Source organism: Chanodichthys erythropterus, chromosome 12 (assembly GCF_024489055.1).
Source record: "Chanodichthys erythropterus isolate Z2021 chromosome 12, ASM2448905v1, whole genome shotgun sequence".
Taxonomy (NCBI): domain Eukaryota; kingdom Metazoa; phylum Chordata; class Actinopteri; order Cypriniformes; family Xenocyprididae; genus Chanodichthys; species Chanodichthys erythropterus.
This window is the reverse complement of record NC_090232.1, coordinates 5,114,586-5,176,433: the sequence shown is the minus strand read 5'-3', so window position 1 is coordinate 5,176,433 and position 61,848 is coordinate 5,114,586. Positions and strand designations below refer to the sequence as shown.

General features: G+C 36.4%; 2 protein-coding genes across 4 annotated transcripts in view; one reads left to right on the top strand and one right to left on the bottom strand.

Annotated features, from left to right (window-relative positions):
• The first annotated feature begins 18,949 nt into the window (after window positions 1-18,949).
• cpo (carboxypeptidase O) lies at window positions 18,950-27,151 on the top strand. The gene is made up of 9 exons (XM_067405173.1): window positions 18,950-19,102; window positions 19,350-19,410; window positions 19,484-19,585; window positions 23,370-23,474; window positions 24,033-24,149; window positions 24,250-24,343; window positions 25,684-25,886; window positions 25,974-26,058; window positions 26,744-27,151. The coding sequence occupies exons 1-9, from the start codon at window positions 19,047-19,049 to the stop codon at window positions 27,007-27,009; spliced, it is 1,089 nt and encodes a 362-aa protein (XP_067261274.1). The 5' UTR covers window positions 18,950-19,046; the 3' UTR covers window positions 27,010-27,151.
• Window positions 27,152-45,143: 17,992 nt separating this feature from the next.
• nrp2a (neuropilin 2a) overlaps window positions 45,144-61,848 on the bottom strand; it is a 100,040-nt gene continuing 83,335 nt past the window's right edge. The window contains exons 14-17 of one of the 3 annotated variants that reach the window (XM_067404501.1): window positions 61,446-61,539; window positions 58,817-58,849; window positions 49,367-49,426; window positions 45,144-47,441 (exon numbers count right to left, since the gene is read on the bottom strand). In XM_067404501.1, coding sequence (XP_067260602.1) covers window positions 47,137-47,441; window positions 49,367-49,426; window positions 58,817-58,849; window positions 61,446-61,539 — 492 coding nt within the window. In that variant the 3' untranslated portion in view covers window positions 45,144-47,136. Of the gene's footprint in view, window positions 47,442-49,366; window positions 49,427-52,591; window positions 54,785-58,816; window positions 58,850-61,445; window positions 61,540-61,848 lie in introns of those variants that run through there. The other 2 variants (XM_067404502.1, XM_067404503.1) reach the window with 2 other exon arrangements.

Here is a 61,848-nt window from a genome sequence, read left to right as displayed (position 1 = left end):
TAAAAGGGAGGAGAAAACATTTCCCTTATCTTTTTTTTCGTTGACATCAAAGGCTGTGCATCTTTATCAACTGTATCTAGATTCATCTGTCTCTAGCAACTAGTAAAATTAGGCATATGGGAATATGGAAAGGTTGCTTAACATCTTTGAAATCAAGGTTTCTGTTGACTACAATGTGCTTTATGAGATGACAACAACATGAAACAGCAAAATTCAAGAGACATTAAGAAAATAAACACTACTTTTATATATAGTTAGGCCTGTGCAGTTGATGGTAATATGAATACATTTTATGTTTAATTTTAAAGACATTTTTGTTTACTTTTTTTATAGGGATGCACGATATATCGGCCATGATATCGGTATAAGCCGATGTATGTTTATTTTTAATGTTATCATTATCGGCCTGATAAGAAAATTTGGCCGATATATTAAAGCGGATAAATAATGGATTATTTCCTTCAGCTGAGACACTTCAGATGTCTGCCATTATGGTTTTGAATTGCTTGAAATATGATTAAAATCACTTCAAAAAGGAAAATACAGTTAAGTAGTCTGTCATATAGGCTACATAAGATAACATTGTGTGCTTGTGGCATGGCTTTTAATGGTGAGACATTTTTTTGTAATCAGACTCTCAAAAATTGTATACAAATTTGGATTTGGATTTATCAGCCAATATATCTGTTATCGGCATTCAAATATAAAGAATTATCAGTTATCGGTATTGCTCAAAATTTCATACTTTTTTATGATAATCAAGTCTGACGATACAATAAAGATATATTTCCATCAAATTTTTTTACAAAGCATTTACAATTCACCAATATTTCTTACCAGACAAATTTTAGAAAAAATAAAGTTTACGACTGTTATATACAATTATATACAATAACATTTTATGTGTATATTTAGCTATATACAGTAACCCAAAAAGATATTTGGACACCTTAACCACACTTAAGGTATGTTTACATGACAATGATGTATTAAAAACAGAAAAGTTTTTCTTTTGCATTTTTTGCGACACCATTGTCAAAGTGATCCCGTTCACACAGATCCTTGTAAATGACTAAAAACCCTGTATTCTGCTGCCAGGCCAGTAGTTGGCGGTGTCACTTTGTCAAGAAACACTACGCATGCGCATGAGGTCACCGTTTTCACAAATTCACATTTTTTTCTAATAAAGTGCATGTATTTAGTGATATGCTCCTCTCTAGAGTTCATTTCACTAGTGAACTAGTATGCTGTGGACACTAAATGACTTGCCTGAGGTAAATGTAATGCTGCATGAGATATTATTCTCAAGCTGTTTTATTGGTGTATTTTTGTGGTTGAACCACTGGATAAGAGATAAAACTTATTTATGCATAGATCATCTGTTCATCTTCTTCTGCACTTTTTCCTGTTGTGGCGGTTAGCAAACAGTGTTGCATTACTGTGTGCGCCCCCTTCTGGATTAGAGTGTGTATCGCCTGTGACTGACTACATTCATCGCCTGATTGCATGCACCGAACCATGACGTCCGTACTGTGACTGTTCGGGATGAATACATGTACCGTTACACCCCTAGCCAAACGGCATAAAAACTTTTACATTTTTAGTTTAAAACGGTGTCATGTAAACAGCCCCTTAAATATATGAATATCATTTTAAAACATCCAAGCAAGTGGCATTTAATTTAAAGAAAATTAGCACAAACACTTTTCTCATATCACAAAAATAGTTGTTAAATGATTATACAACAGATATTAATTTTTGAACACTCTGTGGTTGTGAAATGCATTAATACAGTCAGTGAGGGCGATGGAGAACTGACTTCATTCTGTGCATCCACTATTACTATGAGAACTCTGGGTTAAAAGTCATTGCAAAAATGGCTCAGAAATGATAGAGAGAGAGAAAAGAGAAAAGCATAATTTGTCTGCAAATGCCAGTTGGTTTGATTTTCTTTTTTTATATCCAATGCTTTCAGTTTTACATATGGTGCATGTGTCTAAATACTTTTCAGGGCCACTGTATTGTTAAATATAAACACAGTAATTAACAATATCTAAATATAATCATTTTCAGGGGCGTAACAACCATTATAAATTATAGAAAGGTCTAAGTTTGTCCCCTCAATAATTTTTTATTGAGTCATGCATTCAAGCCCCCTACACACATTTTTCAAATAGTCCTTTATACGCCCTCATTTTAAATTGTAATATACAACTTAGATTTCATCATTATATCTTATAAGTATCATAGATGATGAAATCTACTCGCCAAACAATTCTTTGTTAGTGAACACTGTCTACTCTTGCTGTCCTTCCTGATGACTGTGGTCTCTCTTTATTTGGCAACATTCAGGTCATTTTACCCAGACCAGGCCACAGTTTCATGCCCATGTGATGTTGATTTAGTGAGTGATGATAGTATGACCCGACCATCCGCTGGTACTAATAGTGTTCTCTGTTCTCCAAATGTACAGACACACACACACAGGTTGGGGTGAAAGAGAAATGCCTAAAATGGGCAAAGCTGTCTGTGTTTTCTCTGCTAGCCAAGAGCAAAAATGTCCTGAGTCATCACATCCAACCAAAGGCAAGTTAATGAATGCTCTGCTAATAATCTTTTCTGCAATACTCTAGTTGAAGCTGTATTAGTGCTTGTCATCTAATGTTGATTTGTATGGCCAATCACAAAAGCATCTTTTAAGCATAAATGTTGCAAATCAAATCACATAAGGACTGACAAAAATAAAGCTTTAACCCATTTTAGCCTACCAGCAACTATAGTTGCCGCAGTGTATGGTTGTAATTTTCCTTTTGTAAGTTTTTTTTCTAGATGTTTTCCATGTTTTATTTCTCAATGACATGCAAGAAAACATCTAAATTAAGGATTTCATTCAAGAACAAAAAAAAAAAGGTATTCACTTCTTTCCTGTGACATGAGGCTGTCAACTTCCTACCCCTACTTCCAGGAAGCATAGTGAATGCAAACCTCCCCAAAGAAAAGTAATTTTCATGTTAACATTAGAATTTTTTTGTTGACATATAGATAGATATATATATATATATATATATATATATATATATATATATATATATATATATATATATATATATATATATATATATATATATATATATATATATATATATATATATATATATATACATATATACATATATATATATATATATATATATATATATATATATATACATATATACATATATATATATATATATATATATATATACATATATATATATATATATAGATATATATATATATATATATATATATATATATATATATATATATATATATATACGTAATCATGAGGGTCTCTAGAATCATCCAAACAAAACAAATCTTACAAGAGATCTATAGTTTTTTTGTATACTTACTCAAAAGTCCAAGCAGCAACTATAGTTGCCGGTGGGCAAATGACTTGTAAGTACATATATCATGGGGAAATGGGGTATACTGTGTTTAATGGGTTAATAAATCAAGGTTATTGGTCTTGTTTAGTGATTTTGTTTTCATAATATTTTATATTGTTATATATTATATATTGTTATTTGTTAATTCATTTATTTTTTAATTCATTTATTTTTTGTTTGTTTGTTATATGTGACCCTGGACTACAAAACCATTCATAAGGGTCAATTCTTTGAAATTAAGATTTATACATCATCTGAAAGGTGAATATATATATATAAGCTTTCCATTGATGTATGGTTTGTTAGGATAGGACATTTGGCCGAGACTCAACTATTTGAAAATCTGCAATCTGAAGGTGCAAAAAAAATTGAAATATTGAGATAATTGCCTTAAAGTTGTCCAAATGAAGTCATTAGCCATGTATATCCACTCACAAAAAATATTTTTTTATATATTTACAGTAGAAAATTTACAAAATATCTTCACAGAACATGATCTTTACTTTATATCCTAATGATTTTTTGCCATAAAAGAAAAAAAACAATAATTTTGACCCAAACATTGTATTGTTGGCTATAGCTACCGACTTCTGACTGGCTTTGTGGTCCAGGGTCACATATAGATGTATTTATTTTTTTTTTTTCAAATGAATGATGTAATTTAACTTTTTTGATTCACAATGCTCTGTTAGAGCAACTTAATGGCTGCACTTTGTTCGGCACTATGTTCCACCACTTTAACCCTTTGATGCATAACATGGGTCAAAAATGACCCGGCTGAGATTTTATTTTCTATATCTTTGCAAGAAATTAATTTCATCATTCAATATTCCAGGTATTCCTCAATTAACTTGTTTTTGATCATAACAAATCCTCATTTAAATTTTTTCTTTCTTACTTTTTTAATAAAAATCCTTTTTGTATCACTACCCTTCTAATGCGCAACATGGGTCAAAAATGACCCGTATTCATTTCCTATGTAATTTTAATAACGGTTGAGTGTTTCTTTGCTGAATATTTAAAAGAAATGTATTTTATCATTCATTATTCCATCTATTACTCAATAAACAATTCCTTATTTAAATTTTTCCTTTCTTTTTGAATGATTTTTTTTTGTGTGTGTGTCATTAACATTCTAAAGGCCAAAGTATACTTCACTTTTGTATGCATATGTGAGGATCAGCATACAGATTTTTGTAACTTTTTATAATTTCCGCCGGATTTCTGTAACTGTGTATGTGCAACCTGCACATACACATTTAAATTGTGTTCGACTGTTCGCAAAGTAAACTTTCAGCTTTTTTTACAGTGATGTCATCATCCACCTCAGTTCTGTTGAGGACCAGCCGCTAACACTCTAGATAAAGAAAATCAAAAGCACTGTTGATCGATTCACTTATTATATATTTTCACTGTTGGACAGAAACCTTGTTCAAAACTGTTACTTTTCAGGAACACCGATAGATTTAAAAAGTGACCAGTAGCATTGGTTTATGACAAAAAATACAAATTATGAAATATAATATATAGCCTATATTATATGAAATATAATATGACTTTCATCCATCAAATATACAAAAGCAGCCATGTTGAGAGGTGAAATGTGTGGTGGATGAACAGTTGTCTGCAGTAAATATGTTCCTACTTGTGAAAATTTGCAAAGGTTTCTATATGGGTCATTTTTGACCCATGTGTGTAAAATTGATGTAGAAATACAAAAGCTGTGTTTGTTTATAAAAAAAGAAAGAAAAAATAAAAACAATGATTTGTTAAAATCAAAAACAAGATATTTAAGGAATACCTGGAATAAATAAATGATAAAATACATTTCTTTCAAAGATTCAGCGAAGAAACACTCAGTCATAACTGAAATACCATAGAAAATGAATACGGGTCATTTTTGACCCATGTTATGCATTAGAAGGGGTTTTCATAGCTTATGCATCAAAGGGTTAAGACTAATGGATTTGTTGTTTGTTGTGTTTTCATATTCAAGAAATTATAAGCTAGATGCAACTTTTTTTGTGTTCACATTGAATGTTCTTCGACTTTGATTGATCTGTTGATTTGTTGAAAGCAGTTATTTTGAGTTAGATGCATAAATGTTCTCCTCCTATTCAAATTTTACATTGAGGGGTGCATACAACATATTTGCCCACCGGTAACAGTTGCCGCACATTCAAACACGTTTTTTAAGAAAAAAAAAAAAAAAAAAACCTGGGAAAAATAAATGCAGAACATGTTCACATAGGACACTATTAACAGGACTACATGCATGAAACCATTCAGAAAAATTTGGGCACAAATGGGTTAATGGTTGCATTCAGAAAGAGTATGATTACCCAGAAATCTTACTGCATTAACTGGAAATGAATGTTTTATTACATCCAGTGAGAGAAGCCAAAAGAGCCAAGGAGATTGTTCACAGCTGAGCAAGCTCAGCTTTTCATCATTTATCAGGACAATTTGTTTCAGATGTCATTTCTATCTGTAGGTGACGTAACCCAACAGCTGTACATTTGTGTTGTGGACGCCCTAGTATTTCAGCTTCCAGACTATTTACAAATGAGATAATCAGCTTGTTTAAGGCTTGATCCTAAAAACTTCAGTTTGTTTGTCTGGAGAACAAAATTCAAAGGATAGCAAACTTTACACCAAACACAAGAGCATTGAAGACTTTAGTGAACATGAAACACTTGCTCCCTGAAGTTAACCTTGTTTACAGCACATTTTCTCTGATAAACAGCCAGTCTTCATGCATGCCTAATTTAAAATAAGCAAATATTAACTTACGGACCACACAAAATGCTTGAAAGTAAGGTTTAGACATCTGAATCTCTTCTAGCCAAAAACATGAAAACAATCTTCACCAATCACATGCTCGGCTGTGATTCATCTAATCATGGAAACAAGTAGCCTACTTATAGTTATTGCGAGTTTATATCTTATAATTCTGAGAAAATTCTCTAAAAAGTCATTTTAAATTGTTTCTATACAATTCCTCTCTCCAAATAGTTCCACTTTAAGTCCATTACTGTAAACACAATAATTCTTTATTTATTAATTTATTTTTTAACAAACAATAGACAACTTTTTTTCCACAGAATTTTACAGAAGTTGAATTGTACCTGGGTCTTTCCCTAAGCAAATGCTATTAATTTATTACAAATGAAGACAAAACATTTGCAAGTCATGTCATGTTAAAAACAAATGTGAAGCAGTTTCTCAGTAATTGATCAGAATTGATTTGATCAGAATTATTGCTTTTTATTATTGCTTTTTATTATTGTTTTTATTGTGAAATAGCTCAGCCCTTACTGAGTGGAACAAACTTTAAAAAAAACATTGTGGCAAAGGCAGATGGTATCAGTACTATATACAAACCCTATTCCAAAAAAGTTGGGACCCTGTACAAATTGTGAATAAAAATGTAATTCAATAATTTACAAATCTCATAAACTTATATTTTATTCACAATAGAATATAGATAACATATCAAATGTTGAAAGTGAGACATTTTGAAATGTCATGCCAAATATTGGCTCATTTTGGATTTCATGAGAGCTACACATTCCAAAAAAGTTGGGACAGGTAGCAATAAGAGGCCGGAAAAGTTAAATGTACATATAAGGAACAGCTGGAGGACCAATTTGCAACTTATTAGGTCGATTGGCAACATAATTGGGTATAAAAAGAGCCTCTCAGAGTGGCAGTGTTTCTCAGAAGTCAAGATGGGCAGAGGATCACCAATTCCACCAATGTTGCAGCAAAAAATAGTGGAGCAATATCAGAAAGGAGTTTCTCAGAGAAAAATTGCAAAGAGTTTGAAGTTATCATCATCTACAGTGCATAATATCATCCAAAGATTCAGAGAATCAGGAACAATCTCTGTGCTTAAGGGTCAAGGCTGGAAAACCATACTGGATGCCGTGATCTTCGGGCCCTTAGATGGCACTGCATCACATACAGGAATGCTACTGTAATGGAAATCACAACATGGGCTCAGGAATACTTCCAGAAAACACTGTTGGTGAACACAATCCACCGTGCCATTCGCCGTTGCCGGCTAAAACTATAGATCAAAAAAGAAGCCATATCTAAACATGATCCAGAAACGCAGGCGTTTTCTCTGGGCCAAGGCTCATTTAAAATGGACTGTGGCAAAGTGGAAAACTGTTCTGTGGTCAGACGAATCAAAATTTGAAGCTCTTTTTGGAAAACTGGGATGCCATGTCATCCGGACTAAAGAGGACAAGGACAACCCAAGTTGTTATCAGCGCTCAGTTCAGAAGCCTGCATCTCTGATGGTATGGGGTTGCATGAGTGCGTGTGGCATGGGCAGCTTACACATCTGGAAAGGCACCATCAATGCTGAAAGGTATATCCAAGTTCTAGAACAACATATGCTCCCATCCAGACGTCGTCTCTTTCAGGGAAGACCTTGGATTTTCCAACATGACAATGCCAGACCACATACTGCATCAGTTACAACATCATGGCTGTGTAGAAGAAGGATCCGGGTACTGAAATTGCCAGCCTGCAGTCCAGATCTTTTACCCATAGAAAACATTTGGTGCATCATAAAGAGAAAGATGCGACAAAGAAGACCTAAGACAGTTGAGCATCTAGAAGCCTGTATTAGACAAGAATGGGACAACATTCCTATTCCTAAACTTGAGTAACTTGTCTCCTCAGTCCCCAGACGTTTGCAGACTGTTATAAAAAGAAGAGGGGATGCCACACAGTGATAAACATGGCCTTGTCCAACTTTTTTGAGATGTGTTGATTCCATGAAATTTAAAATCAACTTATTTTTCCCTTACAATGATACATTTTCTCAGTTTAAACATTTGATATGTCATCTATGTTGTATTCTGAATAAAATATTGAAATTTGAAACTTCCACATCATTGCATTTTTATTCACAATTTGTACAGTGTCCCAACTTTTTCGGAATCGGGTTTGTACATGCATTTAGTTGGAACTCCATGGTATGTGTCTAAAAACCAGGATGTGTCCATGGTACATGTTGAACAAAAATTGTATTACAATAAACACCACGATGCAGTTTTTTCTTACTGAACCTATTGAGTCATTTACTCTGCTTGGCAATGGTTTGCTCCCTAATGCCAAGCTAGTTTTTGCAAATGCACATTCCAGTGCCATTTTCCCATTATACTCATAAAGGTCACACTGAGTCCAGTGAATGCCTTGGAATTGCAAAGTTAGTAGGCTTTTGTTGCAGAGCATATTTGTATTGAGCGATAACGGTATCGTATGAGAGCCACTGACATGTTGAAAATAAAGCTTGACACAGGACACAGTATTTAACATGGGCCTGTTTTCTGGGTTCAGTTGGGTTCAGGATCTCACCATAAATTCATCACAGTATTTTAGGAATTGAAAAGTTCCGATGCTGCACACTCGCACACTTCCAAAACGAAGCCAATCGCCAACCGCACCCTGGACTCTCCTTTTAACACAGGAACTCCAGAAGGACAAAAAAGGGGAAATGCAAACAGCAGTCAGCATGCTGGCTTTTGTTGGACTCTTAACGGTGGTGTGAAAGTTTCTCTCAATTGGAGCGGAGTCATTTTTGCGCTCCTTCACATGACTCAGACTCTGTCTGTCTGTGGGAGGCGTAGACCCGGTACTAATTAAGGTATTTCCCAGCAACCACCACTCCTGTTTCGGGAGGGAATTACTGCAGGGACTTGTTTTGCATTTTGCATGAGTGTATTGCCAGACATTTTCCATGTGTAGGTGCTTACTGGTATTTCACAGGTTTTATCTTCATAAAACTGTTCAAAAACTGTGCAGAGAACTCAATAACGATACATGTTATAGAAAAACAAAGTTGCCTGCGCTAATATTCATTCGAAACTAATATTCTGATAACATCCTACTCTAACTTAAAAAGGGCAGTTCAGCTCTAGATTTGTTGCTCATACAATTATATAAATATCATTTCATGCAAATGTAAATATTTCTTGTGTGCGTTATTGCATATTTTCCAATCTTTATCAGCTTTTGTCTAACTATTGGAATATTTATGGAATCTGTTGGTGAACTGCAAGAAATGGCTGATTAGCAATTATAAATAAAAATATAGCTGCGAGCAGCAATTATCATGGTTCAAGCATTTTACACATTAAGCCAATATGTAAAAAAGTATCATGTTTTATTTAGCAAGCATGTAACCACTTAAATCATAGAAGCAAAAGACCATTCACAGCCAATACAGGCAATTTACCACAGGAAATATGTTTTTTAAGCTTTTTAACAGTTATAGCACCGTCCATTCTCCATAAAAGTTTGCATACTTCTTTAGAATCATGTGCCGCATATGCTCACCTAATGATGCAAAGTTCTGAGCATGCTATACACAATCCTTTATAGTCGTTTTCATGTGTTTTTCCTGTTATAGCACCACCAAGTGGCCACAGTCACCGCATTCTTTTTCATGCAACCATAAAATGATCTTTTACATAGGCGTGCAGAGTTTGGTGAAAATATCTCCATTCATGAGATATAGCCATTTTAGTAAAAGTGGCTCCACCCACTTAGAACGTTTTGGCGGCCCTTAGGGATTGTGAATCAAAATGTCTTTTTTTGATAATTACTGACTCCAATAATTATCAGACTCCAGATAATCTCACTGTAATTGTTTGGTTCTGATCGGGCCAAAATTCTAGGACTAGTGAATCATTCATAAATCATTCATTCAATTATTTCTTTCAAAAACACAGATTTATTTAGGAAAGAATCGAGTGACTGAGTCATTGAATCATTCGTTCAACCAATCCATTTAAAAACACTCATTCTCTCAGGAACTGTCTGTATTGGCGAAATATGAAATCATTAATTCTACAAAATTGTTCAACATCACTAATTAATTCATAAACAAAACACCTGTCTTTATGATGGACTCACTGATTAATAAACCGATTTGTTCAAAAACAACTGATTAAAGGTACAATATGTAAAAATTTTTCAGTAAAATATCCAAAAACCACTAGGCTAGTGTTATATATTTTGTCCAGCTGATTACAAACAATATCTCTAATGTTTTCAACTACTTGTAAATCATGAAAAAAGTCCCATTCTAAACCGTGACACGGGGCGGTGCAGTCGCCTGTCAATGACGTCAGTTAACTTTGTTACCGCCTTTACTGACGTAGAAACCACATGACAACAGTGCCGTGGACAAATGCGGAAGTAGTGTCTAGCGTCCAGCAAACCACTAGCTCGCTTCAAGCAGTTCCTTATTTACTTCTTGCACGTTTTATGGTGGATTGTGTTACTTATTTATGGAACATAATTACTGTTTACCATCTGCCGCTGGTTCTGTCGACAAGGACAGCTCCCGTAAACTCATGACCGGAAAAGCGGAAGCGGCGCCGGTGACTGTGTCATAATAAAAGTCCCGCTGCTCGTGAGGCGTGTGTTGATCAATCGCTCCAGCTCCTCGTTCAGCTCTACAACACTCGGTCCTGCTCTGCTTCATACTACAGTAACGTTAATAATCGCATCCACAAACATGAGTTCTTCCAGACTCCAATCCCTATTCTTTGCACCGTCCGTTGAGATGGACACCACATGTCCCAAGTTTCTGCTCTAAAACTTGGCGTCATCAAACTACGCCTTTGTTTTGAATAGGCTTCTAGCGACCTCTAGCGGAAAAAAATATCACAAATTGTACCTTTAATTCAGCAACGTATCTACTGTTTTTTGTTTGTTTGTTTGTTTTTTAACGTTGTTTGGAACTATTTTCATTGCAGAAGCAAACGTACACAAAATAACAAAATTGTGTCTAAAATATAAATTAATCTTTATTAATCTCTTGTTTTTTGTATTAAACTCTGTATAAAACCAATATCACATTCACAATCATTCTGTATCAGTCGGATTGCCTACGAAAGGTGATGAAAGGTAATGTTTATGATCACTCATAATATAGAGCCCACGGGTGCTGTGATGTGTGTATCACTCCCGCTTTTCTAAGGGAAGTGAGTCTTACATAACCTAATAAGCAGACTGAGTGCAAACAAGTCTGGATTTGTTAGACGAGAGCCAAGAGAGAAAATAAATACTTTCCATCTGTCCGTGGTTTTTTAAAGCGTACAGTATGTGTTAGCGTACAGTGAGCGATGGTCAAACCTCAGACAGCGACAACATTGGGTAAGACTAAACTGGCAGGACAAGGCCAACCAAATAAGCCTGCTGTTTAATGTGGTTATGTGAGGTACAGTTTGTTTCCTCAGTCAAACAAAGAGCCGGAGAGGAGACACGGCCCATGAGCTACAAGCGGGAAGTGCCACGAGACTTCCAGAAGGTGTGACATCATCGCGGTTCAGTGCAGTAAAATTACCCAGCAGAACATTTAACCATTGAACGTACAGTCTCGTGTGCCTATTTTTAAAGACATTCGAGGGAGAATGTGAGACAAAGTCAATGCAAAATTCCACTTGTTCATTCAGACACTTGTTTTTAAGGGATTATCATTCACATGGTGGTACATTACAAAAATGAGCATGAGATGAGTCTTTGTTTACCAAAACAGAGTCTGTAGACTAAACATCAAGTGTCATATGAAGGCATGTGCATGTAATGCATTGATACAACAGCTTGCCACCAATATTTTTCTAAAGCATATTTCTCCCATTGCATTACTTAGTTACTTTTAATGGAAAGTACTATAATATGTAACATTTCTGCTACTTTTTCTCATTTGGGCTGGGCTTGCTTGTTTGTGTTTTTAGCAAATGTTAAGGCCCTTTGACACCAAAAGTGAAGTGAATAAGCCTCAGGCAGAAGGAAATGCAAATTCACTCCTGTACAGTAGAGGGCGCAGCTCAAATAAACCTTTCATCTGTCCTGCCATTTCTGGGTTAAAGAAGAATAGGATACAGGAGATGGAAGTTCAACACTCTTATTTCTACATTTAATCTAAAGTCATTTTTGTCTAATCTAAAGTTACAAAGAAAGCGTAAACTGGTGTCGCGTCAGTTACACTTTTTCCGTAAGTTGAATAGGGAAGGCGTAGGACATAGCATAAACTTTTTGAACTGCAAGAGTTTTACACTTTCTTCGTACGCTGAATACGGAACGTGGTCTGGCGGAAGCTAGATATTTTACTTCATAACTTGTTAAATATGGATTTTTTTTACATAAATGCATTGCTTCGCTTCAGGCCTTTATTAACCCCTGGAGCCGTGTGGAGTATGTTTATGATGGATGGATGTGGATGGAAGCACTTTCTTCAGCTCATACTTGTGACCCCTGTTCACTGCCATTATAAAGCTTGTATGCGTCAGGATATTTATTAATATACCCCTGATTGTGTTCATCAGAAAGAAGAAAGTCATATACACCTAGGATGGCTTGAGGGTGAGTAAATCTTGGGCTAATTTTCATTTGAAAGTGAACTAATCCTCTAATAAAGTGAGATTAAATGCATAAAGTATATTTGTGCAATTTAATATAGTTAATTATTACAGGTTTGCATACAATTCTGAGATTGCATTTCACTGTTTATATTCATTTTGAGGAATACTGAATACGTTTTGTGCAAATTAAATGAGTAAATACATGTGCACATTTAGTCTAGAACAACAATACCATCATGTTCACACAGCGCACACAACACCTCTGAACTTTATTTCTCTCATCATGGGGACAGGAGAGCTCAGTCAATACATGTGAAAAAGTAACTTACTTTACTTGTTTGAAAAAATAACTTTGTTGTAAATTGAAAAAGTAATGCGTTACTTTACTAGTTACTTGAAAAAGTAATCTGATTACGTAACTTAAGTTACATGTAATGCTTTTCCCCCCAACACCGTTCTTGAGTACTTATAATGACACAAATTAGGCATCTTTTAGAGAACATTTCTCAACATTTCTCCATTCTCAATCATTAAATATTTTCCGCATTTGTTTACATAGAAAAGTCAAGAGATCTCAAACACTTCTCAAACATTTCTCACCAAATATATCTCAAGACCAGCAGATGGAAATTTTTTATCTTTACCGTATGCCAGCAACATCTGAAACAAAGTTGATAGATCAACCACAACTGATAACTCCATACACAATCTGCTGAGCAATGACAGATAAACCTCTATGCAATACAGGTTTCCTCTGGGTCCAGCACTGTTCTCCTGTCTCAATGATCATTCATGTCTGACAATCAGCAGCTGTATTTGTCCATTCAAGCCATGATGAAAAACCATCTGCTCAGAGAACAGCCTGTTCCTCAGAGCTTGAGATCACTGTGGAGATTAATGACTCAAGATGCTGATAAGCAAACAAAGACCATTTTTCTGTTACTTTAAAAGGTTTGTTTTAAAATTAGCTCTCTGACTTTATTCAACAATTATTGTCTCATTTGTGTCAAATTTTATTTCTCCTGAGGAATTTTACAAGAAACCTCTGAGACAGAATTGGTGCTTAAATGAAACAACTAAGAACCTTAAGTTGAAACTCTCCCCTGGTAGTCTTTATGGAATAATTGGTCTATTCTTCATCCATAAATCAAATAGGATGATATCCAGAAATCCTGCACTATTCCTTACAGTTTTTCAATAGGAAGTGAAATACAGTAAACATAATTCCAAAGATCTCTTATCTCCCTCTTTGGATGACGCTGACTGTTGGGTTTCGACACATGTGCCAGACTGTTTTGGTGACAGGGAAAACATCAACAGTCTGGAAACTATACCTGACTGATAAGAGCTCCATTTCTGGCAGCAAAAAAACCTGCAAAGTATTTCTGATTTGAAATTTAAGTTACTAAGATGCATATTCATAAACATAGGTTAACAACAACATGACATGCAGTTAGAGTTGTTCTAAAAGAGCTCCTCTACACAGGAAACACACTGAGGGAAAGATAATAGAGTCAGAATTTAGAACCTTCTTCTGCCTGTCATAGATTTTTACAGTCATCAAAATTCTAATTGTAACATGTGACATTCTTATTACATCTTGCTTAAAAAAAGAAAGTAATAATCAAGGAAAGAAAGAAAAAATTATATACAGTATATACAATGGCTTCAAGAAGTATTTGAATTCTGATATTTATGATTTTGAATAGTTTTCCAAAACAAGCACTGAGAAGCAAGAGGCTTCCATTATTCATTTTTTAGACATTCAATGAGTAAAAACAAAACAAAACGGCAGAATTAAGCTCACTATAGAGAAAAAAATAAACAGAATATCAATTGTTGTGTTTGTTAAGCCCTGGGTTATACTTGTTTTTTTTTTTTAGTCAAAGGCACAGCTTTGGAAAGTATACTTCATTTGACACGTATGCATACACAGCCATTCGACACATGCGCAGTTTTGAGCAATCTCTCACCATGAGTTACAACCCTTGTAAATAACTTTGTATTCTTTCACGCTACAGTTGTACAAATGAGGGTACTTTCTAACCCTTTTTGCACAATCTCTCGTCTATGTAGGCCTCCATTTTCGCTGTAGCTTGCATGCGTTCCAGTCTGTTCTGTTTATGCAGTTTTTCTTTGACTACCTTGTGAATCGACACGCCCAGGGCATGGTTGCCACCTTGTGGATAAACAAATTACTGCAAAAAAAAAAAAAAAAAAAAAAAAATGAAATGTGCATTTGCAACCTGCGTGTACTTATATGTGCGGTTACAAAAATCCGGCGGTTCGCGTACAGATGTGTATGAAATTCATGTTAAATGCACTGTACACTGATCCTCATTTACGTGTAAAAAGTGAACTATACTTTGCGCTTTAGAGTTCCCAGATTGCTAATGGCGTCCATACTGTCATAAATTCTTCATTATTTACATTGATAGGTTAAGCTCTTTATACAAATGCCTCTCAATGATGGAAGAACTCTTGTTGTTATTCTCTTTCATGCCACTAGTTTGTTTTGCTGCTATTTGTTTGGGTGAGTGCTTTAAATGTTACTTTCTTTCTGTTCTGATTTATAAACATGAATTAATGACCTAATGACTACATGACTACAATCTACATAAGTGAATGTATACAGACAGCACAGCATTAACAAATAAAGTGCATGTTTGAATCAGGACACACCAAGTGATATTTTTTTTGAGTGATTTTATTCAGTTAAGTCATGTTGATTCACCCTGCAAAAAATGATTGACTGAATTACATAACAGACATCCTTGTAGTTCTTTTGAAAACTATGCATACAATAGGCAATCAAAAATGTGACTGTCCTGCCCTGAAATCTCATTAGATGGTACTTTGATATAGCATTACAGTGTAAACTTCTTCAAACACCATGGCATTACCATCATAGGAGTAAACATTGTTTATCCATGGTAATGCCATACTTTTGACTTTATTTTCACAACAACAGTATAAGGAAACTATGTAAACAATGCTCAGAACTATGTAAACAAGCTAGACTCGTTAACAAAGCTTATTAACAGAAACGTCTCTCTCACACACAGTAAAACAGCAGGGATTGCTCTGTTTCTTGTCTGAGAGCAATGTGGATCTTTTTCCCTACATACCAGACACATTACGATGACCATGCAGGCATGATATAACTTCCATGCACAGCTTGTGTAAGAGCATTTGCTGCAAAAACAAAGAAACAAAACACAGAGCAGTATTGCATTACATAATTAATTTACAATCCAGTTTGAATCGGCAACTGCAGTCTGGCTAAAATGTAATTTAACCTCTTATTAATACTCTATATTCCATGATTTATAATTACAGATATTCTTTTGACAATACGGTCCACTTGCACAAATGAAAGTTTTATTTTGTTACTGAATACACATCCTGCCACCAAATTCAGTGAACAAATGGACAGACAAGTCTGTATGTGGTCTCTACAACACATTAAACTGTAATAATAACTATTATCAACTGGACACAAACTGGCATGAACAGCTTGTACCGAGACATTTCCTGTCCCAAAGAGTCATTTTCTCATTTGTATTTAAAAAAAAATAAGAACAACTTATTATGACACTGCATGCCAAGACATCCACCAAAACACACACTCACACTGTGCTTTTAGCCTTTATCATTTCTCTACACAAGTGATGCTCACTGTTTGTGGTTTCCTGTCTAAATTAATGTTAATAAACAGTGGTCTATTACTCATCCTACCCAAAGCATCATGTTCAAACTGCAGCACGGGGCCTGAAACGTGCTATGAGTGACAAAATCAGCTGAAGGGAGAAGGATGAGTTGTTCTTTTTTTTATGAGTTTTTCTTTGCAAAGTTGCACCATAATTAACTGTGTAAACTAATGGATGCTATCCAATAATAACAGCAGACCTAAATTGCTCTGTCCACCTACTACTTTCTGTTTTTAAATCTTTACTAATTGATTTAATTTCATTCTCAAGATTTATTTATTTATTTATTTATTTTTGCCTGCTGAAACCTTATCATTAGTAACTATATTGGATTTCATAATATATGTTCACTTGTTATTTAATAATATAATTTATTTATAAAAAAAAAAACAAATATATATATATATATATATATATATATATATATATATATATATATATATATATATATATATATATATATATATATATATATATAATACAATTATATTAATATTTTTATTCAATTTAATACAACAATTTCTTAAAAAGATGGGCAAAAAACCTTCTGTAAAATGCTTTAAACACACCTCTGTCTCCATCTAGTGGTTGTATTCATTAGAAAGACATACTGCTATAGATTATCAATGGCCTCTGTGTCAATTACCTGTATTGTCTGCAATATGTATATCTATATTACCCACTATGAATTTCAAATATTTCAGTATATTTAACTACACTTATTTTTACACTACAATGCTTGATATTAGTACCACCATGATTTTTTAAAAATAAATTGTATAAATGATACTTTTTTAACATTGCATAGACCTCCTCATTTAGCAGCAAGCTTTTCAAAATGAAAATAAAAGAAAGCAAGAAGGAAAATTATGATAATAATTCTAATAATAATATTAAAAATAATAACAACGACCTATCATCCCCGAATTTTGAAAAAAAAAAAAAAAAAATTGTACTAAGCATTGCATCCATAAAAATAAAAAGTCGTAAATGCAACATTCATGACCTTTTGACCATTTGTACTGCTTCTGTTTATAGTGTAAGGCCCGCCTAATGGGTCCAATGACGGTTTCCCACAGGACAGGGAAGGTTAACGCGTGTATGCCTTTTCAGCGTCTCTATTAAGTCTGACTCCAATTTCAAATGATTCTTATTCTAAGGGTTGTGTCTCCAATTAGAAATTAATCATTTGTTATGTATTAATTTAGATATTCGAATATTCTGATTACCTTATATCTTCAATTATTTCGTTCACTGCAGTCCCGGTATCGCTTTAGAAGAGTCACTTTGGCCAACTTGCTCTTCCCAGACACAAACTCGTCAGTCTGACCTTAAACATTGGATGCAGGGTAAAGATCTACCTTTAAGTCGGTCACGCTCTGCTTACTCGTAACAAAAAGCATAGTTTTGATATATTTACGAAAACTGCAACTTATTTAAGGCAGTGATTGTCAGAAATCGAAATGGACTTAATTGACGTGCCCCATGCTCCATCTATTAAACCTTTCGTATGAACAATCCTGAACACAGATTTGAGGTAATACCTTCGCTTTGATCTACTAGAAATAATGGATTAAGAATAATACAGAATCAACCAAATATAACATTTTATTTGTCAAGTAAAAATATATCATGCCAATTACATTACAATTAGACAATTAAAGCCAATTCAGAAATGTTAAATGCATAACATCGATTACTCAAAGAAATGCATATACACAGGGATGGGTGAATGTCCTCAGACTGCTTTGCTCTTTACCTTTCATACCAGAACCAGAACAAAAGGATCGTAAATGTTTATTACACCAACACCTGTTTTGGGGGAGAGGAGAAGAGACACCACCCAAAAAGGGGACAGAATTTTCCTTAGTTTTCCATCTTCTTCATAATTCTAGTGACTGCTGTGAAATTGAGACTGTTTTACCAATCGCACTGAGACAAATTAAATGATACCAAACATGAAAAGGGAAAAACAATAGATTAACAAGTTACATTATATGTTTTGAATAACTTTCAGTGACTTGAGCCAGAGGAAGGGGAGGTGTGTGTGTGTGTGTGTGTGTGTGTGTGTGTGTGTGTGTGTGTGTGTGTGAGGCGTTGTCCTTTTGGAGTTAGGGCAAGGCGTTGTCCATTGCTACTTCTTTGAGATCTTCTTTCCAGATTAAAGTTTTGTGACTTTATTGCAGGACACTTTATCTCAGTTTTTGTTTAGCAGGAAAATCAAGCCTTACAATAGGATGTCATATAAAATATATCACAATAAAATGATATAACCCTCAGTGCTATAATGATGCCCAGCCCAAGGAAAATACTCGTTATTGTTGATAAGTGATTGCTGAATATAAAAGTCTAGGGTTTAAATATTAACACAGTTATCTGTGCATCTCTCGCTCTCGGTTGAGGTGTTGTCTGGGACTTTATCTCAATCAGATGGGGATGGCTTTATAAGTCGCTGTCAGACTGTACTAGGTCCACACTGTCAGGTTCAAGAAGCTTGGATAACAAACTGAATCATGCAGGGCTCATTATTGCCTGTTTTGGTGATCTTGGCTCTAGTGGCCCAGGAAAGGTAAGATTTTAGGATTATGGCATTACCTTAATGGTCTCCAGAGGTTGAATTAAGACAGAACAAAACATTAAGTTTTGTTTGAAAAGTTGAGATCATTCTAGATCGTTCTGTGTAAATCTGACATTAGGACATGGGATACCCTTTGATTGCAAAGACATTTGGATAGATAAGATCAGTCTTTTTTAAGCATTACATCTGATGTGCTTTTCCATCATTTGAGTCAGTAAAGTATTTTAATACATTACAGATTGGCTGGTGGACTGGAACACAAATCTTATGACTACACAAAGTACCACACCATGGATGAGGTGAGATTATCCTGTACTTGCAGATGTTGATTCACATTGATAAATGTATTGATAGAGTAATTTCTTCACACAGATTTCAGCCTGGATGGATCAGATCGAAAAGGAAAACCCAGATGTTGTGTCCAGCATGATGTATGGACAAACTTATGAGAAGAGGAACATTAAATTACTAAAGGTACTATCTGTGTAGTGCAATACTCCATTTGGTATCAACAAATAAAAGACAGAGGCTGCGTTTGAAATTGCATACTTCCCTAATATATAGTAGGCTAAAACAGTATGTGGCAAGACTAGTATGTCCGAATTCACAGTACTAATAAAAGAGTAGGCAAAAAGTACTCAGAGGCCCCACTACTTCCGCCAAGATTGTGAATTGTGCATATGATAGATTTATTATCCCATGAGGCCACAGAGAAGATTTGTAAATGAAAGTGAAATGACGCAACTGACGCTGGTAGGGTCATGGCAAATGTAGTGTGTTGAAATCAGTGGCGTGCAGTGGTGCTCTGAAATGAGGAGGCACATTATTTTTTAAATTTTTTTTTATGAATCATTGTAAATTCATGTGCATTACTCTTAAAGTTGACACATCTTCCTTGTTAAATGAACATTACTTTACAGTACATCAAAAAAGAAACCAAAGACAATTCTATTTTGTAATTTTACATTAACAATGTAATGTTCTATTTATCAAAACCAAGTCAATCTCATCAAGCATCAAGTGTTTTAAGCATTTCTACATTCATTCCAAAATAATAACTAAAGGCAATAATAATTTAAACAATATATTTTTTGTGTATTGCGGTTTTTCTTTTTAATTGTCAACCTAGAATATTTTGGATCAGTCATGCTCTGTAAAAACCGTCTGTCACAGACAAGAATTGCATTTTTAATTTCACCAAGCTGATTGCACTAAAAACCCCCGCAGTAATCATGCTTTCAGTCCATTTCAAGTTTGATTTTGACGTAACATAAAGCAGTGATATATCTAACTGTGTGATCTGTTTACCTACTTTTCCATTAGTCTTCCGATTGACGCCATAATTTGTTCAGTCAAACCTACGCGAGGAAAGCGCACGTCAACGAGAGGCGGGATTTATCGCACAAACCAATCATATCCAATCTTAACCAATTACATCCAATCATAGCGCGATGGAGACATTGCCTCCTCTCACGTGACTTTCCCCCATTCATTCTCAATTACCCCCCACAAAACCCACCGCACGCCGGGGTTCTGATGATTTTATATGGATTCCTATGAGAGGAAAGGGAGGCATGACTCCTCTGTGTAACTTTACCTGCGGGTGTCGCTGTTGGGCAGTGTTCCTTAAGAAATACGCGTGACTTGCGCTCTTTTTAATGTCATAATTTGTAATATTTGTGTTGTTTTATATGTAATATGGATTATTTTCTCATCCTATTTTTTTGGGGAGGCACTGCCTACCTTGCCTACTCGGAGGAAACGCCCCTGGTTGAAATTTCCGTCATACTATACAACACTTTTTTAGTGCTTGCGCAACCCCTCCGTTCCTACTTTCCCCTCACTGTGCGGGACTCGAACTTGCATCTCCGGCATGGGAGGTGGACGCGCTAACAAGGATGCTAAAGAATGCATTCTCTAGTGTCAGTTGCTAGTGCACCTCTTAAAATCAGTGGAGTGAGGTTTACCTGCACAGCTCTTACTAGCTGGCCTCCGTTATACTCACCCCCCTGAACCTCACTCCCATCCGGGTCACGGCACCAATGTAACCCCTCCGATTCTACTCACCCCATTCCGTGCAGGACTTTAACCAGGGTCTCCGGCATGGGAGACAGGCAAGCTGACAAAGACGCTAAAGACTAGGCATGTCCAGATCCGATCACGTGATTGGAAATCGGGCCCGATCACGTGGTTTCAGACTCGATCGGAATCGGACGTTACCTCCCGATCAGGACTCGGATGTATATGTATTAGGGGTGCAATGGTTCTCGGTAAAAAATTTAACCGTACGGTTCTCCACTTATGGTTAGGTACGCACTTGCACCGCGGTCCATCTCGAATGACGACGCATCTATTGGTTAATATGGTTTGTTTAAAATAGCAATGTGGAAAACAGAGTTCAGATAATGTATGTTTCAGTCGATGGATGCGCAAAAAGTTACAACAACGATAATCAGAAAGCGTGGACAAAACAGTTAGCCTACTCTTTGTAAACCGTTAACTGCGAGTGGCGTCTGCTCTAATGTCCAGTCATTTACGCCGCCATCGCCGTTGAGAGCGCGAGCGCAGGGGAGACCGGAACAGCACACGTTTCTATCTGTGTTTAAACTAACTCATTTAAGCCTTGCTGATTTAAACCTTCAAGAACAAGACGCGAAAGAGAACTCACGTGCTGTGAGAAGATTTGTGTGAGAAGATTTGTGTGCGCTCATCCGAAGCGCGCACACGCTTATTCCAGTCAGCGCGCAAATACTGAGTTCTCTTTCAAGTCTTGCGCTTCAGGGGACAAATTCATACAAAAATGATGTCAACATGCCCGTCTTAGCGAGTATCCTAGCAAACATAGTCGGTTATGTCTTAAGCCGAGTTCAGACTGCACGATTTTCAAAGCAGTCGGGTCACTGTTCTTTTCACACTGCATGACTATCTTGGCCAGCATTCAGTCGCTGCTGTGTTCAAACTGCACGATGGATCGGCGATAGAAGGTTTCACACTGCATGACTTTACAATAGGAAGAATCGCCGACAACTCTGTCTGGCACACAAACTACGTTTCACAACCAAACACACGCGATATGTGACAAGGAAACAACGCGATATGCAAGACCGGAGTTATTATTATTGTTATTAAAAACGGTAGCCCGCAAGAAGCTTGCAATACGAGTTGCCTGTGCGCTGATTTGCAACGAAAACAAGAAAAGAAGAATATGGAGGAGGAAATGGTTGAGGAGACTGTGGATTGTGTGTTCTGCAACAAAGTTGGAGGTAAATACATAACTTTTCAATGTGCTGCTGCTGCGGATGGTCAAGCAAATGTTTGTGTTTTGTTTCTGTTTGATATAATTGTAATGTTTATGTGTATGAAGCCATGGTTGCTGATATTGTGGTCTATAACTCCTCCTCGAACTCCCCGCTGCTCTGTATCTTGCTCTCTCATTGGCTGTCGGTCATCGCCGATGTAGTTTTCAGTCAGAACACTTTTCACACTGCATGATTTTGAATCGCCGACAGGTCCAGATATTTAGCATGCCAAATATCTCACGGGTGTCGGCGACTCATCAGCGATTCTCTCAGATCGCGTCTTTGCTCATTCACACTGCGTGATTGTCACTCGCGTGAACGAGCTCCGATTTGCCTGTGATTTCGGGCATTTGTCGGCGATTTCTCAACCTGTCGGCGAGCCAAAATCGGGGCTAAAATCGTGCAGTCTGAACTCGGCTTAAGTGAACGTATATTAGTCGAGAAAGACAGCGCATGTGTATGTACTGGATCGTGCATGTCTTATAGGGAAAAAAAAAACTATTCCTTCCTGCTGCCTGTATTTAATGTTAAATCAAACAACAAATAACAAAGAAATCACTCACTGCTCTTGACTGAATAGTTTTTGGAACTTCAATAATGATTCATCTTTATTTATTTTATAGCTACAGTAAAGATAATATGCAGTGATATTTTATATTTGATTACTTTATCCATTTTCTGTACATGAGAACTACTGTTAGATAGCCTACCTGAAAAACCTGAAAAGCACTGTTCCTGGATCCTGGATCTTTTTTTTCGCTCTTTATTCTTTTTTTATGTATTACAGAAGTATCGGATCGGGACTCGGTATCGGTAGATACTCAAAAGATTTCATGCCCTTACTAAAAACTTATGTGGTGAAACCATGATGCAAAGATAATATTACAAGGTACATGAAATAATGCCATGATATTATACCATAGTACTTTCTTGTTCACTTGTTTGAATCTGATGTGCAGATCGGCTTCAACAGCACCACACCAAAGAAAGCCGTTTGGATGGACTGTGGGATTCATGCCAGAGAATGGATCGCTCCAGCTTTCTGTCAGCATTTTGTTAAAGAGGTGAGAGTTTACTACAGGGAAGATATTATGGAATACAGCACACACCTGACTTGTTGTTCCCAAAAATATGACATCCATTACATAACATGACAAGCCATTGTTGATAATGTACTGCCTCTGTCTGTGAATGCAATACCACTGCTGAGTTGAAATGTTTTTAGGACTCAGGAACAATTTGTTATCCTAAAACTGCTCTGGATTTGGATGCTTATATTACTTTCTTGTACTTATGAACTACAAAAAAGATATGTGTAAAGCTCACAAATAATGATACTGCTGTTATAATGGATGTAAAGCTCCTATTGTAGCTTGGTTACTCCAATAATTATACTAGGGAAAGAATTCACAAAGTATACATTATACCATTACATAAGCTAAATGAAACAAGATATTGGTGTGAACAATAAACAGTATGACACAGTATAGGCAAAATAAAGTCATTTTTAATCATACATCGTGTTTATGTGGTTCATTTGTTAATAATGCTATTATAATGCTTTTAGAATGTTCATATGTTTCTCCACATATAAAATTTCGAACTGTTTTATGCCAAAAAAGATCCTGGGCTCCTACAAAACGGACTCGAAGGTGAACACATTGTTTAAAAATCTGGACTTTTACATCACCCCAGTACTGAACATGGATGGATATATTTATTCCTGGAAAGATAACACAGTGAGTTTCATCCATTTGATTACTTTATTATGACATATTAAATGATATTTGATGATCATGTTTTCCTGTTTTTAGCTAACATATGTGATGTGTTTTAAAGACTAGACTATGGAGGAAATCCAGATCACCAGGCCCTGAAAATTGCACTTGCTTTGGCACTGATCTCAACCGCAACTTTTACGCTAACTGGGGGAGTAAGTAACATTTTTCTTTTTCTTTTCTTATACAGTACTGTGCAAAAGTTTTAGGCACGTCAGTATTTTCACCCCCCAAAAAAGGTTTTAAGCCAGTTATTTATATCTTTATATCTTTTGCTGTAGTGTGTCAATAGGAAATATCTGTTCACATTTCCAAACATTCATTTTGCCATTAATTGTAATAATCCAGTGAGATTTTTGAATACACAATAAGACACAATAAAACAGCCGGTGATCCACCAGGAGATCAGAGCTCACCATCATCAAATCCGTCTGTGATTACTTGAAGAAACAGATGAAACTGAGACAAACCAAATCCAGAAGAACTGTGGCCGTGTCTCCAAGAGATTTTAAGTAACCTGCCTCCAAAGCTACCTGAAAAATGATGCCCAAGTGTACCTGGACAAGAGCTGTTTAAATGCAAAGTGTGCTCACACAAAATATTGTTTTGATTTAGTTAATACAAGTTAATTGATAAATAAAATCTATTTATAACAGTATTTTTTAAAAACATCCTCACTTTAGAGCATTTTTACACAAGTGCCTAAAACTCTTTACAGTACTATATCTTTCAGGCAGGTTTCTTCAAGCATCTTGGACACACGGCCACAGTTCTCCTGGATTTAGTCTGTCTCAGTTTCATATGTTTCTTCATGTAATCACAGACGGATTTGATGATGGTGAGATCAGATCACTGTGTGGAGCACCGGCTGTTGTCAGACTCCTTGTGTATTCAAAAATCTCACTGGATTATTACAATTAATGGCAAAAATGTATTTATTTATTTTTCAACTTTTTTCAAGCAACAAAAATGTTTTTTATGGTTTTAGTTTCAGTTAACTATAATAAACCACATGAGAGTATGAAATATTCACAAGCAATTTTTTTTTTTTTTTTTTTTCCATGCCAGAATAATTTCCAGCACTGAAACAAGTTTAGATAACCTTAGATAAATTAACTGTTTGGCATCTGAAAAAATTTAAATATCAGCTATATATGAGAGATAAGGGTTATAAAGATGACATACCCACAGATGACTTAACAGCACTCAGTGTACTCTATTAATCTTTTCTTTCCTACATTCCCACCCTCTACAGGTCATAAATCGCAGGATTAAGGTGGCAGAGATAAACCTAATGTTGTAATACTAAACAAATAAAAAATTATAAGGATAAGCATCATTCTCAGTTGCTGTGATTTTGCAAAGTAGTTAAGCATGATATAGCAGGCATGCAACTAATACTAAAGTAGCTGATAATATATTTTTTTTACACCTACATTGATCAAAAGCGTCACATCATGATTTAGTCTATTTCTATTTGTCTTTGTTCACATAGTGGTTGGGATCTCCAGGAACTGCTGTTCAGAGATCTATAACGGTCCGACTGCTCTGTCTGAGCCAGAGGCCAAAGCCGTCACTGACTTTTTGGGAGCACATCAAAACCAAATCCTGTGTTATTTCACCATCCACTCGTACGGTCAGCTGATCCTCGTCCCTTACGGACACCCCAACATCTCAGCACCCAATTACGATGAACTGGTCAGTAGAATTTCAAATTCTTTTGGGATCAATTAGGATTGGGACATTTCAAGCATACCAAACATTGTTGTTGAAATGTGTTTGCAGATGGAAGTAGGTCTCGCTGCGGCTAAAGCCATCAAAGCAGTTCATGGGAAGAGCTACAAAGTGGGCACTTCTCCTGATGTGCTGTGTGAGTATGTTTACAATGACTGAGAAGAAACTGTTTTATTCCACATAATGGTAATCCCTGCCCAAGGTGGCTGCCATTTTGAAATCACATGAGCAGCCAAATATTGTTCATTTTATTTTGGTAAACTTTACGTTATGACCTAAATATCTGAAAATACTGTATTTTTTACAATGGCATTGGTAAGTGAAACTTCTGCTTTTGTGTGATGCTGCATTTTATTGGTGTCAATATCAAGTAGAGATGCAAAATTCTGTATATACATATCTAAGCTTGTTTCAGCCAAAGAATAAAACAATTTAAAAGATAATTGTGATGTTTTATCTCACAATTCTGACTTTTCTTCTCAGAATTGAGCAATATAAACTCACAATTTATAAACTCACAAGTTATAAAAGTAAAAAATGTGGGATATATTGTAAACTTGCAATTATAAGAAATAAAGTCAGAATTGCTCGCAATCAGAATTGTAAGATATAAACTCAAAAATTCCAGATATAAAGTTACAAAGTCCAATTCTGAGGAAAAAAGTCAAAACTGTGAGTTTATATCTCTTGATTTTGTTTTTGCTGTCTACTAAAATAGGTGATTTTCCACAAATTTCACCACACTACTATCTGCACAATATGAAAATAATTAAGTAAAACGCAAGTTATCACTTGTGACAATGCTTTAATATTCTTCACAGATGCGAATTCCGGCTCTTCACGTGATTTTGCCAGACTCATAGGGATCCCATACTCCTTCACCTTTGAGTTAAGGGACGAAGGGCAGCACGGCTTCATTCTACCCGAGAGTCAAATCCAGCCCACATGTCAAGAAGCTTACCAGGGTGCAATGTCCATCATAAACCACATCCATGATAAGAACTTCAAAAGTGCAGCGATTACCGTCACAGCCACTTTGTGGACAACACTGACGGCCTTATGGATCTCAAACACTAGTGTGTTTTAGAGCACTATTTCTAAATGGATTTTGTCACATTTTTTGTTGCATCATGCAATTTTAAGCTTTTAGATTTTCTTTTATGCTTAAATAATAACAACTGTGCAGAAACCACTTGGTTTGATATTTCACTGTGGAATGTAATAAAATTCTGATATATTTAAGTGTGACTCGTGTTTAAATACTTTTATATATTTTAATATATAGATATATAGACTAAGGCTGAAGCAGGGAAAAGAGGGGGAAATTAATTGAAATAGTAAATAATTAATAAGCAAAATTTATTTTATTTTATATTATTTTTTAGCATTATTATATTAGTGAGAAATTGTTTTAATATTGATCGCAGAGCTCCATTTGTCCAGCTGATGGCAGTATATACACATAAATCACTGGTTGAACGCTTGTATAAACTGCTGTCAACATCAACAGCATCAGGTAAGATAAAACAATATAGGTATAACTAAAGAAAAAGGGACACAGTTTAGTGCTTCTGGGACAGATCAGACATTCCTTCCACAACCGCACAGAAGTTAAACATATCAGAGAAATGAGGGATAAGATCTCCCTCGTGTCAAGCCTGTCTTACCGTACACACAGAGGCCAGCTCTAGACTCACTGAACCCCTCCTCTATTTATCACTGACTGACTGGATGATAAAGAGAAAAGAGATATGCCCTTTTTGTGATATTAACAATTCCCAGAGAGATCAAGATGGAAGATACAAAGTATACGCCTACCTCTGTTCAGTTCACTTGGACCAAAGGTCAGGGGGTCAACCTTTTTTGCAGTGTTGGCCCATTGAATTCAAGCCAAAAGCCAACCAGGACATCAGCTATGTCTGGAATGGAATATTAGTGCACTGTGTACTGCATACTGTGCATTATATATGCTATATACTGCCTATGTGTGAAACAGTATGCATTTTGTAGTATGCTATTGTTTAGTATGCAATTGTTTTGCAACATAACTTGTTTAATTTTGTGAGTGTTGTCCAGTTACTATTTTGCAAATAAATGGTTTAAATCCAATTTTGTGAAAACCAAAAATTTGCATAATGTGCACAGCATATATACTGCACATATACTTAGTATGAATAGCATGATAGTACTGAGTACTACTAATACCAAATTAAATTAAATAATAGAAAATTGAATATATATTTTACATTATATTTTAACAGTATAACAAAAAAGAGTACAACAAAACAAGAAAGATTAATAAAGATTAAAAAAAATAAAATATATATATATATATATATATATATATATATATATATATATATATATATATATATATATATATATATATATATATATATAAATTATAAATGTAATCATACATTTTTGTTGGTAATAAGTTTTAATTTGGTTATTTTTAAGGTTATTTTAATGAATTATTAATTAAGGTTATTTTTATTAACCAAATAATTTTTTTAGCATTTGGTTAATTTTAAGATTATATATATATATATATATATATATATATATATATATATATATATATATATATATATATATATATATATATATATATATATATATATATATATATATATATTCAACAGAAAATTAACCTTAGAAATAACAAAATTATAACTTGTTACCAACAAAAATGATGACTAAGTTTTTTATTCATCAAATATATAGAAAGATTCAAATATTAGTTGCAGTCTCAATGGAATTCTTCAAGTAAATTATCTATATTATAAGAGTTCAGCTGATCTCATGCAGCAGACATTCAACCTTTACCCGCAACTATTGAACCATGGCAGCACCACTATACCCTCATGAACTAGATCTCCCAAAACAAAGTCAGGCCATTGGACCATCATGAGAAACAGTCCCTCTCAGAGACCTCTCAGTCTCCATTCCTGCTCTGTGGTGGCCCCGTATGAGAAAGGCAATCTGTGTTTGGAGGAGCAGTGCTGGTGAATAATGTGCATGAGCGTTACAGTCCCAACAACAGCCATCCATCATAGCTGTGTGCTGTGACATGAAGGTAATATGATCGTCCACTGGGCTCCAGCCAGATCTGCGAAGAGACGTTCGGAGTGGTGAAAATAGAAGTCAGACTTGACGTCTCATGATAGACGCACAGCTGGGCTTGAGTTTTTTCACTTTACTTGTCGTTCGAGGGCTATAGAACGCATTTTGATCATGACTGTGGTGGGTATGTGCTGTACGTTAATGTGCAACATTAAGGCGTATTCATTAGTCAACGTCAAAACATTCAGTACACGCCGTTTGTCATTATGTATCTACTGATCACAAGAATTTGAATTTGGATCGTAAACTCATAGCTAAGCCATAAATTGTAACTAAAGCTATTACATTTTTTTTCTCTCTCTCTTTTTTATATCTCAGGAGACTTAATGGAGATGTTAGTTTTGTATTTACAGTAAGTATAGACTCAGACTGTCTCTCCTACATTCTTTATGAGAAATAAAAACATTATTATTATTATTTCGATGAAATGATTGTACTATATTTTAGGTTGATATTATCTTTTAATTAATATTTTGCAATTTTATGGGAATTTATTAATCTTCCTGACCACAAACATTTCAATGGTAATGTATATTAATTCAATAATAAATCATAATTCCAAAATGAATGTAGATAGCATAGCTCAGATCATTTTGTGAGAACTTAATGAAATGACTTATTTTATTGCAGATTTTGGTGTCTTGGCAAATCTGAACACAGTTTGAGATATTTTTGAGATCTCTTAAACTCCATAGGAGACACATGTGAGATTATTTTATGCAAATAATCTGAAAAGCATGAAATGTCAAAAGTCTCGTTTTGCTCTCCATTTAATCTCATTATAGTTGTAGTTTTTCTTCATTGTTTTTTCTGCTTTTGTCTCTGTGTTGCTTCTTCCACCTCTAAGTTTTTCCAGCCTCCTACATTAAAATAATTTTATTTCATTTCATATTCCTTTCTGAATATCATCCCTCTTTTACCCATGTTTTTTTCTCCTCCATCAATGTATCGGACAACAAGTGCAAATACATTTTGATGTTGGACTTCTAGGTTTTGTGTGAAACCTTTATGAAATGCTAATATGACATATCATACAGTATATGATGCCTTATTATTGCAGTGCAACACTTCGGAGCTGCCCACGTGCCACACACTCATCACCTCGACTAATGGGACTGTGACAGCCCTGCCGCCCACCTCTGTTTCCATGACAACTGCCACCAAGACTGCTTTAACCAGATCTGAGGCGTGTTTCTGCCACCCTGAAACATTCTGCTTTCTGTCATGTTCTCCCGGAGATACTTTTGGCTCACCACTTTGTCAGATGATGGGGTCTATGATCAGCCGCACGCTTCTTCGGTTTGATTCCACGAGATTCTTGTTAGCAGCGTATATAATGGCGGTAGCTTATATCTGAATGACAGACTGAAGGAAATCACATGCTCATCCAGAGGAAAACACAAATGAGATCTTTTTGGTATTACAACTATTTCTCCAAAATGAGACTAAATGGAAAGCAAATGGAGATGTTCAGAAGTTCAAGTCATATCAAACTTGGTCCTGTTGCTTTCGAAATATTTTTTTTCCCTCGACTGAGTTTAGGCTTTTATTCACATATAAACAGTGAACAGCAAACATAAACAGAAAAAAACTCATGGGTTCTTTCTGAAGCTCAAACGTGATGCGTAACACGAGAACAAACCTCATTGGTTCTTTCTAAAGCTCAAACGTGCTGTGTAACACGAGAACAAACCTCATTGGTTCTTGCCGAAGCTCAAACGTGATGCGTAACAAGAGAACGAACCTCATTGGTTCTTGCCGAAGCTCAAACGTGATGCGTAACGAGAACGAACCTCATTGGTTCTTGCCGAAGCTCAAACGTGATGCATAACATGAGAACGAACCTCATTGGTTCTTTCTGAAGCTCAAATGTGATGCGTAACACGAGTATGAACCTCATTGGTTCTTGCCGAAGCTCAAAAGTGATGCGTAACACGAGCATGAACCTCATTGGTTCTTGCCGAAGCTCAAAAGTGATGCGTAACACGAGAACGAACCTCATTGATTCTTTTTGAAGCTCAAACGTGATGCGTAACACGAGAACGAACCTCACTGGTTCTTTCTGAAGCTCAAACGTGATGCGTAACACGAGAACGAACCTCATTGGTTCTTTCTGAAGCTCAAACGTGATGCGTAACACGAGAACGAACCTCATTGGTTCTTTCTGAAGCTCAAACGTGATGCGTAACATGAGAACGAACCTCATTGGTTCTTTCTGAAACTCAAACGTGCTGCGTAACACGAGAACAAACCTCATTGGTTCTTTCTAAAGCTCAAACGTGATGCGTAACACGAGAACAAACCTCATTGGTTCTTTCTGAAGCTCAAACGTTATGCGTAACACGAGAACGAACCTCATTGGTTCTTTCTGAAGCTCAAACGTGATGCGTAACATGAGAACAAACCTCATTGGTTCTTTCTGAAACTCAAACGTGATGCGTAACACGAGAACAAACCTCATTGGTTCTTTCTGAAGCTCAAACGTGATGTGTAACATGAGAACGAACCTCATTGGTTCTTTCTGAAACTCAAACGTGATGCGTAACACGAGAACAAACCTCATTGGTTCTTTCTAAAGCTCAAACGTGATGCGTAACACGAGAACAAACCTCATTGGTTCTTTCTGAAGCTCAAACGTGATGCGTAACACGAGAATGAACCTCATTGGTTCTTTTTGAAGCTCAAACGTGATGCGTAACACGAGAATGAACCTCACTGGTTCTTTCTGAAGCTCAAACGTGATGCGTAACACGAGAACGAACCTCACTGGTTCTTTTTGAAGCTCAAACGTGATGCGTAACACGAGAACGAACCTCATTGGTTCTTTTTGAAGCTCAAACGTGATGCTTAACACGAGAACGAACCTCATTGGTTCTTTCTGAAGCTCAAACGTGATGCGTAACACGAGAACGAACCTCATTGGTTCTTTCTGAAGCTCAAACGTGATGCGTAACACGAGAACGAACCTCATTGGTTCTTTCTGAAGCTCAAACGTGATGCGTAACACGAGAACGAACCTCATTGGTTCTTTCTGAAGCTCAAACGTGATGCGTAACACGAGAACGAACCTCATTGGTTCTTTTTGAAGCTCAAACGTGATGCGTAACACGAGAACAAACCTCATTGGTTCTTTCTGAAGCTCAAACGTGATGCGTAACACGAGAACGAACCTCACTGGTTCTTTCTGAAGCTCAAACGTGATGCGTAACACGAGAACGAACCTCATTGGTTCTTTTTGAAGCTCAAACGTGATGCGTAACACGAGAACGAACCTCATTGGTTCTTTTTGAAGCTCAAACGTGATGCGTAACACGAGAACGAACCTCATTGGTTCTTTTTGAAGCTCAAACGTGATGCGTAACACGAGAACGAACCTCATTGGTTCTTTTTGAAGCTCAAACGTGATGCGTAACATGAGAACAAACCTCATTGGTTCTTTCTGAAGCTCAAACGTGATGCGTAACACGAGTATGAACCTCAATGGTTCTTTTTGAAGCTCAAACGTGATGCGTAACACGAGAACGAACCTAATTCGTTCTTTTTGAAGCTGAAACGTGATGCGTAACACGAGAACGAACCTAATTGGTTCTTTTTGAAGCTCAAACGTGATGCGTAACACGAGACCATAACACGAGAACGAACCTCATTGGTTCTTTCTGAAGCTCAAACGTGATGCGTAACAAGAGAACGAACCTCATTGGTTCTTGCCGAAGCTCAAACATGATGCATAACATGAGAACAAACCTCATTGGTTCTTTCTGAAGCTCAAACGTGATGCGTAACACGAGAACAAACCTCATTGGTTCTTTCTGAAGCTCAAACGTTATGCGTAACACGAGAACGAACCTCATTGGTTCTTTCTGAAGCTCAAACGTGATGCGTAACATGAGAACAAACCTCATTGGTTCTTTCTGAAACTCAAACGTGATGCGTAACACGAGAACGAACCTCATTGGTTCTTTCTGAAGCTCAAACGTGATGCGTAACACGAGAACGAACCTAATTGGTTCTTTTTGAAGCTCAAACGTGATGCGTAACACGAGACCATAACACGAGAACGAACCTCATTGGTTCTTTCTGAAGCTCAAACGTGATGCGTAACACGAGAACGAACCTCAATGGCTCTTGCACGTCAAGCGAACATGCTTGAGCTTCCGTTTACCATAAGTGATGTGAGTTTATGAATGTAGACTGTCAATAGAGAGCCAGAAATCTCTCAGATTTCATTAAAAATATCTTCATTTGTGTTGCGAAGATGAACGAAAGTCTTTACATGAGGGCGTGTAAATGATGACAGTATTTTCATTTTTGGGTGAACTATCCCTTTAATTGTTTTCTCAAGTTATACTATCCACATTCATTTTATAGATCCATATGTATGTCAACTGGTTAAAATTATTAAATTTGAATTATATTGCCATGTGTAATACAGCATCACAGATATATGAATAGGAGAGAAAGAGGAAGTTTACTAGCCCTGTTTTTTCCAACAGATGTTTGAGTCCCTATGGGATCCAACATATGACACATGACAACGCCTCTCCCAAAATAAAGAGCGGATATTGAGAATATTTGTGTGTGGATTCTACAGTTTATTGTTGTAGATGGCCGTTGTGTGTATTCCTGGTTCAGGGTGTGTGTGTGTGGGTTGTGCAGAGAGGAATTGCATATGTGTGATTTGCTTATCTTCTGAAAGATAAGGTTTTAGTGAGTCTATGGAGTTTTAATTTTACCATATTGGTGAATATAAGAAAATCTCTTCCACTGCAGATTTTATTATTACTAGCTTTTGTCTTGTGAAGCATGAGGGATTTTCTGCAATTCCTTTGTTTTTTGTTGTTCATTTGTAGGCAACTGTTCTAGTTTTCCTCCATTCAACAGATATCTTCTGTCTTTATCTCACTTGTTTTGCTGTGGAAACATTTTTTGTTACTTAACAAAAGCCTTTATCGTGTGCTCTTGATTCATAGGCAGCAGGCAGACTCAGAAAATTCAAATCTTCCTAAAAGCTTATCCGGAGATTTTCATCTCAAAACTTCCCACACTTCAATACACTATCTTCTGCAGAGCCCGCAGTATTTTCACTACCTGCATTTTCATTCAGTCCACATGATGATGGACCTCCATAAAGCCAACTTCCTTGACTTCACATACCAGTCAAAAACGTATTTATTAATATTATTTCCCACATTTTAGAATAATAGTAATCAATATGAAATAGCACAATTAAAGTACATAAATTAAATTGTGATCATAAAAGGTTAAAAAAAGAAAAAGAAAAACAACCTCATGAGCTGGAACCAACTTCAAAATTGTATTTTATCTGGAAAAGGAATTCATATTTTTACTCCCCAAATAAATAAACAAATAGGCCTACATACCGTCATTGTGTATTGTGCACCAAGTATTGAGGTCTCTGTGTTCAGATGATGTGTTCCCTTACGTAGATGGTGTCTACACAATATCTATTGTATTATTTAGTTGGGTGTTTCTAAGTAAAACATACATTTTAAAATCCTGGTTTAGTTCAGTGTTGTACTGTTTGAGTAAAATGTATTGCAAAAGAAACTTCGCTAAGTAGAAATTATTCAAGCTTTTAATGGCTAATTTAAATTATATATTTTATTTGTTAATCTTACTTAGTTAAGTAAAGTTACTTAAAGGTGTCATCAAATGGAAAATTGAATTTACCTTGGCATAGTTGAATAACAAGAGTTCAGTACATGGAAATGACATACAGTGAGTCTCAAACTCCATTGTTTCCTCCTTCTTGTGTAAAACTCATTTGTTTAAAAGATCTCAGAAGAACAGGTGAATCTCAACATAACACCGACTGTTACGTAACAGTCGGGATCATTAATATGTACGCCCCCAATATTTGCATATGCCAGCCCATGTTCAAGGCATTACACAAGGGCAGGCAGTATTAACGTCTGGATCTGTGCACAGCTGAATCATCAGACAAGGTAAGCAAGCAAGAACAATAGTGAAAAATGGCAGATGGAGCGATAATAACTGACATGATCCATGATATCATGATATTTTTAGTGATATTTGTAAATTGTCTTTCTAAATGTTTCGTTAGCATGTTACTAATGTACTGTTAAATGTGGTTAAAGTTACCATCGTTTATTACTGTATTCACGGAGACGAGAGCCGTCGCTATTTTCATTTTTAAACACTTGCAGTCTGTATAATTCATAAACACAACTTCATTCTTTATAAATCTCTCCAACAGTGTAGAATTTTTTTTAAGATCCATTTTGAGGGATATATATGCTGTGTGAACTTTGTTTATGCTGTTTAAGGCAAGCACGAGCTACGGGGGCGGGGAGCGTGAGGAATTAAAGGGGCCGCAGCCTGAATCGGTGCATTTCTAATTATGCCCCAAAATAGGCAGTTAAAAAAATGTATTTAAAAAAATCTATGGGGTATTTTGAGCTGAAACTTCACAGACACATTCAGGGGACACCTTAGACTTGTATTACATCTTGTAAGAAAACGTTAGACGGCACCTTTAATTCTATATTTGAATTTTTTTTTTTATTATTATTAAATTTTACTTATTGTTTTTTACAGTGTGTAATGCAGTTAATTTCAACTTCATAATAAGCTGTTATAGAATTCATTGCGGCACAAAGGATGTCACCATTGTTGAGATGTATATTTCTACATAAGAGGGTCTATGGTTGGAAAGATACTTGAGAAGCCCTGCAGTGATCAACCTGAAGCTTTCCCCTGCACACCCACTGAAGCTAAGCTAAGGTTGAGCCCAGTCTCTATCTGGATGAGAGATCTCCTGGGAGACTGGGTAGCTGCGGGAAGAGGTGTTAGAGAGGCCAGTGGGTCCTAATGCCCCAGTACAATCACAATAAGCTGTATTGTATAAAGGGAGTAACCCTGCTGTAAAATAACCCATACAGCACATCACATACAGCCCAACGCCCTAGTACAGTCACCATAAACTGTACTGAATAAAGGGTTAAAATAAACCCCAGAAAATAAGGGGTGAAACCCTGGGGCAAAAATAATCCCTACATTACAACACATACTGTACCATGCAGGTAGGTTAGTTTCACATCACAAATGATATAGTACTTTATTTAGTTCTTGCAACTTACATGGAAGCACTCTTTTTTTTTATTACTATTTTTAATGTTTTGAAAGAAGTCTCATGATGCTCATCAAGCCTGCATTTATTTGATCAAATGTACAGAAAAAAAAACAGTAATATCGTGAAATATTATTACAATTTAAAATAATGTTTTTCTATTGAATGCACTTTAAAATATTATTTATTTCTGTGATGCAAAGCTGAATTTTAATCAGCATCATTACTCCAGTATTCAGTGTCACATGATCCTTCAGAAATCATTCTAATATGATGATTTATTATCAGTGTTGGAAACAGTTGTCCTGCTTTATATTTTTTGGAACCTGTGATACTTTTTTCAGGATTCATTGATGAATAAAAGGTTAAAAAGAACAGAATTTATTCAAAATAGAAATCTTTTCTAACAACATAAGCCTTTCATTGTTGGAATTGAATTGTTTCGTTATTTTTGAGCTCCACATTTTTCAGTGCTCCACAGGATAGTTTAGACAAAAAGAATAGAGTTATTTCTGAATTAAATACAACTGGAGTTCTTGAGTTCTTAACGAACAATTAGCTTTACAGTCTTTGTTAGCTGTGTCTTGAATGGATGGTTCATGCAGTTTTAAACAGCAGAATATGAATGTGTGTATAATCATCAAAAAATGTCCAGATTTCTTGACGTTAGAGGAATGTTTCTTAAAAGGTATGATGTTTCTCAAATATTCCTTCAACTTCATTTTGATTTAAAATTCAACATTCCAGGTACGTTGATTTGTAACATTCCAAGAACATAAAATGTCTAGTTTCCTTAATGTTAATAGAATGTTATTTAAAGGTTAGTATGATGTTCCTGAAACATTCTTTCAATCATTCAAATACCTGCTGTGAACAAACACTGAAAGAAAGAGAAATAAGAACACAAACAACTTTCTTCAGCCACAGCCTTAGATGAACTGAAGATAAAAGACTTAATTAAATCTCTGAAGATCTGATTAAACAGCATTACCAGCTTCACTTATTACTAACCAGACTGATTTTATTTCTGTCACACATCTACAGAAGCTCTTATTGAGAATTAACAGAGGTTTAAATGTTGATGTCTTATTGAATATGTTTGAGGTCACCATCATGGATGTCAGTGTTTGCCAGCTCTCGATTATTGACTTTGGCTGAGTTGCTTCTTTATCAGCAATTACAGCAGTGTTTTCAGAACATGTTTCTGCATTTTGAAAGCAGATCAATGTGTCTGTTTTAATAACAAATAACTGTTTTTTTCTGTAATTGCTGACTTAAGGATTTGAAGCATTGTTAAAAAGTATATGAAAAAACCAAATTTTACTTGTAACACCACTGTTGCGTTTTGAAAGTTGAGATCAGTGATTGTATAAATAACTCATTGTTCATTTTCCGTTTAAACTATGTTTTCTGTCAATTATACACTCACAGACATCAACATTCGGCATATGAAACACAACAATGGTGACATGCTTCATGCCAGCATACAAAACACATTAATGGTTCCCAGCATGCATTGTGGCATGAATACATTATGTAGCTGAATTATTTTTTTGGATTGTCACCATTGTCGAGGTTTGTATGTTGAGTGCTGATGTCTAAGTGAGTCATATTTAACTTTCAAGAGAATATTTCACAAATAAATTCAGTGTTACATACGTTTTCAATTCCAAAAGTAAAGAAATACTAACCAGAAAGCAGTTTAAACAAGTTTAACGCAGTCATCTCACCATTAAACAGACATTTTGGTCTCCTTTATCAATAAAGAAATGTTTTTCACAAACACCTGAAAATGTTGATAAAGAAGCTACTCAAAAAAAGCAAACATTGATCTCAATAACGGTGACCTCAAACGAAACATTCAATAAGACATCAACATCTAAACCTCTGTTAATTCCCAATAAGAGCTTCAGTAGACATGCGACAGAAATAAGGTTAGTAATAAGTGAAGCTGGTAAGGCTGTTTAATCAGATCTTCAGAGATTGAATGTCTTTTATCTTCAGTTCATCTAAGGCTCTGGCGGAAGAAAGTTGTAGTTTGTGTTCTTATTTCTCTTTCAGTGCTTGTTCACAGCAGGTGTTTGAAGGATTAAAAGAATGTTTCAGGAACATCATACTAACCTTTAAATAACATTCTACTAACATTAAGGAAACTTTTTATGTTCTTAGAATGTTACAAATGAAAGTTCCTCGAATGTTGAATTGTAAATCAAAATTAAGTTGAGGAACATCATACCTTATAAAAAATGTTCCACTAACGTCAAAAAAAAAAAAAAAGATATTTTTTTAAGTTCCCAGAACCAACACAGCATTTTATAAGAATGTTCTCCAAATATCCAGTTAGCTGGGAAAGCACTTTAGCTAAAACACTAATCAAAGTAATACCTTCTCCTTTTTAAAGAACGTCAAAAGATGCGCTTGAACCATTGTCCTGATCCTTTTGAACAAGCGCGAAAAATGAAGAAAGCTTGCTATAATCAGAGCTCTGGCATGACTCTGTGCAGCGCATTAAAATACTGAGTTCTGATTGGTCAATCGCTGTTATTTATAGTTTGTTATTTATCATATAGAGAATTTTATTAATTTTGTTTGCATGATAAGATTTACATAATACATAACACTGGTAATCTAAAGGGGACGGTAAGGGGGGGATGACGGCTTTACAAGGGGAATGCCACTCCCCCTCAAATCAAGCCCTGTATAAGGGTATCATGTGAGGAACAAACAAAAATGTTAACACAAAATCTTCTTGTTTTGTTTTTTATTGGTGGTGACACGCCTTTTCTGCAACCTGCTGGTTTGTAGTATGTTAAATGCACTGATCTGCAGTATATAAATGATATAGATCAGAGGATACATGTAAATCTAGTTAATGCCTGATGGTAGATATGCTGAGACATATTTTTCAACTAAAAAGTCATTAAAAAATGTGTTTATTTATTGCAAGTGAAATCACAAACGGCCCCTTTATTAGCTAGGCTTCACCATAGAATCCGGTTGAATGCCCTTCTTCAGAACTGCCTTATCTGCTATCTGCTGACTGTGGAGGCCATTTGAGTATAGTGAACTCATTGTCCTGTTCAAGAAACCAGTTTGAGATGATCTGAGATTTGTGACATGGTGTGTTATCAGAAGATAGTCCAATGTGGTTATAAAGGGGTGGATATGGTCAGCAACAATACTCTGGTCGGCTGTGGCATTTAAACAATGCTCAGTTGGTACTAAGGGGCCCAAAGTGTGCCAAGAAAATATCCCACACACCATTACACCAGCAGCAGCCTGAACCGCTGATGCAAGACAGGATGAATCCATGCTTTCATGTTGTTTACACCAAATTCTGACCCTACCATCTGAATGTCTCAGCAGAAATCAAGACTCATCAGACCAGGCAACGGTTTTCCAATCTTCTATTGTCTAATTTTGGTGAGTGTGTATGAATTGTAGCCGGTTGTAACGAGTGTTTATTTGAGTTACTGTTGCCTTTCTATCAGCTGAACCAGTCTGGCCATTCTCCTCTGACCTCTGGCATCAACAAGGCATTTTCACTCACAGAACTGCTGCTCAATGGACATGTCTTTTTCAGACCTTCTGTAAATCCTAGAGATTGTTGTGTGTGAAAATCCCAGTAGATCAGCAGTTTCTAAAATAATCAGACAAGCCCATCTGGCACCAACAACCATGCCACATTCAAAGTCACTTAAATCACCTTTCTTCGCCATTCTGATGCTCAGGTGGGACTTCAGCAGATCGTCTTGATCAGATGTCTAAATGCACTGAGTTGCTGCCATGTGATTGGTTGATTAAATATGTGTGCAGTTTTACATGTGTACCTAATAAAGTGTCTTTTATACATTTATACTGTTTATATGTATATATTAGAGCACTCACATGAAATGTTATTTCCACTCGAATGGGTGTTTGCTGATAAATGTGTTTAAGTGACATTAATTGTGATCTGGTGAAGGTGAAACAACACGAAAGGTCCAAACAGCTGGGCAGAACATTAACTCCTGAGTCTCTTGAGTGTCTTGAATCTTAGTTTTTTCAATTCACACTTCATTCAAAACCGTAACACATGCACAACTCACATAAACACTACATTTTCATGTAATTCTTTCCACGTCTGTTCCAGTCTATACTGTATTTAAAGGTCCCGTTTTTCGTGTTTTTTTTTTTTTGAAGCTTTGATTGTGTTTATAGTGTGCAATACAACATGTGTTCATGTTTGCATGTAAAAAAACACAGTATTTTTCACATAATTTACTTATCTGTATACCGCTGTTTCCACTGTCATAAAAACGGGCTGATGACTTCCTTGTTCTGTGAAGTCCCTCCTTCAGAAATACGTACCGAGTTCTGATTGTGCCAGCGGTTCCTGTGTTGTGATTCGACAGCAGCTTAGCGCACCTTGCCCGGAAAGGTCACGCCTCTTACCATAACGTGTGCAGCACATAGTTTTACATGTGGATTATTGTGCCGAATGAACACAAAAGACAATAATTCCCGAGAGACTGAACTCTTTAATCTCCACAAGCAGTGACAGAAAATGTACAACGTTAGCACTCACTCAGAAGAGTACCTCATACGGAAAACAGCCATATACATAAACATAGTCCCCTCTTGTGGCCATTATGTGCACTGCAGTCCAACATTAACTATTGCAGTAAGGATACCACAATTATAATTTTCGGGAACCGAGTTAAACATAAATTGTAACCATTGATCTCTAAGTACAGCGTCCCTGGGAAGGCCAAACAAAGGCGATTGGACTGCCGTTTCAACGACATGGCAACAAACACACTCTGCAAACGCAACTCTTGCTCTTCTCTGTGGGAGCGCAACAAGATCACGCCCCCTTTTTTGTGTATTCCTGTGGGCGGAGGTTAGTCAAAAAACTGTTTTAGTGACGTCATTAAAGAAGGAAGTAGAAGAATGTAGTCCAAACTGGCCGTTCGATGTAGGCGACCTGTTAAATAAAATATCTCAACTTTGAGCTTTAAAATTTTACAGATTTTATTTATACTCTAACAACAACATTACACACTAGGCTAACTAAAGTTTGAAACATGGGATCACGAAGAACGGGACCTTTAAAGAGTCTGCAGAGCAAGTGAAACCAAATATGGCTACAGCTATTATAAAGCAGTGAGATTCATTTTAACATTTAACAATGTCCAATATACGATAAAACTATTTTTTAGTACTTTTTTTAATACAGACAATTTTGACTTACAATTATTTCAGCATTTGAACATTATTTACACAATAAACTGTTGATAAAAACAGGAGTTTAGTTTCCATTGACTGCCCAATTGTCTAATTCAGTTCCTCTGCTGATTTGCTGCGCAGCTGATAAAGATGCAGGAGAGCAGGAGGTCTGAAGCTGTCACCAGCTCCAGTGGAAACACAGATCCCCCTCGATCCCTTCTCACTCGACTGACCCAGATAAGAGCTTTCAACTGCTGGCCGAGGGGAGAGGAGAGCTGCTTCTCTGGGAGGACGTCCCAAAACCTGCTGAGTGAGCCAAAGGCTCTCGCAGAGCTTGAGATAGGGAACAGGGTTTGGAAAATGTATCTATACTGTACTATACTATAATTGACAGAAAATATAATCTGTCATTTGCAATGTACTAATTGTAAATAAAGATGTCGTTTTGTGTGTATTAGAGGTGCCTTTTAATTAGTAGTACGTATTTTTGGATCAACATGGACCATGCTGATAAATCTAATAATCATATATACACATTAGGGGTGCCGCGATATGTCGCGGGTGTTTTAACAATAAGCGTGATATTCAAAACATGAAAAATCGATATCGATATGTTAATTAAGGATGTGACAATATATCGTGATAACCGTCATATTTAAAATGAATAATACACATGATAATATGACACGTAATTAATATTTATTAATGATTTATTCATATTTAATTAATAATTGTATTACACATATACATAATAAAATATAATGGTAAGACTTTACAATAAGGTTTCATTTGTTAACATTAGTTAAGATTAGCAAAATATTTTTACAGCATTTATTAAACCACTGTTAAAGTTAGTTAAAAAAAAACAATTGTTAGTTTTTTGTTCATGTTAGATTAACAATTTTTTTTTATTATTTTTATATAAAAATGTATTAATAAATGTAGAAATTGAGATTAATAAATGCTTTAGAAGTATTTTTCATCATTAGTTCATGTTAACTAATGTAGTATTCCAATGTTAACAAATGCAACCTATTGTAAAGTGTTGATAATATAATAATAATAATAATAATAATAATATTTTATATATATATATATATATATATATATATATATATATATATATATATATATATATATATATATATATATATATATATATATATATATAATCAAAATAACCATAAAAATAATAATTATACATAACACAGATGCATTCAGGGTAAAATAGCTTTTTTTTATTAAGTTAAATTAAAGTTATTTTATAGTTACATTTCAGTATTACATGAAATTTAAGTATATATAATATCAACATTTCTCTTGTTTTGCCCACCATCTTGACTTCTTTTTAAATATTATTTTCTGAGCTTATCAAAATACACATAGCACACATAATAATAATAATAATAATAATAATAATAATAATAATAAAAATCTAAATATTTTAAAAAATTCTAAATATAGCACATATTAATTTCAGGTAAAATATTATTTTTTTTAATTATTTAAAGCTGTTTTATGAATACTATTTATTGCATGAATTTTAAGTATATAATCAACATTTTTCTTGTTCCACCATCTTGGATTTTTTAAATGATTATTTTTTGAGCTTGTAAAAAAAATCTTAACTTGAAAAAAAAAAATCTAAATATAGTGCACAATAATTTTGGGGTAAAATCTTCTTTTTAATTTAATACTATTTTATGAATATTTTTAATTGCATGGATTTTATGTCTATTTATATTCAACATTTTTCTTGTTTTGTCTACCACCCTCTTGAATTTTGTTTATTGCAATTATTTTCTCAGCTTGTCAGACAAATCACCCACTACATGTAACCATTTCATTTATACCTAACCATTAACTACCCCTAAAATCCTATTGATCTGGCAAAATCATATCAAAGTATTTTCACCCAGTACTTCCAATGGAAGTTGAAGAAGGTCATGGAGTCTAGATGAATTTAGCTAATTAATTTTAATGAGACCTCAGATGCTTGGAAACAATTCAGTCCGTTGAATGTACAAGGACAAAGCAGAGAAAGATGTTGGTGTAAAAAGTACCAGTAGAGCATGTTGTGTGGTTATTGACTGTCAATGGCACAATATGCTGTTTGTTTGTTTGTTTGTTTTTTAAAGATAGAAACCATGAACTCTTGATCTTAAATTTTTGTGCAAAACCAGTTTTACCCTAGCTGAAGAGATCTTGTAAGTGACCTTGCTAAGAAACAGCATCTGTTAAAATATTTAAAGTAAATGAATAATCTGCAACATGAAAAGCCCTTCCTCAACAGAGACGTTCAGACGCCCAAAACCCTTTGACATTAGACTCAATAAGCATCCGGGGATGGAGGAGTACTGTTGCGTGCCTCTAGTTCTCCATCATTTGTCAGGTTCTTCTCTCTAGAGATGAATTAGCCGCATGCTCTTTGTATTTCTTAGTGCGGCCTCTTCAAAAGCTGATCACCTATAAGCTTCAAGCGTGCAAGGCTGAGCTTTGATGGAAAGTCCGGCTTACTGAGAAAGAGGGAAAGCTCTCTGATCTTCGCCTGCAAGGCCCCAGTGGAGAATTAGATTTCAATCTGACAGGGAGGGAAAACAACATTTACGAAACAAAAGTTTAGAATAATTTGGGTGGAAAAGCAAAGCCCGACGGCCGGGCTCCTCAGAGCAATTTCCTGGTTCTCCATCGCTCAGTCCAGCCTGCCGATCAAAGCCACACATCCGGATGCCTTGGGTTGAGTTAAAAAACAGAACTTCATTAATCAGGAATCGGCCGATAGAACATTTTGAAATATTTGGAAATGACCTTCTTCCAGTCAAGAATATCACTGATTTATTTCTTTAAAATGCCTTTTAGAGATTCTACATTAGAAATGACTGACGTGCTGGTCAGAATTCTGATCGCGAGTGCAGTAAGAAGCATGAGAAGGGTGAATGATTTTCCTCTAGATCTATATCAGGATGTTTTGACATGGTTCTTATGGAACTGAAAAACTTAAAACTTAAAAAAAAAAAAAAAGTTCAGACAGACATACCTGATTGTAAAATGGATGGCTGTGGACTGTAGCACAGTTATAGGATCATATATTTTTTAAGGTCTATTCAGTATTATATTTGCATGCCATAATAATGTCTTTGATTTTCTTTGAAACTCAAACAAGGCTGATTCGATGGACCTTACCAGATCTTACTGTACACATCATTAGTCAGTGAAACAGCCACAGTGGCAAAGGCAGGCACACTATGGAGCAGAGAGGAAGCTGAGGTAGAGAAATAGTTAAATGGATGCAACTGGGTGGTTGGATGAGGTGGAGGGATGAAGGGAACTTTAGGGGGTGGAACAGTTAGGCACTTCAAAGCTTTGATGTTGTGAGCCCCTAAATGAAGGCGACTGAAGGTCCGTGCTAATGGGAGCCCATGGGGAGATGAGAGAAACTGTAGCAGACGTAGCTGGAAAGAGAGAAAGAGTGAGGGAGATTGTGTGTATTTGGGATTGAATGTGTTGATGTATAATGGAGCCAAAGGTTCTATTGATGGACTCCTTTTGTTGTTAGCGGAGGTACGTTATGCACTGGTCTGGTATTCGTAACATCAATTGCATGTGTGTGAGCATGTTGAGCAATGTCAAAGTATTCTACTCATTTAACAATCCCATAACCCCTTGCTCTTGTAACCTCGAAACTCAAGACCCACTGTAAAACATCAAACACAGTCACCTTGGAATGCTCCTCTTGGAGTGTACAACAACACATCAGCCCACTACTGTATGTTAACAATCCTTTATTAAATAATCATAATAACAATAATCATCATCATAAAAAGCACAATTTCTGTACAAAGTGTCCAAAGAGAGACTGGGATTCTACCCAGCGCTGTGATTCTCAAGTATTTCGAGTGTTTAAGACAGACAAAAGCTCAAAAGCAGTCTTTTTCAGGTCCAGAGCCGAGGCTGGAACAGAGTAGCTCCAAGGCACTTGCAAAAGTCCAGAGGTCCAGTAGCAAGAGTCTTCAAGAAGATAAGGAGTACATGGATCAAGCAGGGTTCAGTAGAAACATATAGTCTCACCTATCAGTGTCTCAAAACTCCATATCGAAGATTCCAGACTCTCATAACGTGTCTTATTCTGCAGAGGTGTAGTGTGCTTTGGGTGCATTTACTTCTACCAACTCACTCCAACAATCTGTTTTTGAGCATGAATGAGGGTGAGGATTCCCATCTGAGCAAGTAGGTAAAGATTTACGGCATCTGTCTTCCACCATTTGCCAGTCTTTGAAAACCACAGGGGAGCAGATTTACAACCAAACCTGTCTCCTGTTAACATAAAACCTTAACATGGAAACATAAAACTGAGTAAAAGAGGGAAAAAATCAATTGAGAATGAAACAAAGGAAAGAACTGCTGTATGATGTACATTTGAAAGTGTTGGTGTTCCTCAAGGCTCCGTGTTAGGTCCTAACCAGCTTGAAAATAACCTAAAAGAATAGCAACTATTAAAGTTTTTAAGCTTAATTCATGTTTTCCACCACTGATAGGTTTTGTAACACTCGACTTAGCCTCTCAAAAAGGATTTGAAAAAAATATATATTAAATATATTAACGCATACATTTTATTTAGCTTCAGATTGATCCAAACGTAAACTATTTTACCTCTTACAAACGCTTTAAACAATCATTTTGATGTGTAAAAATATTAGTTTGACCCAAAGCTGAGATATATTGTACGTGACTGGCACAGCAAACCGGTGTAGATTTTAGACTATTTTTGAAAATGAACTTTCCTTTTATAAAATACAAGCAGTGGACCTGAACCTCTCTGAGCCAATAACTGTAGCTTTATTGAAGGCCCAGAGTAAAAATGAGAGAAATTGAATTTCAAACCCATCCCTTAAGTATCTGTCGGCCTTTCAACCATTGTTTCACATAATTTAATGCCTGTTTGCTAGCTCAAAGCTCACACATTAGCTTGGCGGTCTTTGTCTCCCAGTTACAGCAATCCATAGGTTGCACTGACAAACTCCTTAGTCATTTCAAACAAGTCTGCTGCCTTTTTTCCAGAACAAAATTTACCAAACACACAGTGCCTAAAACTAAATCTACGAACCCTTCGCTCCTTAATCTTACTTTTCCATTTCCAAACTGTCAGACTGACAAGAGAAACACAAAATGGTGGGCTGAAAGCAATGGGTTGTAAACACAGAATAATGATGACGTATAGTCACCCTGGGCTACTGAACTTTTCTGCGAGGGAAAAAAAACAAAACAATAAAGCAACATTAAACAAATCCATCAAAGCCTTTAAAACAATTCACCACATCCTAGGCCACAAAATGTACTTTTGGGAATGATGGGGGAAAGAAGTTTGTGGCTTGAAAGTCCAGCCTCAGATCTCCCATTTTAAAAACTAGACCTCTTAGAAATCTAAACTGATATACTCTCATCTTTTTGGAATAGCAGAACATTGATATGTATCAACATTTATGTTGAGGCTGAGCCATGGAAAAGGTTTCAATCCTAGTGGCACCAAATGCTCCATTTTTGATGTAATCCAGTGAAAGACGAGGAAGTCCTTGGCAGCAGCGTTAGAGCAGAGTAAGCATGACTGCTTGGAAAATAAGCTCCAGGAGAAGTTCAGTCTAGAAGCTCTCCAGCTGAGATGGACATGCATTCCAGGAATACTAAGAGATGAGGCTCGTCTCTTCAAAGAGTCAAATCGGGTTACTTTGAGGTCATTTTTAAGGATACTTGATATCTCCCCATCTGTTCTCCTCAAGCCTCAGAGCAGCAGCGTTGTTGGTTGAGCTTCACTTTGTGCTTAATCCCGTCGTACAACTCAAAGTTGTAATTCTCCAAGGTGGTGGACGAGCGTGACGTCAAGCCGCCGTACGAGCAGGTGCAGTAAAGGAGGAGGCCGGCACACACGGCACCTAGAAGAACACCCAGAGAGCTCATGACGATGATGGTCAGGAGAATGGGGTCCAGAGAGTACAGCCATGTGTTGTCCTTATCGACCACATGTGTCACCGGAGGCTCTGATGGCGTTTCGGCTGTGCTCCACTCTGGAAACTGGAAACCTACAACAGCAAGAGGAGAGAAGGCATTAAGAGGATGTTCACAACAAAATCATCCACATAAACTTTTGTTTCGGAACATGATACCATGGTGATACCATGGTAATACCATGGTATTTATTAAAGGAGTGTCATCTCCCCTGAAAATAGTGACGGTTTTAGATGGTACCCTTACAAAAAAGCACCATGTACCATGGTTTTTATATGGTCAATTATGGTATTTTCAAGAACACCATGGTACTACCATACATGTCCAAAATATCTCAGTAGTAGGCTACCAGGTCAAAAAAACATTTTTTTGTAAGTAAAAAAGTACCAAAATTTAGCATGGTGTTACCATGTTTTTGTGGTAACATCATTGTAAAGGGGTGTCATAACCCCCCCAAAAATATAGTGAATGTGTCAGATTGTACACTTTCAAAAAGTACTGTCATGGTACAGAAATGGCATAAGATGGTAATATCATAGTACTTAAATTACTCACATTGTTTGTTGTAAAACATGGTACTTTCAGGTACTAACATGGCACATGTTAAAAATACCACAGTAGTCCAAAAAAAAGTGTAAGAGAAAAAAGTAGAATTGTATTACTATATTTTTATGGTAGTATTATGGTGTTCTTTGAACTATTGTGGAGTAAATACCATTGTACTCCAAAGTACTGCAAAGAATACCACGGTATTACATATACCTTGGTAAATTAAAATAGTAATCAGTGGTAGTACCTCTATAGCATGTAATTGTAAGCAAGTTTTGGTCAACACTGCAGCCTTTGGAGGCTAAACAGAAGTTTTTGTTTGTTTTCCTGCATAATATCCTATGGAGGAAGACACATAGAGTATACCTAACTAATGGCAAGGCCTAAAGGGGAACAGTGTCGGCATGACTGTTTTCAGCTGACAAAACTAAGCCGTAAACTCTTTTGTGGCACCCTGCGCCTTGCTAGCGGTTGCATTAGGCTTAATTAGGCTGCTTTTGACAGCGAACCGATGCCAAAACTCACACCAGCTGAGCCGCTTTTGCACATTGACTGATATCTGTTGCATTTTGCTAAAGCAAATTTCCCTTTGCCCTTTTAGTTCCAACAAATGGGTTCCGAGGTGATTGACAGCTTGTGTAGAGTGTAAGCTAAACACAGACTTCATTACGTTGTATTAGAGTAGAGGGGAAATGAGAAAAAGATGGAATACATCGATAAAGGAAATCAGGGAGAGTGAAAGAAAGACAGACGGAGGGGGTTGACAGTCTGTAAGGATGAACAGATTTCGGTCGGGTAATTAACTCATCCTTGTCTTTTTTATTTTTTTTATTTAAGAGCCAAAACAAAGACATCTTTATGAGTTAGATTGATTCCAACTGTGTGATAGCAGGAAGGAGGAGGGCGGAAAGTCTGATAACCGGAGACGTTTTTTTGTTTTTGTGCAGAAATGCGGGGTGAGGGTGATTCGAGTGTGAACAAACACGTACATACCCACACAAACAAACTGTAGCATGTCAGCTCAATCCATACAAACAAATGCACAGAATCGCTGTTATGGAATGGGAAGCAGCATTCACAACCCAATTAAATGCATAATGTGATTCATTTTCAAATAAAACAAGATTTCAAAAAAGGAAAATAAAAGATTGGGAATTGATTTGACAGATAAAAATAATTGTTAAATATTCAAAATAATATGCACTGACAAATGTTTCACAACAAAACATGCATTATTGTAATAATTAGGGTGATTTCATGTTCACTTTAAACATGTCCAAACCATCTGTTTTTGTTTTGCCTTTATTATCTGAAAACCTTGAGGAAAAAATACCCAATAGATGAAAGATTTCTCATTCCTGGATCCCGTTCTTTGAAACTTGGTTAAAATAAATAGCCTGCCAGGAAGCAGTCATATATTGTATGTACAGTATGTATTGTGGGAACTAACCTGCATTTATATGGTCTTTCCCGGTAAAGAGACGCCCATTTCCAACCGTTGGCTTTTTAACTGTGGAAAGAAGCGAAGACATCATATTGAAACATAGAATACAAAACATGTGTTTTGTTCTCAAAGGAATATTATTTATTATTAATGCAAACTTGCAATAAATGTTAGGCCAGAAACAAGTAAGAAAGCTTGGCTAACTCATTGCACAACTCATGCACATGTTCGCGTACTACATACTTGGTATGCATTCTTCAAATATCTGTGTCAGACATAATAATAACAACATTTGATTATTCAGAATTCAGATTTACAATAACTAACTTTAACAAACCTGCTAGTGTACTTGCTGATTTACACAATACATTTACATACTTGCGTACTAGAGTTGTGAATCTTGGATTAACAGAGATCTAAATGAGTATATTTTGAGATTTGAGGCTAAGTAATAAATTATTAAAGGTACGTAAGATTTGTAACATAATTACAGAGTACAGAAAATAACATCATGTGACCTACATAATTACTAATTGAAGCACACCCGCATTTACACATTAAGGGCACACACAAATATAGCAGCAAAAATAGGCCAATGTCTATTGTTACTCCACTGATATAAATGGACATAAAAAGAAGTGATGATTAGAAAAATAAGATTTTATTGTCACATTTTAAAAGCAGGTTTTCAAGACACAAATCCATCAAGCAAAAATATTTTGTTCACATTCGCATTTTAAACAATTTACTAATTTCAAAGTTGAGGTATAGGCTGACCACAGTTAGAAGGTACTTTCATAAAGCAAAGTGCATTATAATCATCATCATCATCATCCTCGTCATTATCATGATTAAATTCATAGTCTGTATCAGAAGCATCACCACCACCACCTAAGTAAGCTTTGCGGTACAATAAAAGGCCCATAACTTTATGGATCAGCGTTGCTTTGTTCCAAAAATGTCCCAGTCGGAGCCCGCTGTGACTAAAAGCAGAGAAATCAATGTGAGAGGCGGTAGCCTGACTGGATCCATTGTGAGCGATCTATTCTACCCAACTCCCCATGTCCGAGGAGAACGCCGTTGACTGTTCGACAACCCCTGAGATGCCGTGTCAAAAAGTTGGTGAGTCATTTGCAGGGGTGTGAGCATCAATCGCAGTCCTGCGCTCTTTGAAAAATAGACTGTTTTGCTTTATTAGAAGCTTCTCGGTTCGGTATACGTGATGCATTTAAGCGCCCGAGAAGAATGGCTGTTTGGCAGCGAGGTGCTGGGTGACATGTTGACGCCGTTCTCAAGAAAGCTCGCATTCATTAATGTGCCTTCCCGAGTCGACGAGAGGCACGGGGCGTGGGCCAGAACGCCTATAGCAGCTTTAATAAATGGTATCTGGTCCATTAACTAATTAAAAAATATTAAGAGTGAAGAAAGAAGTGGGGGACACAGTTTAGGGAAGAAAAGAGCGATAAAGTGGCTGCTTTAAAAGCACATTGCTTGACGGTGCCAAAACATCTCTTACCACCTCACAGTAGGAAAAGGCATTAAAAAGCCCCTGAGGAGCTAGGGGTCTTTATCCTTTTATTTCCATTTTGAACAGCTCTATATGTCCCATAATGAAATAAGCTACTTTGAGCCCTAATTCTAGATCTGCTGAATGTTCTTAAAGGTATAGTTCACATGAAAATGGAAATGCTGTCATCATGTCGTTCCAAACCTATATGACTTTCTTTTAAATGTGAAAGACAAAAGAATATTAAAAATGTTTACACTGTGTTTTTCTATAAATTAAAAGTGATGAACAAAAATACCAGAAAATTCTGGTTATGACATATTTGAGAATCATTGCCATCATTTTTGTTGTCAAACTTGCCACAATATATGATTATACACCAATGCAAATGAGAATTGAGCAAAAAAGTATATTATTAAGCATTAAAGTGGTAGTTGCGTAGCTGTTAACAGAAGGACCGAAAGCTCTCAGATTTCATTAAAAATATCTTCATTTGTGTTCCGATGATGAACAATAGTCTTAAGGGTTTGGTATGACATGAGGGTGAGTAAACAATCACTAAATTTTCATTTTTGGGTGAACTACCCTTTTAAGTAATATACACATGATAATCAAAAGGCACAGCCACAGTTAGTTTGTGATGCTCACCCCGTCCTAATACAGAACTGATTACTTTATCCTATAAAACTGAATGACTACTTAATTCAATAATTCAATAAATGATTCAACATGGCTATGAAAAAGCATTCTTGGACACCATTCACTACTAATCACTCTTGAAGCTTCACGATGCTTCAGTGAACCAAAATTGCTACCAGGTGTTGATATCTGCACAAAGTTCTCTCCCACCCCAGCGCTCAGTGCTTCCTCATTGCATGGAAACATCGGAGAAAGGAAACAGCTGTCTTTGTTTATGAGACTTGTTTTTGGAGCCTCAACACCAGCAAGCGTTTGCTCAGAATAACACACGCCAACGCAGTTTTGGGGATCTTTGGGGAAAAAATGTGAGAAATGCAAGATACAAAGGAGTAACCTAGATACTGCCACAGAGAACACAGAAATAAACACAAAACATGAAGACTTCCTTACACAATCCTCCTTCTCTCATCTCAAAGGTGGCGCCATCAATTCATTCAAGTTTAGCACATCATTGATATAAAACCATGCCTAATGCAATGTTTAAAGTCAACATGAAAGAACACCCACAATCCATTTTACTTCCATAATGATGCATTATCAATTAAAGTGAGAAAAACTGGACTTTTAAATTTAATTCATAAAGGGTGTGTTCACACTTGTAGTTCGCTTCACTTGGTTCGTTTGGTCCGGTTCATTTTAGTCCTGGTTTTCTTAGCATTCACATTGGGATTTTTAACACCGAACCTAAAGTCAGAGGGATACGTTCACAACCTGATTGGTCAAACTTACCGAACATCCAAAACAATGCTGTGTGCTGGGACAAATGCGCTCGTTGTATGTGCGTAGCCTACATATGATGGTATTTTGACCAGCTGAGAACTCGGGAAGAGCTTATAAAATGTGTAAATTAGTCAAAACAGCGGCAGGAATTAGGGTTGTCAAAAGTGCCGACTTCGGTACCAAGTCGGTATTGAAAATTTAAAAATACCACCATTACCAGATACCAGCATTTCCCCATAGCATTCTGAGCACTGTTGAGCAGATTCTTAAACACCTCTGATTGGCCATTGTTTTCATGCACTCAATAGATATGTCTGTGATTGGCTACAATGATCAACGCTTCAAAAACATGTTGTAAATAGAAAGCTTTTGAATGTTTGAAAGCAGGAGGATCAGTCGATCAGCAGATCCTTAATATTTAGCCTGCTTTCAAATGTATCGGTGTAAGCGCTTGGTGAAGAGCGTCAAAGATGTCTATTTACAACATGTTTTTGAAGCGCTGATCATTGTAGCCAATCACAGACATATCTGTTGAGTGCATGAACACAACTGCCAATCAGAGGTGTTTAAGAATCCGTTCAAAAGTGCTCAAAATGCTATCAGGTAATGCTGGTATTTTTTAAAATTTCAGTATCGACTCTTTTGACATCCCCAGCAGGAATCCCTCCATCACACACACAAACGAAGATCTGTTTCGAGAAGATGCGGTTCTGTTGCCCGTTCCGAACTGTGATGGGCAACATTGCAACTATGACGAGAAAAAAACAGGTATGCTTGAGCATTCTGTCCTTTTGAGGGTCGCATCTTGTGAGATCAATGCCAGCTTTTGGTTTGTTTACATGTCTTTGGTCCGTGTTGCGTTCATATTTGATTCGAATCGCACCAGAGTTCGTTTGGAAGCGAACCGAGACTTTTCAGCAGTATCGGTCCGCTTGTTTGGCGTGCAACAGGGTTCGGATAGCAACACTCACACTTGTTTAAATGAACTGCGCTAACAGAGCAATCGAACCAGAAAACAAACTTTTAATCAAACCAAACATGCTAAGTGTAAACACACCCTAAAAATTTGAATTGGGTGGTAAAAAGTTGGCCTTCAGTAGATTGTGGAGCACTACTACACTCCTGACACTTTTGACGAAGCTTTTTGATTGGGAATCCCAATGTCAAAACCTACTTTTCAAATCTATCATTTGAAGCCGTCTTTATTACGTTATTGACAACCGGCAAGGTTTTAGAAAGGCTGCATTACCTACAACAGCAGCCTAAAACAAGTTACCAATTACGTTAACCAATAACTGGCACAATCGAAGTGACGTCAGCAGAAAAGGAAACTCATTACACAAACATTTTTCTCTTAGGAACTGGTCAGTTGTTCACAATAAGACCAAGAGCATGTATTAAGAAACTCAATTTTGATTTCATGTTGACTTTAAAGGCAATTTTCATCATGACAGCTTTCGTTTATATATCATCTTAGGTGGACTCTCCATTTATCAGACTTAACTCAAGTTGTTTACATGCAGAAACCTTTTATGCAATACTTTACCTTCCCTTATTACTAATTAAATCATGCTTGCGTTGTATTCAAAAAGTGCTAAGAAGCACATTCTCAGTATTGGAGCTCCCTCCTGTATGCTTTGATTAATCTGAAAGCTTTGTGTTCTCTCTTTCACCAAAGGTCTGTTCCCTTGTTCTGCAATAATAAGGTAAAGAGGTACTCGTAATCAATCTCAGGGACTAGTCAAAGTGCAAACACTGTGTAAGACAGCATGTCCACAACAGCTCTTAACTCCACAATGTTCTGACCACATTGATTTAACATAAGTACAGCACACTGGATCAAAGTCAGTCCAGGATCAGTGATTAAGGTCATTGGACAACACGTCCTCTTGGCTCGGCGTCCATCATGAGGCTGGATACGGATTCACTCTTGGAGAAGGTCCCTCCAGATGAGTATGAGCTGGCTAGATGTGGTAAACAAGCTGAGCACACCAGTAAGACAGGGTCGTTAGTATCCAAGAAAGAAAAGAACATGAAAAGAATGAGGAAACAGAAAAATCGAAGTGTTGGGTTCATCTGGATGCGTCCGAATCCAAGCATCCGGGAGCGTTCTCCTCCAACTCTTCAGTCTGAGATCTGCTTCATCAAGGACTTCCTTCAAGAAGTCAGCATTTGCAGACAAACCTCTAAAACTTTAGTCCAGGTCTCTCACCAGTAGGAATTCCCATCACCCTTCTCAACCCATACAGTCAATTTGGGTGTCACCCCAGACCTGTGCACGCCGCCATTTGGGTAATGTGCACTGTGGGGGCTGTAGTAGGCCATTGTGGGTTGGTTCCTCCTGGCCGTAAGATGGCGACAGCTAACGGCCATGACAATGACAATAACCAGGAACAAGATGGCTCCTCCACCAGCCATTATGTAATACCAGTTGGGCAAAACAGCTGGTACTGACAGGGTATCTATTGTTGGCTCACTCTTGCCAGGCAGGGCTCCCCCTGGTGGAGAGATATACAAACTGTGAAACACGCCACACTACTCCTAGATTCAAATGCAAACACACTAATGAAAGACACCATGAAAGATGCTGTATTGACTGTTTTGGCATACGATCATGTAGGGTAGAAGCTTCATGCTCCATGTTTCACTGTTCGAAATCACCATGAAATGATCGCTTTCCAGGAGAGGAACAGTTATTGAGGGATCTAAGTTGGGTTGCATAGCGCCGTGTACAGTGAAACAATGGCTGTGAATGCAGTGCTGTTATGTAACGTGCTTTCAAATAGGCACCTGAATCATAGTCCAAGCATGTTGCAAATAAAGACTGCCCCGCTCTAGTCCTGGGGAGTGGGGATGCCGTACTATAAATCATATTTTTTGCATGCTGGATTTGGGACAAGCAGCTCTCCAGGACTACTCAAAGGGCAGGTAGTGCTGGTAGTTGTCTAAACCGTTATGTCTTAGGGGTACATTGGGGCTGCATTCAAACAAGAGGCTGTTTTGCCAAGCAGAGGCACATGCATTCTGTTCTCCCTCAGTTCGTCTTCTGGTTAATGCAGAATGCTGACAGATACTTGACTATAGTAGGAGCTTGTAATAGGGCTGGGCATCGCCAACTTCGTCAATATATTGTGATGCATATTATAAATGGATTGTAACTGAGATTGAGACCCAATGTTACCGCATACAAAACTGATTCTGTGGAATAGGTTTCGATCTTTTTGGCATGGTTTCCCTCCAATTTTGTCTAGTATGCCATGTTTTAAATTATAATGACATGCATTTATGTTTCTGTAAATCACACTTATGTCAATCACAAAAAAAGAAATTCAGTAACACTTTAAGGTGACGTACTAAAGTAATAACAGTAAATGAATCATAATTACAAGTAACTAACCCTAAACCAAAACCTAACCCCAACCATAACTCTATAGTAAGTATATGTAGTTAACCAATATTACTCAGTACCTATTTGAGTAAGTACAAAGTAACTAAGTGTAACCAGAAATGCTGGCCTTTCTATTACTTTATCAGTAATTAAATTCAGAGAAAAGTGAAATGAACTTGTACCTTTGGCACCACTTGGATATTTTCAATCTAAGTTCGGTTGAAATCTTGTAATTACTTATTTGATAGACTTTGATTATCATTAATTGAACTAATGAAATTATATGAATGCACTCATAAATAAATAAATAAATAATAAGTTAAATTAATAAAATGCATATGTTATTAAGTTAAAAAGTTAGAATATCATAAGAAAAATAATAATAATTGCTATAGATATATGAATTAATCTACACTCTAAAAAAAAAATCCAATTGTTAAGTTTGTCCACTTTTGACCCAATTTTGGGTTGAAACATCCCAGCATTTTTTAGATTGTACACACACCCAGTTTGTAAGTTAAATTACAATCATTAAACCATATAGTGTAAAACTCAAGGAGTTTTGCAACCGCAATGCTATGGGCTTGAGTTCAACTGCTCAAAAAAGCTTTCAAAGCCAACGTGACACGGCGCATGTTGAATTTAACTTTGAAAAAGCTCTGACCAATTTCTGACACATTGAAAATAAAAACAACCGTACATCCTGACAAAAGAAACCAAAATAGTAACAAACATTATGATCACACAACAAGTGGGAGCAGAGGTTCTTGTCACTTCTGCTTTGTCTATCTCATGGATTAGTAAGCACTGTGTGAAAAGCGAACTTTTGAGAAAAGAAAAAAAGAAAAAAACAGTTCTCCAGGGACTCCAGAGACATACCCTGAGTCTCTGATGCAATGCTGCCATCTGAGCAGATCCCGGCACAGGCAGACATCTTGTTATGCTATATTCAGCCACGGAGCATGACTGAGCCACTCATTAGGGAGAGCGACTTGGCTCTGCCTGTGTCTTTTATTGACACTCATTTCACAAAAGGAAGTGGAGGTGCTAATATGGTGGTAGTTTGTTTAGGTATTCTTGCCAATGCAAGTAAAAAAAAATGGAGCTCCAAATATAAAAACCATTACACCTCAATGTCCAGTGTTGGACTGCAGTCATTTAAAGGGAAAAAAGTCACATCTATGTGTCCGTATACACTGACAAATACTCTGTCCTCAAGGGATCCCTCACCTTTCCGACAATTGCCATGACTTTTCTAGTCGTTTGTGATTACGAATGAGGATTTTTCATTAGAAAAATCATTTGATCTGTTGTCAGGTACTAAAATTTGACATTAAAGGGATAGTTCATCCAAAAATGAAAATGTCATCATTTACTCAACCTCATGTTGTTCCAAACCTGTATGAGTTTCTGTTGAACACAATAAAGAATGTTGGTAACCAGACAGTTGATGGTATCCATTGACTTCCTTCCATAGTATTTATTTTCTTATTCTGGAAGTCAACGGCTACCGTCAACTGATTGATTACCAACAATCTTTAAAATATCTTCTTTTGTGTTCAACAGATGAAAGAAACTCATACAAGTTTGGAACAACCTGAGTGAGTAAGTGATGACAAAATTGTAATTTTTGGGTGAACTACACTGTTCTTACTTAGAGTTTTTGTCTTGTTTCTAGTCAAAATATCTTAAAGTTATTAAATCAAGTAGCATTTTCCTGACAAGTAAAAATTATTTTCTTGTTTTCAGAAAAAATAAGTCAAAATGAAGTGAGTTTTTCCTTAAAACAAGCAAAATAATCTGCCAATGGGGTAAGCAAAATAATCTTAATCCAAACTGAAAACAAGATTATATAGTTTTTTTGGGGTTTGAAATAAGATTATTTTGCTTACCCCATTGGCATATTATTTCGCTTGTTTTAAGGAAAAACTCATTTAATTTTGACTTATTTTCCTGAAAACAAGAAAATAATTTTTACTTGTCAAGAAAATGCTACTTGATTTAAGAACTTTAAGATATTTTGACTAGAAACAAGACAAAAACTCTAAGTAAGAACAGCATTTTTTGCAGTGTATCCCTTTAAAGCGCACCAGAAAAACGATTAAGCAAAAATATTACAGTGTGCAGGTGACTGCGACTACAGTTCAACAGTTCTATAAAAAAAAGTTATCTATAACTGTTCATGTCTAAAATACATTTTAGACACAATATGTGCAGTTATTCTGCATTGCTTATGAAAATAGGTCCAAATGAAGTCAATGCAGGATCAACCATTCAAAAAGCAGTCTATAATAATAGCTAAAATATGCACTTTAGATTTCAAATGACTCCAATAAAACACAAATGCACATGCATTCACATAGATTTAAACAAACCACGTTTAAGACCACCTTGAGTCCCATAAATGATTTTCTGTTAGTAACATTTGGCATCCAATGAGTCACAAAGGAAGCTGCCCTTTCTATATTTTCTAGATTTTTAATATAGTATTGATTTCTTTAAAAATGTTTAAACCCTGAAATATTTCCAAGGTTTTCAGTGACTGTAAAATTGCACAAGTGTGTTAGTATAGCTGCTTATACAGGCTGAAGGGAGAAAGATGGCTCCAAAATAGACTGACAGGATACCCGTCCGGTTAGGACTGCAACATATAGGCCAACATATAGGCCAGGCATCAAACGGTACAGTTTTAACACAACCTGTATGAGATTTGATAGCTATGACAGAGGGGACAATGTTCAGCAAATAATGACTGGACTATTTCATGCAAGAAAATATGTTTTGAAATAATGTGAGAGTGAAATTTCAAATATTTCATGGGGAATTATTCTTTGAATGTCAAATTGTGACACATTGTGGCACAACGGGTCTCTGCCATGAGCCTCACAGGTTCAGCAGCCTGACAGTCCAAGTTTGTACATCTTTCCCAATTCGGACCTTGACAGGTCATAAAAAGTATGTCAGAAATGGATTGGTCACCTCAAATAACGACCCAACCTCAGGCTCCTCAACTCACTGCATAAATACCACATGCTAGGAAGTAAAACAAACCCTATATCTTCCCTGTAAACAATAACTGCTGAGCAGGGCAGAGAGCGGGAAGTGCAAACATTCACACCCGAGGCAAAGAGTTTAAACTCACCGGTCATGTCCGGAGGGAACGCGGCAAAAGGCTCTGGATGAGGGAGAAGAGGATGGGGAGAGGCAGAGAAAGAGAGAAAGACAAACAGAGTAAAATGTTAATATGTAATGTAAGGTTAACGGTGGGGTACATCCCTGCCTTACTGTATGAGACACCGGTGACTCTGAAAACATGCACTGAACTTCATAAAATGATGAATAACCTACATCAGAGACCACAGAGGAAATCATACAAGGACACAGAGGACATCAAAAGACTTTTCCGGAAATATTTCACCCGCAAATCAAAAGAAATAATTAAGCACCACTATGATTTTGTGGATTGTGACATTATTTTCATCATAGTTAAGCATATTAATTTACCACAAAACTCTCATTACTGTAATGTGTCGATTAATCAGATCAAATTCTCAAATAATTGCCATATTAAAACCTATATATTAAAGGGGACCTATTATGCCCCTTTTCACAAGATGTAATATAAGTCTCTGGTGTCTCCAGAATGTGTCTGTGAAGTTTCAGCTCATAATACTCCACAGATCATTTATTACAGCTTGTCAAATTTGCCCCTATTTGGATTTGAGCAAAAACACACTGTTTGTGTGTGTCCCTTTAAATGCAAAATAAGCTGCCGCTTTCCAGAAGAGGGCGGAGCTTCAACAGCTCGCGCTTCGGTTGCTCGACAACAACAAAGCTGGAGAATCTCACGCAGCCAAAATGAGGATTGTCAGTAACGGTGTTCAGCCTTACATTGTTCAAACCGGAGTCGACACTGATGGAGAGATTCAGGAAGAAGTTACAACTTTTAGGATGCAACTGGACGTTTCTGAATGGTTAGTGGAAAAATTGATGTAGTTGCTGCGGAGTTGATTCAACTCATCCACTAGCATGTGCCGTCATGTTCATCTTTTGAAGAAATCCAGCGTTGAACTTGGCTCAGATGCCGAGTCTATGGATACTCTTTTTTTCATTGGTACATCCAGTAACAGAACAGTTATAATGTTTTTTTGGCACAGACATTGTACATCTCCAGCTATACAGCGAGGAAACAGAAATGGCAGATTGCTGCGGCTCACTCAAGGCGGGATTTATGCTAATAGGGCAGATCGTAACCAGTCATGGGCGGGGCTTCAACATACTCTTATGTAAGTGTAGGAGGAAATCTGGAACCGCTATTTTTACCATTATAGGCTGGTTGTTTACACACACTGTGGACACACATCTGTGTTCAAACACCTATAAAAGTGAATTTTGCATAATAGGTCCCCTTTAAACAAGAACAAATACTACTAAATATCCTGTAAATGATTGACTTTTCCCCACAAAATGATATCTATATCTTTAAATCAACCATTCTAGATTAAAATGTATATAAATGATTACGTATCACACCTTCACTAGATCATTTTAAGTGATCCTGCTGTGTTGCTAATGAATTTTTAAAAGTACAAATATTCCATGAGGTGCCTAATAGTCATGAAAATAATGTAACAATGCAAAAAATCTTCACAGTCCTTGATTTTTGGAATGAAATATGACCTGGACATGTTCTTTACACAGGTGCCGATTTGCTTAAAAGCATTTTTTTGCAGCTAAATTCTCCGTCCCATCTCCCATACAGTGATCAGATAGGTCATTTTGATTCTCAATTTGCTGGCAGAGAAGCATGTTTTCAAGTTTTAAGTTGTTTTCATGTTGTGAAGGTTTTGTTTTGGAGAGCGAACATGGAGGACATCGCTTGAATTCTTGAAATGCAAACAATTAGAAAAAGACGAGGAACTATCGTGAGGGCCAGCGACTCGGGGATCTCTTTTTGGCGGGAACTCCAAGTCCAACTGCACGGGTTGATAAGAACTCTCCCAGCATGCTTTGGGAAGAATCACAGCAGGCACATGGTGAAACATGAGTCCTGGAGGCTTCCAATTTTTGGATTCGAAATAAACCACCAAGTCCCGTAGCCTCAGAGCGAGCCAAGCAGCGACGCTGCGAGCCAAAAATGACTAAATCAAGAGTTTCGAGTTATGGACCAGGAATCGGAGTAGCGGCGAGCACATGGTCACATTCTGATATCCTTAAGACCATAAACCACAAAGCTTCTGTGCAAGATCCATCCTCAAAAAGCTCTGGCTATCGACTAATTCCGTTAAAAAAGCTCTGTTTACAAACATGGAAGGAGAAGCGCGAAGGAAATAATGAAACATAGATTAGCATCGGGGCCCAGGGGCATTTGTGGCCTAGATTTGATTCTACATTTTGCTTTTGATAGCAAACAACGAGGCACACTATTTTTTTGTGTGTGTCCTCCTTTCATGTTAATAAATTCTATTTTGAGAAGCTCTTTGAGATAGTGGCTGTGATGGCTAGGTTTGATCACAGTAAATGGAGAGGTTTATGGAGCGAGTGTCTTCAGAATCTCAACGAATTATGGTGAAAATGGTGGAACTGGAATATGTGCAATCTGTAATGAAGAGATAAAGGTGACTTCACAGGAAACCAGAAAGAGCGTGGCAGGGAGAAACATCTGGTAGAGATAATGCAAGGCTTTGGCTTAAGTTGGCGCTATAAATGACAACAAAAGCATAAAGGATAAAACTAATGATGGAAGAAAAAGGTGAAACGTGCACACTTACGAGTACACTCCTCCAGCGGTGTGTTCACACTCATGTGGATGTTATCGATCCAAATGTGGCCTTTGGTACCCTCAAAAAATCCTTCGATTACCACCTGTGTGATGAAATATGAGCACACAGAAAACAGAAGATGTCACTATGATATTTGTCTGGCTACCAGGACTAAACAAACACAAAAACAAAGGTTTACGAGTTGTCGAATCTTTTAATAATGATTCAAAATTGGGCAACAGATTTGAATAATTAACTCTTTCCTCACCAGCATGTTTAAAAAAAAAGTTGCCAGCCAGCGCCAGCATTTTTGGTCCTTTAGCTCGTCCTAGGTCAACATGTCATTCGGTAAAGTTAGGCAGATTTATATGATGTTCAATGTTGGTGATCGCATTATTTTACATATGCATCT

Bases quoted from the DNA above. Each gene is read 5' to 3' on its own strand.
- cpo (XM_067405173.1), top strand. From the start codon at position 19,047: ATGCAGGGCTCATTATTGCCTGTTTTGGTGATCTTGGCTCTAGTGGCC. The intron at 19,411-19,483 runs GTGAGATTATCC...TTCTTCACACAG, and splicing joins AGTACCACACCATGGATGAG to ATTTCAGCCTGGATGGATCA. The intron at 25,887-25,973 runs GTCAGTAGAATT...ATGTGTTTGCAG, and splicing joins CACCCAATTACGATGAACTG to ATGGAAGTAGGTCTCGCTGC.